At 47.3% G+C, this 72,089-nt stretch overlaps 1 long non-coding RNA gene across 2 annotated transcripts; it reads right to left on the reverse strand.

Moving 5' to 3' along the window:
- Positions 1-28,817: 28,817 nt before the first annotated feature.
- Positions 28,818-34,471, reverse strand: LOC115501576. Of its 2 annotated transcripts, XR_003964839.1 has the most exons (4): positions 32,888-34,471; positions 32,191-32,345; positions 30,612-31,103; positions 28,818-30,488 (listed from the first exon to the last, which is right to left on the reverse strand). It is a non-coding gene; the product is annotated as an uncharacterized LOC115501576 (long non-coding RNA). The 2 variants fall into 2 exon arrangements; XR_003964838.1 differs by having other exon boundaries at positions 32,191-34,471.
- Between the last annotated feature and the right edge of the window lie 37,618 nt (positions 34,472-72,089).

Raw genomic sequence — 72,089 nt, forward strand, 5'->3', positions numbered from 1 at the left:
CTTGTCCAGGCACCACTCTTCAAGAACCACTGCTCGAATATTGTCGACTCAAGGGGCGCCAGGGGGGCTCAGTCAGTTAAGCATCCGACTCTTGGTTTCGGCCCAGGTCATGACCTCACAGCTTCGCGGGTTCGAGCCCCATGTGGGAGCCAGGGCAGAGCCTGCTTGGGATTCTCTCTCTCTCTCTCCCTCTCTCTCTCTCTCTGTCAGTCCCTCACTTGCATTGTCTCTGTCTCTCTCAAAATAAATAAATAAACTTAAATATATATATATATATACTGTCAACTCAGGCTGTGCATTAAAATGGCCCTGGGGCTGAGGCACTTATGAAAACATAAAAATGTGGAGACCCAGCCCTAGACCAGTTTAGTGAGTTTATCTGGGCTGGGGTCTGGGCTATCCCCGTGATTCTAACATTCAGTCAGGATTAGCAGTCTGCATTGCCCCCTTCCCTAGTTCCATTTTGTCATGCTAAGCTCTACGGTGACCAGGTGTCGGGCTCAGTCCCTTGGGCCTTTGTCCTTCAAGCTTGGTATTCTTTCCCTCTGCGTGGGAAATTATGAGCCCTGTCCTAGAGCGGTGGCTCTGGGGAAAGAGATAAGGTCAGCTTTGAGAGATATTTGGGATCTAGAAATAAATAGCTGTACCTAATGACCCATTAAATACAGGCACTTGAGGAGACACTTCACTTCTCTGGTAGTAAGTATAGAAATAATATTTGTAGCCCTTTCCAAATACTAGGAAGACCATAGTCAACATTCCTCCCCTGCCATGGTTTTACACAAACATTGTGCCCAAACTTGGATCCACCAGATCGAGAAAAATTTCACTCGTATACTCAGAGATCAGAAGGCGACCTCCTTCCGGGATCTTTCCAGAAAGGTAATTAGGCCTATCTGGATATAAGATTTTGTTTTTGTTTTGTTTGTTTTACATCCTTGGAGATTTCTTTTCCTTTCTTTTCTTTTGTCCCCTAATAAGTCCAAACATCAGTGATAATGCCACCCTGGCTAGTTGCATTTTGACACCTACTTTCTTTCCCTCTACGCACATTCACACACAAAGAGCTTTTCTCATCCTTTTCTTTTACCATTTTTCCCTCTTTGCATTCAAAGCCGTCATTGGTTCCAGGAACAGGAGATAGATCAATATTAAAACATTTATCCGTAAAATTAATGATCACAACAAATTAGATCAATAGGCAGTGAAAGTCACTTGATAAATTTCAGCCATCACAACTATTGCTGAAATAAACAGAAATGCCCTGAGCACGATAAAGACTATTATCAAAGCCCAAAATCAGACATTATGGGGGAACGTCTTCAAGCATCTGCTGTATTCAGCATTGTTTTGGCGATTCTAGCTAATGCAATAATAAAAGAAAAGAAAATGAGTGGCCTCAGTTTGGAAATGAAAAGAGCAAATCATCTTTATTTGTAGATTATATAACCATAGGCCTGTGTGAAGAAACAAAGTTCAACTGAGTCCATTTGAAGATCAAATTAGCTTTATTGAGTGATTCATGCATCAGGCAGTGTCCCAGCTAGCACACAGAAGGGAGCTCTGACGAGCTGTGCAAAATGGAAGGCTGTCAGAGGCAGAAAGAGGGGGAGAGCAAGAAAAGAGAAGATTGTTTCAGGCAAGGTCACCTTCCTGTGGGGACTGGAAGGGGTCTATTAGACAGATTGCCTCGCTAGTGCTGACCAGGTAATTCCAGAATGACTGCTGAAGGTCCCATTCCCCGGACAGGCTGACACGTCAATTACGTTAGGCAATCCCCGTGTGTTGATGTGGGGCTTAGCACAAGTGACTCCACTGGGGGCCTGTTTCTTTTTTTAACACACAGAACACCAAGAAAATATAGTAATGTTTTTTAAATTATTACAAGCAAAGGGCAAAGTTCTTCTTAAGTTTAACAAGTACACAAAAATGCAAAAATCATCTTTTTTTTTAAGGGTATTTATTTATTTTGAGAGAGGGAGAGAGAGCATGGCAGAGATTGAGAGGGAGAGAGAATCCCAAGCAGGCTCCACACTCGGCGAGGAGCCTAACATGGGGTTTGCTCTCACAACAGTGACATCATGACCTGAGCCGAAATCAAGAGTTGGGTGCTCAACCGACTGAGCCGCCCAGGTGCCCCCCAAAATCATCTTTGTACCAGCAGGCGTTATTTATAGTTATTTATAGTTTTAAAAAATTCCATTAATGGGGCGGCTGGGTGGCTCGGTCGGTTAAGCATCCGACTTCAGCTCAGGTCATGATCTCGCGGTCTGTGAGTTCGAGCCCCGCATCGGGGTCTGTGCTGATGGCTCAGAGCCTGGAGCCTACTTCTGATTCTGTGTCTCCCTCTCTCTCTCTCTCTCTCTGCCCCTCCCCTGCTTGTGCTCTGTCTCTCTCTCAAAAATAAATAAAACACTAAAAAAAAAAAATTCCATTAACGATCACATTAGAAACTTTCCATTTCTAAAGAATCAACTTAAACAACGGTCTATGTGAAGAACACAGGAGCAACATAAAATGTCTAAATATGTGAACGGAAAAACATAATTCATGAACAAGACAATCTTTCTCAATACAAATAAATTTAACCTCCCATAATCCTAAAGGATTCTTTAATGAAAATGGTGAAATGACTTTAAGTTTCATATTGAAAAATCAAAGTGTAAGAATTGCTAAAATACTGTAGAAAAAATGTAGACTAAGAAAGACTCTATATGTGAATTGGTGCCATCAAAATCGTATGGTACTGGCATAAGGCTGGTCAAAGAATTCAGTGGAAAAGAGTTCAGAAATAAATCCAGGTATACATAGGAACTTAATATATGATAATGGTGGGGTTTAAGTTCAGTCATGAAAGAATGGCTTATTTTATAAATGAGACAGGAATAAATGGTTATTCGCTGGCGTGAAACAACGGTAGTCCCTAACTTCAGGCCACAAAAATAAACGTCAGCTAGATTAAAGAATTTGTGGAAATAATTTGAGGAATAAAGATTATTAGGGGAAATTTTAGGAGAATATTTATCTAGCCATTGGGCACGAACTTTCCCATTAAGCAAGAAAGGAACTCCAAAGCCATTTAAAAAACAAAATACATTTTATTTCAAAAATCAGCAATGTCTAAATGGCAAAGGACACCACAAATAAAGTCCAGAGGACCTACGAGAGGCTGGAAAAAAAATACTTGCGGGGCGCCTGGGTGGCTCAGTCGGTTGTGCCTCCGACTTTGGCTCAGGTCAGGATCTCGCGGTTCGTGGGTTCGAGCCCCGCGTCGGGCTCTGTGCTGACAGCTCCAAGCCTGGAGCCTGTTTTGGAATCTGTATCTCCCTCTCTCTGCCCATTCCCCGCTCATGCTCTGTCTCTGCCCCTCAAAAATGAATAAGCGTTAAAAAAATTTGTTTAAATACTTGCTAATATTGGAGAGTCAGCAATACAATACAAAAATAAATTTTTGAAAATAAATAATAATAATAATAATAACAATAATACTAAACAAGAAATTTATCCAAGGAAAAATGCAAACAGCCAACAAACATATGAGAAGAAAATCTGGCTCACCCATGGACAGGCATATGCAAAGCCTAATGCCAATAAGATGCCTTTCTTCACCTTCCTGTTAGAAAAAATGTGAAGAATAGTGAGGAGGAGGAGAAGGAGGAGGTTGGTGGTGACGACTCTAGATTGTTCTAGATTGTTCTAGATTGTGTCAGCTGCTGTTCTAAGCCTTTTACATAGAAAAGCTCATTTGAGCCTATCAGCAACCCGAGTAGTAAGCACCATTATTATCCCCATTGTATAGATGAGGAAACCATACACACGCACCTGAGATAAAATTCTCAAGGAACAATACTCATCCTTACCATTCAGAATTACTACCGTCTCCTATGTTACTTTACTTAAAAATCGCCGATCAGGACCCAGTACATTGATTTTATGATACAGAAATGGTTAACCCCACAGTCTGGAGAACATTGACCAAGAGAGGTGCTCATAAAACATGAAGAACAAAAAATAACAAGTTTCTGAGTGACGTGTGCACCGAGATCTCATTTGCGGAAGAAAGAACGGAGAATGCACTCTATACATGAGGATGTACATTGCAGAAATGGCTACTGTGTTGGTGAGTCTAGAAAAAGGTGTAGAAGGAGCCACATCTTCCTGTTGGTAACCCCAGGGGGGCCGGCATAGTAGGACAGAGACTTTCACTGGGTGTCACTGTTTTGTTTCTTATTCTTTTTTCTTACGCAAAAAAGAATGCTTCGCTTTTGGGTTTTGTTAAGAACAATTCCACAAATTAGGACAAAGGAGTTTTGTGATCTTTTGTAAACTTCTGTGCTCTGGGATAAAATCTAGCTTGTTCCAACTTTACGGCATCTCATGCTTGAGCGTCCCCCGTTCGACACGTGGCTCCCATTTATGAAAAAACATAAATCTTTCGATTCTACCTCTAAAACCTACCGGGAGGCAGGTAAACCTGATTATGGTGACTTCTTATCAAGCTAGGAGGGTAAATGATTATTCCCACCCACAATAATAATGCGATTGGATTGAAAGGCATGGGATCTCCACGGAAAAATATCCAAGAAAAGTCACAACAGATGTTTACAGGAGAGAGGTGTAATTCCATTTTAAGAAAGTTTCATTCATTCATTCATTCATTCACTCACTCATTCATTCAACATGTACCTGATTTAGTTTCCCTTTTGACATACCCAAACTACCACCTCTCTTTATGTTCTGCATTATACATATAATAGCTCACTGAATTGCTAGAAGCTTCTCCTATAAACAGGTTTAGGATCTCCTTTAGGTATTCCTGCAACTGAATTGTTCAAGATTCTGGGGGCTTATTCAGCGCAAACATCAGATAAGCCTGGATCCTTCCTCCAAAGGTTAAAAGCGAGGAAACAATTAGAATGTTCAATCACCTTCCGGGGTTGTTGTAAGCGCTGTCTTCCAGCTCCATCTTCCGGGCACAGGCTAGGACTGTACAATCCCGCCCACTTGGGATCTGCTTTGGCCAATGAAATGAGAGCAGAAGTGCTGTCTCATTTAAGAACCCGGGGTGTGCACCTGCCACATCCTTTTCTACCTCTGCCAAGGTAGAAACGGGCATCAAGAAACGATCTCCATCAGTCTGCGTCCTCCTGAGGGACATACAGAGTGAGTGAGAGATAACCTTATGTCATGTGAAGCCACTGAAACTTCGGTGCTGCTTGTTAGCACAGCATACTTGAGCCTATCCTGACCGATACACTCCGTGAGCACTTGGGTCTTACTCACGAACTCCTGGTGTCCATTACTGCTGTTCTCCCTACTTTGCCATGGAAAGTGGACACTTTGTCCACCATAGTGGTGATGTCTTTGCTGTCTGGAAACCTGCTGGAGCCCAAGTGGTGCACACAGCGGGCTTTGTGGCTGTAATATTTTTAGTTACGTTCTAGTTCTTAACCTTATTTTCTCTGAAGCATACCCCCCTTGCCTGGGTGGCTGAGTACATAGCAGCTTCTAGCTTCAGCCCTCAGCTACATAGGAATTCTTAGAAACGCTTGGGGCCAATGCTACACCCGGGTCACCAAGGCACCTGCTGGTGCCATGTGGCGTTTCTCTTTGGAATCCTTGAGGTCCTTATGGGGCGCCTGGGGGGCTCAGTCAGTGAAGCATCCGATTGTGGCTCAGGTCATGATCTCCAGGTCCGTGAGTTCGAGCCCCACGTTGGGCTCTGTGCCAACAGCTCGAAGCTTGGCTTTGGATTCTGCATCTCCCTCTCTCTCTGCACCTCCCCTGCTCATGCTCTGTCTCTCTCTTTCTCAAAAATGAATGAACATTAAAAAGAAAATTTTTTTAAAGAATCTTATCAAAACCACTTTGAGTCACTTCATTATGATTAACTAATTTCATACACTGGGATAAGGGTTTTGGATTTCCATCTCTTGCTCCCAGAAAACCCCAGGTTTCACATACAATGAGGCAACCCCTTCCAAGGAGTTCGTACAAGGAGGCTCAGGGGAAACCAACCTTCATCAAAGCATAGAAGGTTTGGTTATATCCCACGCTGGGCTACAGCCAGCGCACAGAGGCTCCTGACAACCAATCGTGTGCATCTCTTTCCAACTGTGCCTTCGGGGCTTCTTCCTGGTGACCTGAAATCAACCATGGACGGGAATATACACGCAGCAGAAATTAGCAGTTGCTACCAATCGGGATGCTGGTTTTTCCCTGGAGATCCTGTTGTTAAACACTTACCAGCACACCGAGGATTACATCCATCATCCTCTCCTTCCTACTCGAGAGGGCTCCCTATTTGATTCTAACTGTGATAAGGAAAATCCTCCCACCTCTGCTCCTGTGACTTGATAGTCCCCGGCTGATTATTTTACCTTTCGCTTCGCTCGATACTCTAATAACAAAGAAACTGTGTTCGACACCGACTATGCAGCAGGCTCTAGGAATACGACAACCGGCAAAACAAGTTCTCCCTTCTGTGTTAGAGCTTCACTTGAGATGCTCAAGGACATCTACCGCTAATGTAAGATCTTTTTACCATATCATATCCTTTTTTTGGTCACTTTTGTGTGCCTTAGTTTCCTCTGAGTTACTGAATTAGTTTGTGCGGTTATTTCAAGCTGTTACAGTTTTGTTTGGCTCGTAGTTCTTCCCTTTCGGAACTGCTCTGCTCCACATCGTGTAATTCTGGTCCAACTATCAATCAAGGTGCCCGTGTCCACTGCCCCTGTGAGAGATATACGGCTGAGGATACAAGAATATCCGACTTCCTTAGACACAGAGACGGTTCCAAGATAGGCACGTGGCCCCCCTGTGGTCAATCAGAATCCTTTGGCAGAGACTGATAGGGGATTCTGGAAGTCTGAAAGGTTATCAGTCCCTCTGAAAGTATGACATTTCAGAACCTTAGAAACCAGGGCCCCTGCCTGGGTGGGTCAGTCAGTGAAGCGTCCGTCTTCGGCTCAGGTCATGATCTCACAGTTTGTGGGTTTGAGCCCCACAGCGGGCTCTTTGTTGTCTGAATCCCAGAGACTGCTTCAGATCTTCTGTGCTGCCCCCTCTCTCTGCCCCTCCCCTGCTCTCTCTCTTTCAAAAATAAATAAACATAAAAAAAGGAAACTTATAAACCTAGAAAAGTCACAATAAAACATGATGATATTGTCTATTTAAACATCCATCCATCCGTGCCTGAAATAGAACTAACTCTTGGCATTTTCAGTTACATCAGCCAATCAATTCCTTTTGGCTAACTTGAGTTGAGTTCTTACCAGGCGAAATTGATAGAGTCCTGCTCAATGCAGCAAAGTACTACTTTGGTATGGAGTATTACTACTCAAATCTTTGCAAGCAAGTCTTTGACTCCCTTTCCACTCTTTTCTTGGGGACCATCCGTGGAAGCAATGACAGCAAGCCAACTACACTTGTGACATTGTCCTTGTCACCTTCTCCTTCCTCCTTAGTCTCTGCTTCTCTCTCCTCTTCCCGCTTCTCAGCTCTAGACACGGGTGTCTTCTCAAGTGAGGAACTCACCATGAACATAGGTACCTGAGCTGCGTTCCGATGCCTTTTTAGCTTAAGAGTTCTTTTCTCCACTCGTTTCTAGTTTTTTAGTATGAAACTCATCTTTAGTTATTCGACATGGGGAAGAAATAGGAACATAGGTTATAGTAAAGGAGTTTGGAGGGAAGTAGTGGTGGGGTGGAAATAATTGCAAGAGATTGAGAAGTAGCAAGGAGTTGAAAATAATGCAGCTATCGGCGATGTTTGGGAAAAAATTGAAAATGCTTATTCTCTTTATCTGGGGGAAAGCTCAACTTCCTCTAAATTGAACAATGGAAGGAGTCCAAGGGGCCGAATCTGGGGATTCTAAGTCATCACTGTCTTCCATTCTGGGGGAGTCAGTTCGAGATGATGTTCTCAGTAGAGCCAAAAGGTAGCCAGGAATCTGCCAAGATGAATGGTAGGTCTGATTACCTACAAAGAGTGTAAATCTCCTCCATGATTTATCTGCTGAATTATGAGCTGAATTGGGATGTTCTACTTTTAATTTGGGGTGGTCTTTTGAAAACAGAACTTCTGGCAGGAAAAAAAAAAAAAAGAAAAGTAGAAACACAAATTACACCCAAGGTAAAATACATTACGGAGATGTCCCAGAGCCTTTGCGATCCCTCCACACGGGTTGTGGAGTTCTATGTGTGTCATGTGTGTGTACCTGTGTGTGCCTTTGAACTAGCCACGCCTCTGCTAGAAAAGATTTGCACTCAGAGCAGAATTGAAAGCTTGCCGAGAAAATGCAAAGCACACAGGGTCTTTATCTTGCCCGTGTTTCCAAACACAGTGCAATTTCCTTGTCTTGTCTGATTAGGCTGATCTTAAGCAGACTCGGATTTAGAGGGGGAAAAAAAAGTATTTCTAACAGTTTCAAACCATTTATCTTGATTAAAAGGATAGTCTTTATATCCAAACAAGCCTGTCTTATTTAGACCTGCAGAAAGAAAAGGCCTTCATCTCGAGTAATGGATGATCAGTATTTTCTATAATCCTTTATAAAATCTGAGTTAGGGGCACCCGGGGGGCTCAGTCGGTGAAGCGTCCAACTTCGGCTCAGATCATGATCTTGCGGTCCGTGAGTTCGAGCCCCGCGTCGGGCTCAGTGCTGACAGCTCGGAGCCTGGAGCCTGCTTCCGATTCTGTGTCTCCCTCTCTCTCTGCCCCTCCCCCGTTCACGCTGTGTCTCTCTCTGTCTCAAAAATAAATAAACGTTAAAAAAATTTTTTTTAAAAATCTGAGTTCAAAGGATATCTTGGAAACACGCAAAGAGATCCAGAAATGGGCCTACTTCTGTGTTCCAACAAAACCGACCGAGTAACAAAAATGTATGACCCTCCGGACCCTCAAGTTACTACCCTCTTCCTCCCTTTCCTTCTCTTTATACTTGAAGGTCATGCTGGCTCCATTGGCCTCTAGTTCATTCAGCACCTGTCACCCACTTGCAGCCAGATTCCACTCCCAGCAAAATTTCAAAACCACGTCTTCCCGGGTCAACAGTCCCTCCTCGTTGCCAAATCCAGGGACGCTCCTTGTCCTCATGCCATAGATTAAGTTCCGGAGTTTGACACTGTTCTCTCTCCCCTGTGCCCCTGGGACACTAATCCCTCTGAGTCTTGCCCCTTTAAAATCATTACCTGTCTAGTGTGTGCCAGGAACTCTGCCAAGGATTTTACCTGTGTCCTCGTGTACGTACCACAACATGCCCGTGGAATGTGCCAGGAACGTCCTTTCTCAGAAGAGAAACTAGTCGTAGAGAGCCTCGGCCAAGGTCACAAAGCTGGACCGTGGCCGTGTCCACTGGGCTTCTTCCCAAGGCCAGGGTCTGCTCAGCTATGACCATGAGGACCAGAAGAGCAAGCCGGGACCTACCTCCTCGGCGAATGGTTGTCTTTATTGTCTTAGGCAGGACGTAGAATTTCTGCAAATACTTCCTTTGTATCCGGTACCAGGAAAGCTTTACATATACTCTTCCTCGGGTGATCAACAAAAGAAGCCCGTGAGACTGTTAGTATTACTCCTGTTTCACAGTTAAGGAAACAATGGTTGAAAGCGGTGGCCCCAAATCGCAGAGCTCCTTGGTGGCAGGGCTGGGAACCGAAGCCCTTCTCCCCGTTGTCCCTGTGGGAGCCCCCGCCCCATGGTTCACTGCCAATCCATCCCAGCTCTACCGAGGAAGACCTTGGCCACCCCCATGTATTCAACCTACATTGGCAGCCCTGAGTCTGCATTTCCAGCCTCTTCCAAGTCCAAAGCCGTTCACCCATCTTACGACGACAGGCTCCATTTTTATACTCCTAAGTCATCTCAACCAAAGGTGGGGGGGGGGGGGGTCGAAAGACAAAAAATTACATAGTTGCCTTTCCACCAAAACTGAAATGTCTTCCCCCTTCCCTTCCTTATCCAGTGACAGCACCACCATCCGTACCATCGATCAGGCAAGAAAGGCGAGAGTCGTCTCTCCCCTGATTTTGTCCCCCTCACCCTCCGCGTCAAGGTGGCCCACAAGTTCTACAAGCTACATCTTACCGTAAGTTGCATCAGCCTGCCTTCTCTTGACTCACATGGCCCCCCCAATGTCACCCCTGCCTTCATCTTTTCTTGCCGGGATTCCTTTGATCACCTCCGGACTGGTCTGTCTCCAACAGAGCACGCCTCCAACATTCACATCTACAGGGCTGCAGAGTAATCTTTCTGCATCGGAATTGTCACCCTGCTCCTTAAGCTCTGAAGTGACATGGCTGGTTGCCTTCCCTATCTCTATCTCTATCTCTATCTCTATCTCTATCTCTGTCTCTATCATCTCTATCTCTATCTCACTGGATGGCAGCTACACGTGTGCATGGAGTTGGCTCTTCTTCCAGATGATGGATGGGCGATATTCCAGACCTGAGTATCATCAACACGTCGAGTTCCCCAACCGTGATTGAGGGTGAGCCTGGAACCCAGAGGGTCTGATCAGGACGACAGGGTGATCTCAGGGTGCTTGTTGGATCATTACCAGAGGAACTAAAATTTGCGCTTGTCTCTGGACATAAGCGAAAAGTTAAGTATTGGCAGCCACTTTGCAGCAATAAGGCAAGTCAGCCACAGGTTAAAGATGACATTTCACAAGGTTCTAAGGTCTAAGCAATTTTTTTTAGAAAGTCATTCAGGAAAACATGCATATGTCAGGTCTTCTGGGACACGTCTTTTGCTCTAAGTCTTTTCTCTGTGTATATAGAAATGACATTGTTAAAAAAAAAAACTCTGTGAAGACTGTAATTGCATTAGATTAGGTTGGTCTGCCTGAAATCGCTGTTTTTGTGGGTCAAAAATGGCGGAATGTTGCTATTCCGCATGACTCAACCTGATACATATCCATCCCTCTACCTCCTTTCAAAGTTCATTAGGAGCAAGAACCGCTTTTGTGTTGCTAGGGCCCAGCAGTATGTCTTTCTAGGTCAATAAATGTCTGCTAAATCTAATTGAATGAATAAATTCAATATAACCTATTTCTAAGATCAGGCTCTACATTCTCCTCCTGCTTGTCTGAGGCCTCCTTCCCAATGTCCTTCTTTCCTGATCCACAACCCTCTAAATGTAAGAATTTTCAAGGTCCTTTCTAATTTGTACTTAAGGCACTTTTCTTGTAGTCTTATGGACTCCCACAGATTTGCCAATCTCCCCATACACACACACACACACACACACACACACACACACACACACACACATTTACTACACTTCTGTTTCCTGTTCCATTTGCTCTCCCAAACTCGACAGAGAAATTTCCAACCTATGGAAATTTCCAACCTATGGATGTCTATAGAACATCCCATGGAGATGTCCTCTCTCTTTGGACCTCTTAAAATAGAACTCATCAGGTGTCTCTACCTTCTATGCAGATATCCCCTCCAGATCTGATCTCCTCCTTTTACAGCCCATCTGGGTTAATGCCATGTATCTTCCCCATGTCACGGGCTCAAAACCTTGTCATTAATCTTAGACTAAATCATTGTCAATTGCCCTTGTCATCTTCTAAACCACTTCTCTGGCATCTCCTCTTTGTTACACCCCAGTTCACTATCAATTCTTATTCCCCTTCAGTGTATCCCCTATCCTCCGGCAAGAACAATATTTCTGAAATGTAAATCGTATCCTGCATCTTCCCTTCCTAGAAACTTTAATGGTTTTTCCATTGATATCACACAAATGTACAATGTAGATATGAACAGAGGGCTGTTTAAGGTAGAAGAGAGAGAAAATGGGGAAGACTTTCTCAGGCTAGACTGCCCGCAGGAAGGTGAACTTCGAGTCAGATTTTGTAGGAAGAGATGGGATTAATCTTACCTAAGCCGGGAAGGGCGGGGGGCAGAGACGTTGTGAAGAATAGAATTGACAGAAATTCCTTTCTGATGCCAGTGCCTCATAAATTACTGCATCGAAATCAGAAAAATGGTATTTGTCAGACTTTCCATATCAGATGACAACGCTATAGAAATTATTTTTGACAGTCTAAGTGTTTCCACTGAAAAATTGAGAAGCAAAGCAGAAAAAAACTGTACGGGCTCTGTTGTCAGCATTTTATGCTGTTGCGATACTCTCGCATCGATGATTTGAAGGGAAAGGAAGTGTGGACAGTTTTGCTACCGAGAAACAGGCCAAATACTTAGGATTTGAATTGAAGAGTTACTTTTGACTGTTGCAGACTTAAGAACATATTGGAGTATTTGTTCCAGGAACACATTTTGAGATTCTGCCAAGCAGAATCATGATCTGCCAGGATCAAGGTGGCAAAGAATTACTTCAAATGTTTTATAAGTAGGTGTACATCAATCCATCGACAAAAATCCTTGGACTCATTTTGTTTCAATTCCTGCATTATTTATTTTGTGTGTGTGAGGCACGTCTAAAGGAACAATCTGTTTTTCAAAATATTCATACCAAAATAATGGAACACCCATGTCAGCTCAATGTTACATCAACCTCTGAAGTAATCAGTACATAGACTATAAATTAGGATTTATATTTTCCGGCACTCTCGGGAATATATGAAATACAGAGCAAGCGCTATTATCAGATTTATATACTTTTTTAATGTTTTATTTATTTTTTGAGAGAGAGAAAGAGAGATGGATTGTGAGCGGGGGAGGGACACAGAGAGAGAGAGAGACACAGAACCCACGAAGCAGGCTCCAGGCTCCGAGCTGTCAGCACAGAGCCCGACGTGGGGCTCAAACCCATGAACCACAAGATCATGACCTGAGCCAAAGTTGGACGCTTCGCCAGATTTATCAGATTCATCAGATTTATATTAATACGTTTAAACCTGAAGCTATTTAAGCAATAATCTTATTCTTTTCCACAAGCTATCAAATTCCCAGCCTTTTTTTTTTTTTTTAGGGTTATGGTGGCATTTTAATATTAGATAGTATTATAGCAAGGGATCAAGAATGAAGGTGTAACTAAATGGAAATGACATCAGTAATAATAATAATAATTCATCCAGCTCGTTAACTCCTTATTTAAGGCAGAGGCCTTAATAACCAATGTGGAAGCCATCTTGGTCATTTGCTAAGGAGACCTCAAAACCAATGTGGGATTTCCAGTCTCCGCACTGAATTTAGCTTCTACGTGGGAGAAGGAGAGGTGTATTACAGCACCTTCAGATGCTCGTTCCATACACACACGTCGAATCTTTCAACGGTTATGAATCCCTCTGAATTCCTTCACTTACACAGTCCCATGGACTCTGCCACTGGGAGAAGAAGTATTAGAAATATATACTGGGAGGAAAGTGCCAGAAAACACTGGCAGGTACAGCTTTTTAATGTGGTTTAACTCTGCCCACTAGAGAACGCACCCCAGAGATTGGGTGGGGACAGCCAGGGAGGGGGCAGAGGTGGATGCGACATGAGGGAAGGTGGCCATCCGTAGCATTTCTTGCCCCACCATTCTGGGGTCTGTCACTGCACGGGTCTGACCGCGTGAGGCCGCTGGCCCCTGGGCACTTTCCTATACCTCTCACTCATCTGACCTTTGAGCCACGTTCCTCCAAAGGTCTGTCCCCAGCAGGTTGAGACAGATGGTTTCAAGGACTTCAGCCCTGCGCCCACCTGACTATTCACCCACCCGGTTGATGTTGCTGCTGAACACTGCCCAGTATCCAAAGGGTGGGGACTTTAGTCTTCTCTTTGTCCCTTCCACAATTCTGGAGGCTAGAAGTCCAAGAGTAAGCTGCCACATGGTTGGGTTCTGGTGAGACCTCTCTTCCTGGCTCGTAGATGGCCATCTTCTGTGTCCTCACATGGGAGGACAGAGTGATGATGCAAGCTTCCCAGTGTCCCTTCCTTCTGGTGTCTCTTCTTACGAGGGCACTAACCCCATCATGGAAACCTCACCTTCATGAAATTCTTTGACCCCAATCATTACCAAAGGTCCCACTCCAAATACCATCACATTGAGGGTTAGGGCCTCAACTTCTGAACGGGGGGCAGGGGGCGTGGGGGACAATTCAGTCCACCACAATATTACTAAATATTTGGGGTGCTTTCTCTAAACCGAGAGAGGAGAGGAGACCAGAAAGAGAGAGAGAGAGAGAGAGGTTGTTACTCTTTATCATAAACCTAATATTCTGTAACTACTTTCATTGACAGATTTTTTTTCATAATTATCTTACCATGTGAGTGCATAGAGATCCTTTTTACTGCGTTTTCATATCTTCTTATGGTCAACGGTACGGAATGTATCCTTAAACAATAAAATAAGACTTTAGTTCAAAAGACAGTTTGAACAAGCATATATGTATGTATCCCCTTTTGAATATCCTGTTAAAATTACAGATAGATAGATAGATATATTTGAATTATATATTATATATAATTGAATATATACTTGAACTATAAATGCATATAAGTGGAAATCATATATATTATACGTATAACATATGTATGATTTGAATATACGAATGGTCTTTGACTTACGGCTCAACTTAATGATTTTTGGACTTTACAATGGTGGAAAGGGAATACTCATTCAGGAGAAATCGCACTCTGAACTTTGAGTCTGGATCTTTTCCCTGGCTTAGCGATATGTAGTTGGTCCTCCCTCAGGATGCTGGTCAAGGGCAGCGAGATGCACCCCCAATCAGCCACACGACTGTGATGGCAAGCAACTGATACATTTACAACTATTCAGCACCGATACAACATTCTTTTTTTTTTTTTCAGTACCATATCCAACAAACTATATGAGACATTCAACCCTTTATAATAAAAAAAAAAAAAAAGGGCTGGGGCGCCTGGGGAGTTCAGGCAGGTAAGCGTCCAACTCTTGATCTCAGCTCAGGTCTCGATCTCAGGGTCATGAGTTCAAGCCCCGCATTGGGCTCTGTACTGGGTGTGAAACCTACTTAAAAAAAAAAAAAAAAGATAATAAAAATAAAAGAGGTTTTATGTTAGATGATTTTGCCCAACAGGAAGCTAATGTAAATATTCTGAGCATATTTAAGGTAGTCTAGGCTGAGCTATGATGTTCAGGAGGTAGGGTGTATTAAATGCATTTTCAACTGACAAAAGTTTTCCAACTTACAATGGGTTTCTCTGGATGTAACCCCAATGTAAGTGAAGGAAGATAGAGAGACAGATAGATACAGATGGGTAGATATTTGAAATCATAATAGCCTTAAGCCCCTGAAAAAGAAAAAAGTGTATCAATAACAGAATAGAAATGGTAAATTCTTAGTAAAAGGAAAACATAACAATTGATGAAGAATTCCAAAATACCCAACACAACGTTGGTTTTCCCAACACAACGACTACAACAAGAGGACTTCCCCAAGAAGTCACGGGATATTTTACTTACAAAATCCACCTTCAAAAGCTGTGATCATCAGGACTCTCCTAGCCCTCTCTTCCCCTCCACCCTCAACAGGGAGGTTGGCACTAACAGCTAGACTTTTGCCTCCCGGAGGAAACCAGAGAATGGACCCCCTAAGGGGGACATCTGCTGGGGGAGAGCTCGCATTGGCAACATTGCGTCCTACGAGGGGCTTACAGCAGCCTGAGGTACTTCCAGATCTCCGCAACAGACATGGCGATGTCTGGGGTTGAAAGGGGAAGAGAGGTGGTTCTGCCCCGGGATGAATTAAACGACGGACTCCCACCTCCAGAAGGCAGGTCTCCTTCTTATGGCTCTCTGTCCACACACCTCAAGAGCATGCTGCCTCCCAGCGAGCCCAAGTCAGGTTCTGAACTAGCAACTAGCTCTTCCATTCAAGGAGCCTACAAGGCAGAAGGGAAAGCAAAATGGCGCCTCGTTAACAGACAAGCCGGGCTCAATACTAGCACCGGGGAAGGGGAACTGTGAGCCAGGTGTAGCAGATGCTCTTGGTGTCCTGCCCCTAGCCCTCCTGCCGGCATCCACCTTTCTGAGTCGGCCTGACGCCTCCCTACCGCGAGTTCGTGCAACACCTGGCTTTCTCGGGCTGCAGGAACGTTCTCAGCTTGTGCACCGGCTGGGAGGGCCAGAAGCAGCCGTCCCCCAGTCGTTCATCGCCACGGGTATTAGTGAGGGAAGGTGCAGCTTCCTCACCTGCCAGGTGTCAAGTACATTCTGCATACTTTTGCAGAGATCCCCAGTTGCCCTTGGAAGCAGCCTGCTCGGTGAACACATCTGTACTGGCTTCCTGTTCTTTCCGGCGCCGCCCAACGCCCTCCGCCCCCTAGTGGCGCTTCCTGGAATCACCGCCAAAGTAAACGCTTCTGAGTCTCTCGTCTCAGGGTCTCCTCGGGGGAACCTGACCCAAGACTCTAGGCCTGGAAAGATTCCCTTCTCTGTGAAACGTTTATGTTTTTTGCAAGTGTATGCAGTCAGAGCACCTCGCATTAATCCGAGAAAGGCTCTCATTTTCAGAAATCTTTAGAAATACTAAAAAATAAACAAAAATTGGGCGCCCGGGTGGCTATAAATAAATATTAACCGAAATACGTTGATTATTATTATTTTTTTTTCGATCTGCCTGTAAAGATGAACCACTTAATCTTTTCAGGAGATGAACTGGTAACAAAGAATGCTTCGGAATTGACCGGTGGAGACCCCAGGACTGATGTCATCAAGGAGTCCGGGATCTCTCCTTCTCGAGGCCTCGCCCCGCTCCCCGCACACCTCACATGTAATCCCAAAAACCCCAGGCAGAGAGAGAAACGGCAAGTGAGGCCAGTTCCCTAAGAGGATCTAGGCCTGATTTGCCATTTGTCCCACTGCCGCCACCAAAACTGGTCTTTGAGCTTTGCTCTGCCCCAGTGGAAGCATCCCTGCCCTAGGCCACTGGGCATCAGCTGGTTCCCAGAGCCAGCTCAGGAGTGTTCCATGCCCAAGCTCTGAGGCTGAGATTCCCAGGCTGGGCCTTGGGACCAATGTGCATGGCCATGTGGAGCCACTCGGGTGCTGAGTGAAGAGTCGCAAGCATTTGCTCCATAGAGATTGTCAGATTTGCCCAGGCCGAGGGGACACTGGAAGCATCTCTTAATAAAACATGTAATGTGCAACCTCACGAAGCCCCCTGCTACATAAGTCAATGAAGGCTTTGGAAAACGTCTGAAAAACTAGATGGGAAAATGTGTATGTTTCTATATCCACGTGGTGAAATTGGGGTCAGCTTTTACTTTTCTTTTAGTTTCTGTACTATCTAAATATCTTTCATTGGGGCGCCTGGGTGGCTCAGTCGGTTGAGCATCTGACTTTGGCTCAGGTCATGATGTCGCGGTCCGTGAGTTCGAGCCCCGCATCGGGCTGTGTGCTGACAGCTGAGACTGGAGCCTGTTTCCGATTCTGTGTCTCCCTCTCTCTCTGCCCTTCCGCTGCTCATACTCTGTCTCTCTCTGTCTCAAAAATAAATAAAACATTAAAAAAAATTTTTTTAAATAAATAAATATCTTTCATTTAATGGGGCGCCTGGGTGGCTCACTCGATTGAGCGTCCGATTTTGGCTCAGGTCATGATCTCACTGCTGGTGGGTTCAAGCCCCACATCGGGCTCTGTGCTGACAGCCCAGAGCCTGGAGCCTGCTTCTGATTCTGTCTCTCTCTCTCTCTCTCTCTTTCTGCCCCTCCCCTGCTCATGCTCTGTCTCTCTTGGTCTCTTAAAAATAAATAAATGTTTAAAAAAATTATTTTTAAAAATTGGATTGATGTACCTGTTAGAAATAACCTTAAAAATGTGCTTTTTCCCAATTATATTCAGGTTTTCTATTTTCACTTTTTCTAATTATTCTATTTGATTCTATTATTCTAATTATTATTATTATTCTAATTATTCTATTCTATTCTTTTAATAATTTTCTAATTATTCAGCTGTCAGTGGTGCTCCAGGGAAAGCACAAAGGAGGGCAGGCTCAGATGGGAAGCCAAGGAGAGGGACCTGCCTGTCGGAGATTCTCTTAATGAGACACCAGAGGAGACTCTAAGTGTTAGTGTATAAAAAAAGGGGGGGGGGGCGCCTGGGTGGCTCAGTCAGTTAAGTGTCCGACTTCGGCTCAGGTCATGATCTTGTGGTTCGTGGGTTCGAGCCCCACGTCGGGCTCTGTGCTGACAGCTCGGAGCCTGGAGCCTGCTTCGGATTCTGTGTCTCCCTCTCTCTCTGCCCCTCACCCATTCAAGCTCTGTCTGTCTCTGTCTCAAAAATAAATAAATGTTAAAAAAAAAAACAGCAGGTGGTTGAGCCTGAAGAGTTGCTATAAAATAATTGCTTCGAAATTCTTTTTAATTTTTTAAGCCTATTTATTTACTTTGAGGGAGAGAGAGAGCAAGCAGGGGAGGGGCAAAGAGAGAGGGAGACAGAGGGTCCTAAGCAGGCTCTGTGCTGTCAGCACAGGGCCGGGTGTGGGGCTCGAACTCACCAACCGCGAGATCATAACCTGAGCTGAAACCGAGAGTCAGACGCTTAACCCACTGAGACACCCAGGCACCTCAGTTGTTTCAAAATTCTTAAAGAACACACTGATATAATTGGACTAAAGGTGTCCACATTCTGCAGCGGAAAACTCTAAACACCGCATGAATAAAATCTCTGTCATTCAGCCTTGGGAAGTAGAAAGTGGCCCCCCAGCCTGGCGCTCCGGTTCCACTAAGACCATCAAGGACACAGGCTTTTGCTTCCTCTCTGTGGGTCAAAGTGGGGCTGAGGACGCTGGGCTTCAGATATGCAAAGCTGAGAGCAGGGAAGATCAACAGATATTTGAACAGGGACATCACACCAAATCTCTAAATCGGGACCAATTCGTTCACCAGAAAGCCCTATTTGCTTCTGTTTTAAGCAATTCTAATGATATTGATGATCTGGTTTCATAACCCATCACAGATTTCAAGGGGCCAACAAGGAAATGAGCAGGGATGCTGCTAGAAACCAGAAGACTGATTTAAAAACAAGAAAAGGATGGGGCGCCTGGGTGGCTCAGACGGTTGACTGTCTGACCTCAGCTCAGGTCATGACCTCACGGTTCGTGGGTTCAAGCAATATCCTCATGGCATGAAACGGAGGGAGCGTGTATTAGACAACTTCCCATCAAAAATGATCATGTGGGGGGGTTCTGACCCCTGCCCCATCCTGCATGACCCCTGTCCCCCCCAGAACCCCTGCCCTGTCCCTTCCCACCCCTGTGGCCCCCCGGGCAGGACCCCTGTCCCCATCCGGCAGGACCCCTGCCCAGCCCCTTCCGATCCCTGCCCACCGCCCACAAGGCCCCACCACCCGCATGGCCCCGCGACCCGCAGGAGCCCTGCCCTCCCCCCCACACAACCCCTGCCCCCCGTAGGACCCCTGCCCTCACAAAGGAATTTTTGGGGTGGGAGAGATGGTCCATACCTTGATTAGGAATGGGGTGACACAAATGGATACGTTCACCCACGCACCAGACCCCACGCTGAAAGGGTGCAATTTATTGCATGTAAATTATACCTCAGCAAAATTGATTTTAAAAAACAAAAATAAGGTCCAAGTTAAAACTTGGCGCTTAGGCACAAGAGTCGGCCATCTGGGAATGAACTGATCTTCGCAAAGCCGGCTTCCCTAGTGATCCGGGCTACTTGACATTAATTCAAGATACATCTATTGCACCAGCCACTGTGTTGGGTCCTAAGGACACGGAAACGCTGGAAATATCTTCCCTGCTCTGGAAAGCTTCCAAGCTTGATGAATGTAGTGGCTAAAAAAGATGATTCCACTCGAAGATTCTATGCATCGTTGAACATGCTGTCGGGGGAGTGAAGCCAGAGTGACTCTCTGACACGGGCTGCCCTTGTCCCTCACCTCTCCTTGAAGGATTTGCTGACCTACACAGCTTCCTACCTTTGGAACAAAACCCTTTGTTGAGCAGCCTTTTAAATGGGAATCGTTGCCATACCCCCACCAAGCGAACACCCAAGGGAGTGGCTGGCAGGGTAGAATTTCCTCTAGATTTGCAGCAAAACACGGGACTTGCCGCGAGCTGTGGGATTCCGGTAGCTTTGCCACCACCTGGTTGGCGAGAGAGGGTGCACGGCGTTGAAAAAGGGTGCTGTAATCCCGAGACCCAGCCAGGAGGAAGTAGCTGAACGCTGAAGAGTCTGAGACCGTCCAGGAAAATGTACCAAAAGTGACAAAGTAGGAAGAGATTAGATTTAAAAAAAAAAAAAAAAAAAAAAAGCATCTTGGCCATAGCCTGGCGCAGAGCAGGGTTTCGTCTGTTTGTTGAATGAATAAAGAAAATACACGCATTAGCTCTCATGGCTACCTTGGCATAGAAAGGGGCTATAAAGCTAAGACTCGAGCCCAAGGGACAAAGGGAAGCGATTCAGTCTCTGAGTTCAGCAGCCCAGTGTGCTTTCCCTCAATCCCCTTCCACCGCCCCCCCTCCCCCGATTCATCCTGATTCCAGAAGGCTTCCTCTCTCACACAGAGGGCGCCTGAAAGTTTCGGTTTATCTTAGGACTCGGAGCCCTAAAAGCAGCTGACCTTGCCCAGTGCTGACCTTGGCCGGCTACGTACGGGCATTGGGTCCCAGGAGGAAACAGACCCGGTCAGGTTTCCAGAAGGAAACGGAGGCGAGGCCAGATTGTAATTATCTCCATGCAGGGAATGTTCGCAGAGGTGTGAGCGCATTTCAGGGAACTAACCGGAAGGGCACTGGAGTCTAGCAATGAGGGTGGCTGTTCCCACCCACAGGCCTACGGTCACCGGATTCAAATAAAAATACAAAGGGCTCGGTTACATTTGGATTACAGAAAAAGCAATGAATATTTTTTTAGGATACATGTCCCAAATATCACACGTACTTATACAGTGATACCTTGGGCCACGAGTAACTCGTTCTGTGAGTGTTCCATGAGATGAGCAAACATTTCTAATAAATTTTACCTCGATAAACGAGCGACGTCTGGCAATACGGGTCGTATGTGACGCTGAAGGTCATGTGGTCACAACTTAGCCAATGTTTCTTCTCTTTCTCTCTCTGTCTTTCTCTCCCTGCAGGATTGTGGGTGATCATTGCCCATGCTTGGATGCCGGGTCTCAGGCAGTATATGACAAGAATTTATTAATACTATACTATAGTCAACATCCCTGTGGGTGTATACAATGGCCCCCCAGGCAGAAAAAGGTTCCTTTTAGCCAACAGATAGCAGTGATTCCATTAGTGATAGTGAAAGCCATCCCACACAGTAACCCTCCTCTCTCTCGTCTCCTGCACGTCAGCCACGAAGGTTTTCGAAGGTGAGTGCAGGGGAATTTGTTTATTTTCCTTCATATTTTATATTTTCCTTAGTATTTTGTATTCTATTACAGAATTGTAACCATTTTTATGTGAATATTTTGGCGTTGTGGAACGAATCATCTGAGTTTCCCTTACTTCTTAGGGGGAAATTCGCTCTGATAGACAAGTGTTTTGGGCGACAAGCGTGTTTCGGGAACGAATTATGCTCGCAAAGCAAGGTTTTACTGTACTTCAAAAGTATTAATTGCTTACCTGAAATTGAAATGTAGCTGGCTCTCCTGTGTTTTATCTGGTAACTGGACCAGGCCTGCAGGGAGTCACGGTATCAGAGCTGGAGCCCAGGTGAAGGGTCACCTGAGCCAGAAAAAAAAAAAAAAAAAAAAAAAAAGATGAGACATTTCTTTCCTCTTGCCCTCCAATCACCCGCCGGCACCTGCCATGGGCTGAACATAATCAAAAACCAGCTTCTGAGGGCCTGGTTGCTACAGCCCTCGGGTGTGGGTCTCCTTCAGCAACGAGGTAGACAGGAAAGGTGGAAAACGGATACGGAGGCGGGAAGTGAACAGAGAATAACCCCCGGAGGTGGAAACCGTATTTTACTAGAAGCATTTTCCATATCCATTGAGAAGCATTGGGGGATTTTGTGTGTGTGCTTTTTGCTTAAAATCACGAGTAAAACCAGATTGATAAAAAACAAATAAATACTTAAATTTTTTAATGTTTATTTATTTTTGAGAGAGAGAGACAGAGCTTGAGAGGGGGAGGGGCAGAGAGAGAGGGAGACACGGAATCTGAAGCAGGCTCCAGGCTCTGAGCTGTCAGCACAGAGCCCGACGCGGGGCTCGAACCCACGAACCGCAAGACCATGACCTGAGCAGAAGTCAGATGCTCAACCGACTGAGCCACCCAGGTGCCCCTAAAAAACGAATGTTTAAAACAGTGGCCTCCAAACAATTAAACCATAATGATAGAGTCCATATATGTGGACATATTTACACATATACAGGAAGATTCCTCTTTATTTTTTGAGGTATAATTGGACAACATTATATTAATTTGGGGTGTACAGCATAATGATTGGGTATTTGCACCTATCGTGAACCGATCACCACAGCAAGTCTGGTGAACATCTGTGGCCACACGTAGCCAAAGAGTTTTTGTCTCGTGATAAGAGCTTGTAAGATCCACTCTCGGCGATTTTCAAAATACACGACACCGAATCGTTACCCATAGGCGCCGTGCTCTATGTTCCAACTCCATGATTTTGTAACTGGGAGTTTGTACCTTTGACCACATTCGCTCACTCCCCTCACCCTCCAGCCCCCCTGATTCTGGCACCCGTCAGCCTCTCCTCGGTATCTACAAGGTCGGGTCGGGTTTTGCATTAGATTTCACATCTACGTGAGATCGTGTGGGATCTGTTTTTTCTGCCTGTCTTCATTCAAAAGATCCATGCTTGCTGTTGCAAATGGTAAGATCTCGTTCTTTTTTTGTGGCTGAAAAATACTCCACGGTGCCATACTGGTTTAATGACTACAGTGTTATAATCAGGGAATGTTTGAAATCAGGGACTGGGATGTCCCCAGGTATCTGTCTCAGGGACACCTCTTTCTTTTTGTGGTTATTTATTTTTAAGTTTATTTATTTTTGAGAGAGAGAGAGAGAGAGAGAGAAAGCACGAGTTGGGGGAGTGGAGAAAGAAAGAGAGAGAATACCGAGCTGACTCTGCACCCTCGAGCCCGGCGAGGGGCTCGAACCCACGAACTGTGAGGTCATGACCTGGGCTGAAGTCAGATGCTTCACCGACTGAGCCACCCATGCGCCCCTCAAGGACACCTTTGTTTAAAGGTGGACGTGTTCAGTTCACAGGAAGCCGGAGAAAGGACGATAATGAACAAGGATGCTAAACTGCCTCTTGGACAGGTGGAAAGTGCTTGTTTGACACCAGAGAAGTATCTCGAGAGAAGAACAGTTCCATTGGTCATGATCTTTGCCAGAAGTTCAAAACCAAGCACTACGCTGGATTCAATTTGCAACCCTAGCTGCAAGGTTCAGGCATGTTTGGCATTTCTAATTTTTTTCAGCAGTGATAATTATCAACAAATTATCTTATCATCTCTGCATCTTTGCCCCACGCGAAACCAAGTTATAAATTATAGACAGAGAACCCGAAGTCAGGGGCGGGCTCAAAGCGAAGCCACATAGAGACGGCTGACTTTAAGGAAGAGGGTGGGGGACAGGAGGGTTAGGAAATGGTGGGAAAGCCCTAGGCGGGCACCTCATGTTATTTCTAGTTCTGCCTCTTGATCTCAGTCCCATTGTGCAAGCCACTTAGCCTCTCCAGGCTTCAGATTTCTTTTCATCTCTATGTTGAGGAGGGTGGTTTTGAACCCCTTGTCGTGATCTAAGCGTCTCTGTTTCAGAAAGTCAATTTTTTTTTTTTTAGTAATATTTATTTTGAGAGAGAGATACAGAGCATGAGCAGGAAAAGGGGCAGACAGAGAGGGAGACACGGAATCCGAAGCAGGCTCCTGGCCCAGCACAGCACCCGAGGCGGGGCTCAGACCCGCAAACCTTGAGATCACGACCTGAGCCAAAACCAAGAGTCAGACGCTTAACTGACTGAGCCCCCCAGCCGCCCCCATGAAAGCCTGTATTCTTTTTTTTTTTTTTTTTTTTTTTTTTTCAACGTTTATTTATTTTTGGGACAGAGAGAGACAGAGCATGAACGGGGGAGGGGCAGAGAGAGAGGGAGACACAGAATCGGAAACAGGCTCCAGGCTCCGAGCCATCAGCCCAGAGCCCGACGCGGGGCTCGAACTCACGGACCGCGAGATCGTGACCTGGCTGAAGTCGGACACTTAACCGACTGCGCCACCCAGGCGCCCCATGAAAGCCTGTATTCTTATTCCACTCATGTGTTTATTACCGTTCTATCTTTTCATATCCTGGCTTCACTCGTTGACTTTTAGCCTCTCACGTCCCGTGGTCCCAAGCACAAAGCAAGACATCTTCGATCATTTCCAGAGTTATGAATTCTTACAAAGAATGTTAAGACTCGATACCCCCTCCGGGAGCAGCAAAAGAAAACGTTCGGTTTCTCTGAAATTTGAAGGAGCAGCCTCGCGCTCCGCACAGCCCGAAAGAGCAAAAGAGGAACGAGCACCTAGGCCCGTGGTCCTCCACGTGAGCTGCACAATCTCACAGTGCAGATCTGATCCTTGTTGTTCTGTCCCAGCTGAGGAGTTCTACATGCCTGCGCTGTCCCCCTAGATCTCAGATTGCACAGCCTGGAAGACGATCCCACGGAGATCGTGGGGTAGCCTCACACGAATCCCTCCTCAGGAAAGAGCGAGCAGCAGAGACTCTCCTGCATACAGACTGGGTTTCAGACGACCCCACGGAAGGACCACATTTCACGAGAAAGCGTTCCAAACGATAATGGGCCACCAACGTCCCAGGGCGAGGGTAACGTTCTCCGGCTTTTGAAGGCTGCGAGGAATTCGAGAATCCAACTGGAAGGTCTACGGGCGACCTCAGGCGACGACCAGGGTCCCGCAGGCCTCTGTCCTTGGTTCCCGACTATCAAATCACCAAATTGAAACAGACGGCTGCTGGTCAGGCTTCCTAAAACCGTATCTGGAGGGAGACGTGGGGCTCGCCTCGAGCTGCCCGCCCGGCGGTGAGTCTGATGGGAAACACAGTCGAAAGAACAGCCTGGAAAGCCAACTATCTGTCAGGCGCTTTCACACTCCAGTGTTGCCAGAAGGTCTATAAAAATGTCATTGTCTCTCAGCGGCCCGTGATTGTATTACCCTTTACGTTGGCTGTTGGTAATAAAGCAAAGCAAAGAAGCAAGTATCATTTTTGCACGGCTCTGGCCTTCCTCTGGCCTTTCTCAAACAATAACAGACTAAATACAAAGAGACAGAAGTCATTACTCGGCTCTTTAACTAGCGCCAAGGAAAATGAATAATTAAGGCAACGTTACTTGAAAGAAATTTACACCGTTGCTTTTAAGTTAGAACCAAGTTAAGAGGTCTTTAAAAATACATCATTTCCCCCTTTCTCTTAACGTAGCGTTCGCGCGCTGGCATAATGTACCACGGCTGCTACTGTTTAGATCTTACCAGCACTTTTTTTAAAAAATGCTTTTAGTTTCCATTATCCTATTATAGGTCCCAGAGACGCAGGGGAGAGATTGACAAGGTGGGGAGGCAGGGACCGCTGTTTACACAGCTTCCTTCCCCTCTGGCCCAGCGGCTGCGTGTTCGAGCCAATCCCAAACACCTCTCTCTGACTCCCCTTGGGCAACCACCTCAGTCGCCAGGAGCCTAGCTAACATTTCTAGCAGGCGCTCGATTTGTTCTTTAAAGTCGCCAAGAAGAGGCACGTCCCGGTCCCCTTGCCCGGCACCGGTTCCGCATCGGCACTGGGCAGGGCTGCTGCTTCCGAGTCTCCTAGCTCTCTCTGGTTCTCTTTCCCTTTCTCTCTCCCTCCTTCTCCCTTCCTTCTCCCCAGTGGGGTCTTCAGGCCGGAGGGATGGGACAGAGCTGACACCGGACCCAACCCAACACCGGCCTCCCGGCTTCTGCCCAGGTAATGATCTTGGCCGGTCGGAGCCAGCAGGGCAGGAAGCCCGGGGCTCCAGGCACCTTGGCTCAGCCCGGCGTGACCTCAGCAGGCCATCCTGAGGCCACGGGCACCCACCGCCTGTCCAGAGCTGCGGTGCCAGACCCAGAAAGAACACGAAGCCTGAGTGAACCCAGGCTTGTTCCCACGAGGCTGTCATCAGACAGGGATCCTGGGTCCTTGCTGCTGACCCAGACGACGGTACCCGAAAGGCCGGAGGCGTCGGCCCTCAGGAATCGTTTGACCTGCTTAGTCCAATAGATGGCCTGTGTCCTCTGTTCTTACATGCCCCGGTCTTCCACTCCTAGCCACGTCACGTGGCCCCTTTCGTCAATGTCACAGGCCAACTTGGGTCCCCCAATCCCTGGGGCTTCAGAACGTGACTGTATTGGGAGACAATAGTCATGATGGAGGTGATGTAATAAGATGAGGCCATCAGAGTGAGCCCTCATCCAGTGATGACGGGTGTCCCTGTAAGAAGAGGAGGGGACACCAGGGACACGGAGAGAGAAAGGGATGACCACGTGTAGAGGCAGCAAGCACGTGCGAGCCCAGGAGACAGATCGCAGAGGAAACCAGCCCTGGGGCCCCTCATCTTGGACTTCTCGGGAAGTGGGAGAAAGTGATATTCCGAGGGCGAAGCCGTCTGGTCTGTGGTGTTCAGTTATGACAGGCCAAACACAAATAGGCTTTACCAAGGTCAACCTTCGCTGCTTCCAGAAAAATCACTCTATCGGCCTCTGAGGGCCACAAACTGGGTGGCTTAGGATGACAGAAATCTAACGCCTGCAGGTTCCAGAGGCCAGAAGTCTGAGTTCACGGGGAGGCAGGGTGGGTTCCTTCTGAGGACTGGGAGGCAGAACCCGGTCCACACCTCTCACCGAGCTTCTGGGGGTTTGCTGGAAAAATACTGGTTGCTTCTTGGATTGTAAAAGCATCCCGCCGACCTCGGCCTTCACTCTACGGGACGTTCTCCAGGCAGGTACGCCTGCCTCTGGGTCCCCATTTCCTCTCTGCATAAGGACACCGGTTGTCCTGAATCAGGGCCACCCTAATGATGTCAGCTTAAGCCGATCCTCGGCAAAGATGCTATTTCCAAACGAGGTCCCATTCACGGATACGTGCGGTTAGGACTTCAACGTCTTTTGGGCGGGTGCCATTCAACCCCCAGTGGCTACGTATGACAACATACTTACATCCCGGGCTGTCGATGGCCAGATGGCAATTTATGAGTGAACACATAGGCTGCACCCACTCCATTCTGCCCCTAAATCTTCCCAATCTGCACGTCGATGTGGGGTTTTTTTTCATATTGTATTTTTTAATGTTATTTTTTTTTGAGAGAGAGAGAGAGCACAAGCGGGGGAGGGGCGGGGAGAGGGGCAGAGAGGAGGGGGACGGAGGATCCGAAGCAGGCTCTGTGCCCACAGCAGACAGCCCGACGTGAGGCTCGAACTCACGAACCGCGAGATCATGACCTGAGCTGGTCAGACACTTCACCGGCTGAGCCACCCGGGTCCCCCCCCCCCCCCCGCTATGTCATCACAGAACGGAACGTTTCTGGGCCCGACCCAGGGGGGGGTCCCACTGCAGCTGTCTTCTGAGGATCCCTACCGCACGACGCACATCCAAGACCCGAATTCTCCCCCTGGCAGAAGGAGGTGCCTTCGTTAGCAGCCAGCACAAGACGAACCAAAGGGCTTTGCATTAAGGAGCGTCCAGGTTGGGCACAGAGCGAAGGGGAAGGAGAAAGGGCCCTGCCGAGATCCCCGCGCGCATTGATTCAGGCTTTTTCTCATCTGGGTGTCCGCCCCCACGGAGGCTCGGACTTGGCCTCCAGAGAAGACAGCCGGCGGTCCGGTGGTTCGAAGCCGCCTCTGATGATGGCCCTGCGGTCACACGAGGCTCAAGCCAGAGAAACATCAGGGGACAGCACAGCCCCTTCCGACAGGCCCAAGACAGGAAGAGAAGGGGGAAGGCCGGTGGAGGCTCTGAGAGCCACCTTGAGTCCTTTGCCTTGCCTGCCGGGGATTAATCCCACGTCATCACAGGAAAAGCACGCGTTTCGGAAGTGCCCTTCAGTGAACTACACCCATCTGTGCTTTCACGGAGTGAATCCAGGTGATTAAGGCAGGAGGGAGAACGTGCATGAAGAGAAAACCCACAAAAGCGGTCTCATTCCACACGTGTTTGCTCTTTCAAAGCAAATGCGGCAGGAAATCCGAATCACTGAGGCCAACCCTTGCGGGTAATTTGTTCCCGGGGGGGGGGGGGGGGGCGTATTCGGGGCCGTTAGCCCCACAGCCCGTCCGTGAAAATCCCATCCTTTGAAATACGTTCCCTGTATTCCTGCTTAAGGCTAGGCTGTGCATCCAGAAGTTATCGGTAACGGGGACGCGAGCGGGGAAGGACAGGAGGTAACTTTGGGGCGTTTGAGGCCACCAGGAAGGAAATCAGCTTAGCGGCACCCCGAGATTATCGCTGGAAGAGTTTGTTTAAAACGCACAGGTAGCAGCAAGATGTGGGGCCGTGGTGTGCAAGCGTGTGTGCATGTGCGTGTGGGGGGGGGGGTGGAGAATCCATTGTTCACAACATCACCAACCTTCTGAAGTGTCCGTCACAAGGCGCCTCGTTGCACGTTACTACTTTGCGGGTAAAAGGAATAAAATAGCAACAAGGTAAATCATTTAAAAAAAATTTTTTTTAATGTTTAGTTTTTTTTTAATGTTTTTATTTATTTTCGAGACAGAGAGAGGCAGAGCATGCGCAGGGGAGGGGCAGAGAGAGAGAGGGAGACACAGAATCCGAAGCGGGCTCCAGGCCCCGAGCTGTCAGCACAGAGCCCGACGCGGGGCTCGAACCCACGGACTGTGAGATCATGACCTGGGCCGAAGTGGGACGCTTCACCGACGGAGCCACCCAGCCGCCCCTGATTTGTGCAGTCTTAAAAAAAAGCAAATAAGAGGAGAAACTCTGCCCCTGGAGGAGCTCCCGTCGATGAGGGAAGGCAAGACTGACACGCAGGACATGTTTTGAAACAGGGGTTCACCTGTGCGACGCAAGCTATTTAACTACGAGATCCCTGGAGGGAGAGCTAGGAGTTGTCCTGGAGACGTCCCCACAGAGTCAGGACTTGGCGGGGGGCTTTGAGGAATGGGTAAGATAGCGACAGAGAGAAGGAGAGGCAGTTAGGTGACATGTCTTGCCCCTGCGTTCGTCCCCACCACAAGGGGGCGCATGCATTTTCTCAGGGTTATAAGGTCGCTGGGAGGTTTGCTCCCAGGCAGTTAATAAAATCCGAGGAAGAAACCGAAATCTGCATTCCACTTCCAAAACCAAGTAAACATTGTGCTTCCTGTAACATAAATACCAATCGATACAGAGCAAAGAAAAAGACAAAAAAAAGCAAGCAGCCTCCGTACAGGTGGGTATTTCAGCTCTTCATTGGCTTGTGATCATTTTCTGGTATTCCATGCTCTCATCCTCAAATTACAACCAATTTAAACAGAAGCCCATTAATTCTGTAGGAATAGTGTTTTTCTAATGAAAAACGGATTAAAAACCGCCTTTCTAATGGCCCTAGACTGATCCCTCCTTTTAGTTCTAACAAGCTGCCGAAAGTCTCCGGCTTAAGGGCGCTTCCTGATGGGCAAGAACGTTCAAGTGCTTCTGGGCCGCTTCCCTGTTGCAATCAAGGCGCGTGACACCCTCAGCACCCTCCCCTGCACACAACGAACCCCCGACCAGGATGCTGCTGGATGAGTGATGCAGCCACCTGTCAAAGGACCTGGCTGATCTCTGCACACAGACCACTTATGCTCACCCAACATGTAGCGTCGAGAAAGTAAACGGATCTATTCCCAGCGGGGCGAGACCGCCTGAGCAAATACACGAAGGCAGGGAGGGGGGCAAGGCACGTTCGGAAAGAGCAGGAAATCAGCCTTGCCGAGATCGAAATGTTCTCCCCCCACCAGGGTCAGGCAATTCCTCCTGAATCAAACCCGTGTTTCCACGCACCATCAAAAGCTGTTGCTTTGGGCGTGAACGTTATTTTAACAACAACAACAACAACAACAAAGGTTCGTGGCTGCATACATTTGAGGAACGGTTGGAGGAAAGTTAAACAGGTCTTTTCCTTAGCGCGGGACTTATCAGGACCTTTATACCGTGACTGTGCGCAGTGAGTCTCCTGGAGGGCTGATGGCAATCAGCATTTCTCAAAATCCTCTCAGCTAAAGGTTTTTTGGTTTTGGGTTTTTTTTTTTTGTTTTTGTTTGTTTTTGTTTTTGTTTTTGTTTTTTTGGTGGGGGTGGGGGGGACCCTTTCCATTGTAAGGGTCAGGCTGCCCCCATCCTTTATGCCTCCAGCTGCACACGCACATGGGCCAGCTGTGTGGACGTCCCTGGGAATCTGCCAGAAACGCATTATTATCGCACGCCTCGGCCCAGACCTCCTGGAGTCGACTCTGGTCTTGGACAAGTCCCCAGGGGAGGTGCACGCACACACTGCAGTTTGGGAAGCTCTGGTCCCCACTGTGGCACGGGTTCTCAACATCAGCGTGCGTTGAGAGCGACTGGAAGAAAGGAAACACGGAAGGTAGGTGTGACTTTTGGGTGCCACCTCTTTGACCGTGAGTTTGACCGATCCTGAACACGAGCCGTCTTGAAGGACCCACCCGCCTTCAGCGTCCCCTCACCTGTCGGCCTCGGGCTGGTTGGGAGGTTCACGCCATCCCTGAGGCTCAGCTGCCCCGTCCAAGGAGACAGCATGCGGGACCCAGAGAGACGTGACTGTTTTCACGCGGTGGCCGCGACCCGCGGTCCCCCAAATCGCCCGAATCAGCGTTTCCTGACGCGCCTCCCCTGGTGCGCGTGACCAGTGCTTGGCCAGTAGAGGCGGCAGATTACGGGGAATCGCGCGTTTGCTGTGCCCAGTGGGTTCAAGGCATGCGTGCGCTACCCGATGACGAGTGCTGGATTGAGCTGGCGTCTGGGATTAGGTTGCAAAGCTCTTGTCCAGGATTAAGAGTTCAAGCGACGGTCGTGATGCACTTTTCATCAGGGCGAGCTAACCGGGGAGCAAGCCGATGGCCTTGGCTCTAATGAGCCTGTCCAACTAGGAAGAGGCAAGATGACTGGGAGACGAGGAATACGTATACTGGCTAAACAGAGAGAGGGAGTTTGCTCTCCTAGAAAAGAAAAAGCAAGAGGGGCGCCTGGGTGGCTCAGTCGGTGAAGCGCCCGACTTCGGCTCGGGTCGTGATCTCGTGGTCCGTGAGCTCAAACCCTGAGTCGGGCCCTGTGTCGACAGCTCGGAGCCTGGAGCCTGCTTCGGATTCTCAGTCTCCCTCTCTCTCTCTGCCCCTCCCCCTCCCCCTCGTCTCTCAAAAATAAATAAACATTAAAAAAAATTTTTTTTTTTTTAAAAGAAAGACACAGTGCTCTGGTAGGGACAGAAACCAAAGTCCACGTTTTTGTCTTGGCCACCCCATCTGGATCATTAGGACACGGTGAGCAGGGAGGGCAGAAAACATGTAAAACATTATTGTTTGAAGTGAGACCCTGAAGTTTTTCAAAGCGATTTTTTCCAGAAGCCTAACTGATTGGCACAGTCTCAAACCTCTGTCGGTCATTGAAAAGCCCCGAGTTAAATCTGTTCTCTTGCCAAGGAGCTGCACACGCACATCTTAGTATTATTAATGACAGACTTGGAACCCTTTCCGCCAATTGGAACTCCCGTAAAGTTCTTGGAGAAGCATCGGTGGGGCGGGAAAGATTCCTCGTCTCTCTGGAGGACGGTCTCCCTTCCTGCTTCCATGAAAGCCCCCCCCCCGGTTTCTTGCACCCCCTTGGTCTGTGGTAGTTGCCCCCAAAAGAAGGATTCTGCGGATTAGCACTGCCTGCAAGGGTGGCGACTGTCTAGGAATCCGGAGACCCAGCTGACTCAAATGTCAGCGTGATCACACCAGGAGAGCAGCCCTCTTTCTTGATGAACCGAGGAACTTTCTGGAGAGGCTGCCTCTGTGTGTGTGTGTGTGTGTGCGTGCGTGTGTGTGTGTGAGACCCCCCGGAGGGAAGGGGACCTCTTATCTGATCCCTTAGTAACACCCGTGGAACTGAAGACGACGACCCTTGAGCTCTGTCCTTAATTTCTCTACAGCGACCCTTCGTTGTAGTGACTCAACGGATTCCCCAGTGCACCCGGCCAGCAACTCACATGGCTTATTTTACTATCGTTTTAAAAACAAAAACAAAAAAAAATCTCGGGATACAAACCGTCTGCACTGGTTGGGTCACGTGCACACAGGATGGCCACGGACCCTGGTCACCGGCACAGACCAAGAAGTTGCCGGATGATCAAAGACAGTGCCGTGGGTGCCAAGATTTGATGCTGGGGAAGCACGGAAGTGTGCACCTGGTCCGCGGTAATCCTGGAAACAGTTTTAGAGGAGATGCGTTAGGTTCGGGCTTAAAAATAATAATGAGTCACCTAGGAAGCCAAGGAGAAAGGATATCTAGATCAAGGCGGGGGAGGGAGGGCGGAGTATGGGAAGATGAGAAGAGGAAGGCTTAGCACCCTCGCAGAGAACCTCGCAGAAGCCTGGAGGAAACTGTGTGGGCGAGGCAACAGAAGCAGTCACTCCAGTGGGGGGCTTGGAGCCCCAGCGCCTTGCAAGTCAAGACGGGGAGTTTGGATCCCATCGTGGGGTCGCTGAAGGACTGAGAACATTTGACACGGCCAGCTTCACTCCTCGGACGCATCCCTCCCCCAGCCCTTTGGAGGATGTACTGGAAGGCGGTGAGACCGTCGAGAAGGAGAACAGTAAGAGAGCCATTGCAACCGTCCCGAAGCCAGGGTGGTGGGTAGGGAGAGAGGGGAGGAAGGCCTAAGGAGTGCGACTCCCTAAGAAGTTCCTCAGAAAGTTTAGGGATGGGGCATCCCCTCGGTGGGCCAAGTGACCCAAGCTCTTACTTCCAGGGAGCGGGCTTGGTGCAGATGGGAACCCCCCAGGGGGCGGGGGGTGCCGGCCCCAGGGAGACCAGCTGTCACTCAGATGGGCCCCATCCTGCAGAGGTTCACGTCTATGGGATGCCGTAGCCCTGTCTCCTTGGGGCATCGGGCCACAGTGCCGGCCACGGGGTCAAGTTCCCTGTAAATCCAAGAAAACCTCCACGAACCTTTCGGATCGTGATGTTAACCCCCACAGCTCTTGCTTCTGCTGGTGGAAGAGACTCAAAGAAGCACATTTCACGTTCCCCAGAACCTCCCCGATGTTGGAGATCTCCCCTCAAAGGACTTCGAACTGAATCTCTTTGCCCCTGTGTCCACAGAGGCCCTGAGGACTGGTCTGTCGGGCCCGCAATCCTAACCACCCCAAGCAAGGAGCTTTGGGGTCCACAAACTGCAGAACAGCTGATCACGGTGAAGTCCTATCAGCTAGTGGAGACATGTGTTGCTCATCAGCCGGAGGCCGTGGTGTTTCCAAGACGGCCACGTCGAACCCCGCTCCCTGCCCCCCGCATCACCACCAGCACCACCCCTGCGTAGACAAGCATTCTAGGATCAGTGGGAGAGTGTTAAAAAAAAAAAAAAATGAAAAAGACACAGCCCTCATCCTAACAAAAGCTTATCGTCTAGCTGGGAGAAGCAGAACATTCACATAGGCACAAAATGACTTAAAAACACATTTACAGAGAGATGTAATCAAAAGCAGACATGGAAAAAAAAAAAAAAGAAAACCCACTTCCTGAACAGAAACGTAGACCCAGGATGTGCACTGCGTAAAGGGCAAAGAAAGCCTCCCTTTCAAACTTCCTCGTCTTTTTTTTTTTTTTTTTTTTTTTTTTTGCTTACAGCTCATCTTGTTTCTGGAAAGATCTTGGTAATGCACAGAAGAATCAGTTTGCTGAAATCAAAGTAGGAAGTGAGAACACAGATGCCCAACGTAGGTCGCCCTGTCCGTTCCGCATCCTTCAAATCTATGTCATTCGTTTCCTGGCGAAAAGAAAGGCGTGGTTTGTTCTGTAGTTCCTGGGATCAGGCATCAGAAGGACACTGATTCCTATGATTATATTACTGAAAGCATCAGCTCCAAAGGCAAGCTGGTTAGCAATGAACAACCTCAAACTGATCCCAGACCTACCCAATCAGAATCTGCATGGGAAGAAGATCCCAGGTGACTCACATGCACGATAAAGTTTGAGGAACGCTGCTCCGGAAGCCATCCTTCCGCTGGAATTTCACAGGCGGGATCCCGACTGAGGAAACGGGCCATCCACCCACCGGATTTTTCCAGCAGAAGTATCAAGTAACTGAATGTCTGTGCCTTATGGCAACCCTTGAAAGGCCAAAGGATACAGCCGAGCTAAGCCTAAGGCAAAGGGCTCTTAGACAGGACACCAAAAGCACAATTTCCAAAAGAAACATTTGGGAAATTGGACTTGGTCAAAATTTAAAACCCCTGCCCTGAAAAAGACCCTGCCTGGGGCGTCCGGGTGGCTCAGTCGGTTAATTAAGCGTCTGACTCGATTTTCAACTCCGGTCAAAAGGAGTTCGAGCCCCACCTCGGGCTCTGCGCTGATAGCCTGGAGCCTGCTTCGGATTCTGTGTCTCCCTCTCTCTCTCTGCCCCTCCCCATTCATGCTCTGTCTCTCTCCGTCTCAAAAATAAATAAAAACATTTAAAAAAAATAAAAGAAAAAAGAAAAAAGTAGGGCTAATACCAAATGCTCGCGAGGACGCAGAGAAACGGGCTCTCTCGCACGCTGCCGGTGGGAACGTAAAATGGTACAGCCTCCTAGAAAATGATTTTTGCAGAGTCTTGCCAAAGTAAAGCCCTACAACCCAGCCATCGCACTCCTGGACATTTATCCCAGTGAGACGAAAACTCCCGTTCACGCAGGACCTTGTACAGGAATGTTCCCAGCAGCTTTACCCACAGCCCCAACGAGGGAACAACGCAAATGTCTTTCGCCAGATGAAAGGAGAAGTCAACTTGGGTACTTGGTACACGGTAAGAAATAACGCTACTCGGCTGTAAAAAAGGAAGGCGCGATTGACGCATGCCACAGCTAAGAGGAGTCTCAAGGTCATGTTTAGCAACAAAAGCGAATCTCAAAAGGTTACGTACTGTATGATTCCATTTATAGAAAGTGCTCAGAAGGACAAAATTCTAAAGAGGAAGAACGGATTTGTGGTTTCCGAGGGACACACACACACACACACACACAGCCTGTGTAAGGACTGGTGGAAAGGTTGTTAGTTTAGGTAACATTATCGTGTCGGTGTGAATCTCCTGGCTTTGACACGGTATTACAGTTATAAAAGATGTCACCAGTGAGAGAAGCTGGGTGATGGCTTCCTGGGCCTCTCTGTAAGATGTTTGCAACTTCCTGTGAATCTGCAGGTCTTTCAAAACAAAAAGGCAAAAAAATACAGAAGTAAAAGTGAAATCAAACGGCAAGTAGGTCGGAAACCAAGAAAATGTGATTTCAGGCCACTGATCTGTTGGTAAACCAGCTCTGGAAAAGAAAAACGGAAACAAAAACACGCTCATTCTTAGGGTTTGTTAATTTCTGTGGTGCAGATACTCTCACTAATTGATGGGTAGCTCATTTCAAGATGCCAGTAGGTTAACAACCGGCTTGCAAAATTCCCCAATGTGTTAACAGTCGACTCTCAAAAGCCAGTACAGGACAGCTCAGACCCACGTGCCGAAAAGGATTAAAAATCCATATTCCTGGGGCGCCTGGGTGGCTCAGTCCATTAAGCATCGGACTCTTGATTTCCACCCAGGTCATGATATCCCGGTTCATGAGCTCGAGTCCCACACCGGGCTCTGTGCTGACATCGCAGAACCTGCTTGGGATTCTCTCTCTCTCTCTCTCTCTCTCTCTCTGCTCTTCCCTTGCTCCCACTCTCTCTCTCTCTGTGTCTCTCCAAATTAATACATAAATATTTTTTTAAAAAGTTTCTCTCTCTCCCCCTCTGCCCCTCCCCCTGCTTATGCATGTTCTCTCTCTACAAAAAATTCATATTCCTGTACCCCAAGCCAGAACTATTGAATCAGAATCCTGAAGGTTCGATAGGGAATGTGCATGCATGGCAAGTTCCTTTGATTATCTTTATGTTCCCTGAAAGTTGAGCGCACTAGTAAATGGTAAAGCACAGCTCTTTGATGACCGAGAAAAGCCAGGGTTCGATTAAAGTATTATTGGTAAAATCTTTTTATCTTATTTTTTTTGAGTCTATTTATTAATTTAGAGGGGGGAGGGGCAGAGAGAGAGAGGGAGACAGAGAATCCCAAGCAGGCTCAGCACTGTCAGCACAGAACCAGACACGGGCCCCGAACCCACGAACCCGTGAGAGCAAGACCTGAGCCGAAATCGAGAGTCCGAAGTTCAACCGGCTGAGCCACCCAGGCGCCCCGAGATCTTTTCCTTTTAAAGCAACATTCGTGTTTTTTTTTTTAACATTTGGCCTAATTCAGCGGTTCCCAGCTTTGAGCGCCTGTTGGAATCGTTTGAGGAGCTTTGAAAAATACCGATGGCTGGTCCTTCCCCAGAGATTCTGATTCTGTTCGTTAGGGATGTGGCTCTGGTATCAGAAGTTTTAAAAACTCCCCGGGGTGATCCCAGCGTGCAGGCCAACCACGGCTGGAACCTGATTCACAGAAAGTCATGAATTTAACTGCTCCACTTTATTTCAGATGAAAATGTCATTCTTTTTGAATCGGTAATATAATTACAAGTTTCATAAATCAAAACAACGTTCAAAATACATAGTGAGGGGCGCCTGGGTGGCTCCGTCCGTTGAGCGTCCGACTTCAGCCCAGGTCATGATCTCGCGGTTCATGAGTTCAAGCCCCGCATCGGGCTCTGCGCTGACAGCTGGGAGCCTGGAGCCTGCTCCGGATTCTGTGTCTCCCTCTCTCTCTGCCCCTCCCCGGCCCGTACTCTGTCTTCCTCTTTCTCAAAAATAAATAGACATTTAAAAAAATTAAAAATGTATATATATATAGTGAGAAGTCTTGATCCCATCTGTTTACCCTGTCTGCCCACACACACCTACACACACTTATACTGGTATTTCCTCCCGTAATTTTTTTCTTTTAGAGACAGAGAGAGAGTGAGAGAGCACTCGTGGGGTTGGGGGGCAGAGGGAAAGAGAAAGAATCTCAAGCAGGCTCCACATTCGGCACGGAGCCCAACACGGGGCTCGATCCCAGGACCCTGCGATTATGACCTGAGCCGAAATCAAGAGTGGGACGCTCAACGGACTGAACCCCCCAGGCTCCCCCTCCCAGGATTTCTTTCTGCAGACTCTTTATAGGCAAATATAGGTGCCTGCAATACATTCATATTTATATAAATAATGGAAGGCTATAAATATATATGCAGATATATAACACATATATATTACAATGTGTGTTTCATATCATTAGATATGTAATATTATTACCTTATGTATGTAACTACCTATATATGCAATCTGTTCATATTTACGTAAATCCAATTCCAAGGGGACAATGCAAGGCTCTAAATATACATATAGGTATCTAGTATATGGGATAGTTGACCCTTGAGCATGAGGGTCAGCAGTGCTGACCCCACTACCCACACAGTCAAAAATCCACATATGACTTTTGACTTTCCCTTCCCCCAATTAACTGCTAGTAGCCTACAGCGGATCAAAAGCTTTACCGATAAACACATATTTCGTACATTATGTGTATTATATACTGCATTGTTACCAGAAAGTAAGCTGGAGAAAAAAGGCTATTAAGAAAATCCTAAGAAAGATAAAACACATTACAGTACTGTACTTGCCCCAAAAAAAAAAAAAAGTCACAGTCCGAACCTGTGACGTTCAAGGGTCAGCTGTATATACAATATACATACACATACGTATCTTTACAGCCTCATATTGTCTTTGGGGAATTTATTTAAAAATTTTTTTTCACATTTATTCATTTTTGAGAGACAGAGAGAGACAGAGTATGAGCAGGGGAGGGGCAGAGAGAGAGAGACACACACACACACAGAATCCGAAGCAGGCTCCAGGCTCCGAGCTGTCCTCACAGAGCCCGACGCGGGGCTGGAACCCACGAACCGTGAGATCATGACCCGAGCCGAAGTCGGACGCTTAACCCGACGGAGCCCCACCCCAGGTGCCCCGGGGAGTTTATTTTTTTATGATTACCTGAAGAATGTGTTTACGTTTGCTCTCACACAAATTCAGTTAACCCAGGCACCAACACGCACACAGTCCTAGCTGCGCAGACTTCAATCATGTGTCATATTAGTGTGTGCGAATGCGTGTGCGTAAGGGGTGTGAGCACCTGTACGTGTGGCGTTGTGTTACCCGAGCTCCTGAATAAACCGATCTGTTTTCTGAGCCTGAAAATCAGAGCAGTCAAGCCTTCCCTCATTCACTCATCTGAACAAACCCTTAGAACCGTGCTACCAGCCCAGGTCCCTACCTACGACAGCCCACACTGGCTTCAGTCACCTCTTGATCCCATCCCTAAAGAGAAGTTCGAAAGAACTTTCCTCTGAGTCAAAAGCTATTCCTCCGGAACTCGACGCAAGCGATGTCAGAGGTCGCGAGTCAAGCCAATTGTCCCCCAAGTTTTTTTCACGTCTACCAGACCTTGGGTTGAAACCAACCAGCATGTTCAACGACGAGAGGTTGCTTATAAAAAAATGCAGGTTTCAAGTTCCTGCTTGGACCGCTGAGCTCACACACACTCCCTTGTGGCAACGACCTGCTGTTCTCCGCGGGTTTGCTGTGCCTTTCAGACAGGCGACCTGGCCTCTGCGTTTCCCCCTTTCTTCAGGAAACTTCTTGCTGTAGAATTCGCCCTTCTCACTGCCCTGTCAAAGCCAGTGGGTCAGCAAGTACCGGGCTGAGACATTTTCCCCAGTGCTGCCCCTTTCCAAAGCTTTGCCTGACCCCCACCAGCCTGTCCCGGGTTCCTCCATGTTTCCAACACCCGAAGGGTCAAGTCTCAGTGGTAGTGACATATGCCAAGGGCTGAAGCAGTTCTTAAAATTTACTTGGAGGATGCTTACACGTGCCACTCCGGGGCTGATTTAACACCGGGCCTTGGCATCTAATGGCCCTTTGTGATTAATACCAGTCATTTGTTCAAAGTTAACAGCCCCGGAGTGACAGCCATAGATAAATTAACAACATTAGAAAAACACTAAAGCAAGCATTTATAGAGTGGGTCATTGAAGAATATGATAGTAATATAGATCGGCTGACGCTCCGCTATTAATAAATTTAATATGTTGAAGCCATTTTTACCCGGTACCTTTTTAATTGTCTTGAAGTTGTCTATATTTATCTTGATTAAAAAACAAGCCAACTCCTAGAGACATTAATGGGTTTTATGTGCTCAGAAGTGAATATTATAAGCAGATGTGGGAAGCGGGTGGGGGTGAGGCGGGAAGGGGCCCGCGTTGTGTTTCTATCAGGGCAGTTTGTTACAATGAGTCCAAGGTGTTGAGTAATGGGCTGCGATAAATTAGGGGGCTGTTTACCACCTAACTCTGCCAAAGAAATGTAGCCAAATTTGGGCTCTGCCTTCCTCTGCTCACGCCTGTGCCTCCTTAAAGAGTCACTTTGTGGAGAAGGAAACAGGGCCCCAGACTGTTGTCGCAGCCCCGGGACCCGGTGTTGCGAGGCCATTTGTAAGGACACCAAGCTGGACTTTGTCACCTTAGCATGAATATTTCAGCTTCTCCTGCGAGGGAAAACAGGGACTTGAGGTCTCATTTCCTTTTTTTTTTTTTTTTTAATTTTGCTTAATGTTTGTTTATTTCTGGGAGAGAAAGAGTGAGTGGGGGATGGGAGAGGGAGACAGAGGATCCGAAGCGGGCTCTGCACTGAGAGCAGCGAGCCTGATAGGGGGCTCGAACTCACGAACGGCGAGATCATGACCTGAGCCGCAGTCAGACGCTCAACCGACTGAGCCCCGCGGGTGCCCCGAGGTCTCATTTCTGACGAGTGATCTCCAGTCTCTTGCATTTAGTTGGCAAAAAGCAATAACATCACTTAGAAATTACAGGACTGCAAAGGACCTCACGCCCACATCCTCTGGAGGAGACACTGTGACCTTGCGGGTTAAACACACGGAACCTGAGAGGTGGGGTGTCGGGGCCACGGTGGAGGGTCTGACCCCCGGCCCCTAGAGGGTCTCTCCTTTCTTGTCTCCCACGACAGGGGAAGGAGGAATCAGACTTCACTTCACAGCAACCATTTGGGAATAACCTGATCCCGCACGAGGAGACAATAAAACACACAATTTATGAGCAATTGTGGGGGGCTCAGCACCTTCTCCCCGCTAATGCCTCTCTTTCCCCCAAAACAGCAACCAAGTCATGTGGATGAATTACAGCGGTGTATTTGTGTGACTTTCTTTTTTCTTTCTAATTTTTTTTTTAACGTTTATTTATTTTTGAGAGAGACAGAGTGTGAGTGGGGCAGGGGCAGAGAGAGAGGGAGACGCAGAATCCGAAGCGGGCTCCGGGTTCCGAGCCGTCAGCACAGAGCCCGACGCGGGGCTCGAACTCACAAACCTCGAGGTCATGACCTGAGCCGAGGTAGGACGCTCAACCGACTGAGCCACCCAGGCGCCCCTATTTGCGTGACCTCCCGAGTCCCTTGTTTTGAGAGCCACCAAGTCCCGGGAACCCCATGCTTTCCCCCTTTCCCAACAGACACCGTGGTCTGAGGCCAAGGCCAAGGGCGGAACGTCTACCACACAGAAGGCTCCTCCTCTGTCTTGTTTCTCGGATTTCAAACGCACGTCTTCTGTTCCTTACGGGCTCTGGGACTCTGAGATGTAAATTCTCGGGGTCCACTTCTCCACCTGCAGCCACAGCGTGATGGATTTACTTCAGATCTCGCTGCTGACTGAGGTCTCCCAGGCGGGGGCCACCTGGGAACCGTGGTGTCAGCTGTCACGGGAAGGGGACAGTAGAAGCAGGTCACCTGGCCAGCGGAGGAGGAGAATCTTCTAAAGAAAAGCCTGACCAAGGCCACCCGTTGTGTTAGCAGCAGGGTGGAGATGATCAGGCCGCCGGGGCCCTTCCCACGGGCCCTGACGGTCGTCCCCACTCTCTGTGCGAGCGGCTGGTCTCCGCGACAGGGAGCGGCACAGATTCACGGAACAAAACAGGCAGAGAAAGTCAGAAGGTTCGCTTCCCGCTCTGAGCCGTGGCCCTGCGCCGGGGGACTTGGGACACATCTCCCCACGTCCGTGTGAGACGAGCGGACGAGCCACCCGGACCCACAGGAGGAGGAAATGGACCAGAGCCGGCGTGTGGCTGCAGCCAGCAGGGGCCACAGCCGGTTGAGACATTTGCCAACGACCCAACCAGGCAGACTGGCCCCAGAGTGACCAGAGCAAGAAAGAGACACCAGACTCACCTCTTACCACCCGACGTGAGACCTGACACCCAGCCACAATCTCCCAAAGACCTAAGTGCGAACTGACCCCCAGAAAGTATAAATTGGGCGAGGGAGGCATGGGGGGGGAGGGGGGAGGTGAAGCGAAAGGAAACAGGACAAAAATAAAAGCCAAACACAAGAGGTTAAAAAATAATAATAAATGAACGGACTTCCACGAAATGATTCATCAGAGCTAAGAAATGCCCGCGTGCAATGCACACGGGGCCCCCCAAGCCTCTGGGTGCAGGAGAAGTCCTATCTACATACTTAGGCCAGATTTGGGGCGCTGACGCCCCACTTTCTGTGCCAGAGGGAATTTTTCGTCCCCAAATAGGTTAAGCGCCCCCTAGCGGTGATGGTGTTAAAAATCGCCCTCTGATCTTGTAATGACCTCATTTGCTCATATGTTTCTTGCCGCCTCTGACTGCCCCCCACCAACGCACTAAATGCTATGGGCGTTTGGACCTTGTCTGTCTGTCCCTTGCCCGTGGACCTGCGGAGACAGCCCTGGTCCTTCATAAGCATTTGCGGAATGAAGGAATGAACGAACAAAGGGTCATTGACACGCGGCTGCCCAAGGCCCTCGCCCTGCACCCATACACCCACCTGAGCTCGGCCTCCCCAGCTGGCTCCGAGGACCTGACGGGACCTGGGTCACAGGAGAATAGGCCACACCACTTTTCAGAACAAAAAAAAAAAAAAAAAAATCCGAATGAGAATACATGCTATGATTGGAATTCGGCTTAGGATCAAAACAGTGCCGTGGAAGGGTGGGTTGTCCTGCTTTGGGGGTTCTTAAAGGGATCCCCAATATAAGAATCCCCTCTGCCCACCTCGAGACTCAGGGGGTGAATGTGAGAACCGAAATATCACCGTTAGGACTGGCAGGGACCAGACTGGAGCACATCTCTTGGTGCGAAAGCCTGGCCTTCTTCTGAAAGCCTGCGATGAGGCGGGCTGGCCCCCGCCGTGGTGGACGGGGCCGTCCTCCTCGCTCCCCACCCTGCGCGTTGGGATTGGCGCATGCTCGGATAAGACTGAGCCCCAAAGAACCCCAGCCCTCTGCAGGTGTTCTGATGGTTGTTACCGATTTCAGATTTAATAATCACGTACAGTCGCTTCATCTCTCCAAAGGCAAAAGAGTCAAGGATCAAGAGAAGCCAGGCACCTCCGAAGAATCCCCTTGCCCAGAACTGAGGGGGAGAAATCTCTCCCACGACCCCTGCCCCATCCGACAGCCTGGGTAAGCTATCTTATGGACTGGCTTCCATGGAGAAGAGCGGTGGCCTTGAGGTCTCCCTCTGCACTCGCTTCGTGACCTTGGGCATGTAAAGTCTCCGGGCCTTGGGTTCATCATCTACAGAGCCAACACGATGGGTTCGGGGGATACGGCCTCCAAGCTTCTTTCCGCTGTAACGCTACAGCTGGCATAGACCTCTCTCGCCTTTGAGACACTCCCACTGAGGCAGCAGAGAACAACCATGTGGAGGGATGTGGATTCTACCTTACGTCCTCCACTGGACCATACTAAGAGTACTTTATTCCACCCAGGGCTTTGTTCTAAGCAAGGAACACACTCAGCTCACTCTACTGAGTGAGCATTCTTATTACCCCGCGTTACGGGAGAAGGAGAAATCCTGCTCCACGAGCAGGATGGGAGGACACTGGCGGGACACTGGATGATATGTCTGCTTCCCCTAGCCTCCTCTCCTGACCTCCGCCAGTGACATGAGTCTTAACACCGCCCACTACGGGTCAGGGCACCAGGCTTTCCACCCATTGCCTTCAGGAGTTAATACGGGGTTACACTTGAACCACGGAGACCCTTGTCAATGACAGCCAATGGGCTTCCAAACAGCAGGACTTCACTTCCTCATTCAAACTAAGACCCTTCCGTGTCCAGGGGTCAGTGTTAAGAATTGAAGTCATAAGGGGGCGCCTGGGTGGCTCAGTCAGTTGAGCGTCTGACTTCAGCTCGGGTCATGATCTCGCAGTGGGTGAGTTCGACTCCCGCATCGGGCTCTGTGCTGATGGCTCGGAGCCTGGAGCCTGCTTTGGATTCGTGTGTCGCCCTCTCTCTCTGCCCCTTGGCCACTCATGCTCTGTCTCTCTCTGTCTCAAAAATAAACATTAAAAAAAAATAAAAAAGAATTGAAGTCACGAGCAACTGGCCACTCAGTCTTGTCCTATTGGTGGTCCCTCATAAAATGCCATGTGGTAGCCATTAACAATTATATGTAACACGATATTAAAAGAACAATGTCTCAGCTTCTATCTCGAATGGATGACTGTGCACATGCGTGCATGTTCATGCATACACATTAGGGTCGATTCACTTTTTTTTTTTTAATGTTTGTTTATTTTTGAGACAGAGCATGAGTAAGGGAAGGGCAGAGAGAAAGAGAGACACAGAATCCGGAGCAGGCTCCAGGCTCCGAGCTGTCAGCACAGAGCCCGACGCAGGGCTCGAACCCACAAACTATGAAATCAAGACCTGAGCCGAAGTCAGACACTCAACCGACAGAGTCCCCCAGGCGCCCCTGGGCGGCTTCACTTTTGAGCAGAGGTAGATTTACTTTTCAAATTACTTATCATTTGAAAATGATTTATAGCTGAAAATGCATATTGACTTTGTCTTACAAGCTGCAGAAAGTGAAATTCGACCGAATATTATCCTTCGGTAGAACCATGAAGACATTCATCTGCCTCTGATTGATTTTAAGATTCAAGGATTTATCAGACTCTGGGAAGTGCGGTTGGCCAAAATCATACATCTGTCAAACGGGGACAGGAGATTCACATGGTTGAGAAATAACTACATCATCTGACACGGCTAAGTAAACACGTTAAGGAAATTGACTTTTTCGTGACATAAACGGGAATATGTCTCAAATCTCTGACAAGGTTTCACAGAATGTTCCAGCTGTCTGAGGAATGTCTCACCACCTCCACCCCTATCCATTCCCATGCCAGTTCAGGTGCTGGGTTCTGCCTTCTAAACCTCCATCGCTGTTCAGCTCGGTGCTCAGGACGCGTCCTCCCTGTTGCAGGAGATATGACCGGTATCCTGGGCTGTTAAAAGGTGCAGCAGGAAGGAAGTTGGCCACGTGGGGCAATGTGAATGGACTTGACAAAGCCTGGAGGCCCAGGCTGGCATCCTCCACTAGACGATGCAGTGTAGATACTCAGGCAGATGTAGAAGGGAGGATCTCACCACAGGGCACCAACACAAACAGCATGTTGGCTCTCTAATAGGACCGCCACACAGTGCCCTACTCACATGATTCCCCTCCTCCGTGCTTTGGGCAGCGCTCACGGATACTGGGCTGCCGTGTAGATACGGACCCTGACCCTCCAGCCGTGACAGCCCGAGCCAGGCACTCTGGTCCAAGCTTCCCCAATTTCCTTGAGGGCCAAGCCCTGTATCCCTCACCCTGCTCTGTCCTACACAAGACCACCTTCTATCGTCCCCAGGCAGCCTGACTCCTCCCAGAGTAACGTACAGCCTCGGTTTGCGAGGGTAACTTGTGGCCAAAACAGGCTTGTAATCCAACGCACTCGTACATCAAGGCGAATTTCAAGGACCACTGGCTCAGTTGTGATCACGTGACGTTCAGAGTCACACTCGCCTTGCGAGGCATCGCCTTGCGAGGCGTCTATCAGGTTAAAACCTTATTAGAAATGTCTGCTCGTCTTGCGGAACGCTCGCAGAGCAAGTTACACTCGATCCAAGGTTTGACTGTATTTTTCTCGTCTGCTGTTCAAGCTTAAACTTCACTCTCTGGTTTCCTCCGGGCTTGTCTTTTGTTTCTCAACGTGTGAGTCAAAAACTTTTTTTTGGTCTTCCTTTCCTTTTACAACTGCATCTGTGTTCAAGGTGATAGTGATGTGCCCCACTGATTGGAGGGCAGCTCACCCACGGGAAAACGAGGCAAAGCAACGCAAAAAGACTAAAATCTCAAGCGTATTGCGAAACAGACTCGTTTGCCATCACGTGTCTCAAATACGCTTTACCCACTCACCATCTAGTCTCTGTGCGTAATGGCAAATTTTGGTTTCTTTTTATGACCCAAGCTTTCCTTTCTCATTGTTTTCTTTAAAAGGGTAAAGTGTTTAATATCTTTGGCATCAGGTCTATTTTTTTTAAGCTTCTTACTGTCCTCTTCAGAGGTATGTTTTCCGTATTTTTAAAAAGGCAAGAGCGGATTTTTAAAATTCACCACGTCGGCAGCGAAAGAGTCCATTCTCAGTCACTCAGTCACTGCCACCCTAGAGTTAGCCCCTCACGTTCCCAGCTGCCCTTGAGAAGATAGAGAGTGTCGTGGGGGCTTCTGGGAAAGACTTTCTTATAAAGAGAGAGGAAAAAAACGACACCAAGGGGTTCCTTCCCGCCATCCATGCTGCCTCACTCTTTCTTGGTTTTGAAAGCAATTCTGCATAAATGTGATGCTTGGAGCTGTGGCAGCTGTGTTGTTTCCACGATAGGATATGGCTGAAGTCAAAACATCAACCCAGTGGGGACCGCAGAGTCAAAGGTTGGAAAAAGCCTGACGGTGTTGTTGGTCCCCAGAGTCAACCTGCAAGCCCCTGCCTGCAGAATTCTCGCAATATGACCCAAGCGAGCACCTTCTTGTCGTAAGCAACCCTGACTTGTGACTTGTGACTTGCAAAAAAAATTTGCAATCTAACTGATGGTGTCACTCAAATCGTTTAGTTTGTGTGTGTGTGCATTCTGCTTAACCCAAATCCACTGAGGATTCATTTTGTTTTCTGTTCTGAAGTTTGTTCATAAATGATTAATGAATTTGCCCTTGAACTTTTATTCAGTGATTCATACTTTGCTTAATGTTTCCAAGTGTCGCCTTTACCGTATATTAAATTCTTAGCTATGCTAGCATTTCTTTTTTTTTTTAATTTTTTTTAACAGTTATTTATTTTCAAGAGACAGAGAGAGACACAGTGTGAGGGGGGAGGGGCAGAGAGAGAGGGAGACACAGAATCGGAAGCAGGCTCCAGGCTCCGGGCTGTCGGCACAGAGCCCGATGCGGGAGTCAAACTCACCAACTGCGAGATCATGACCCGAGCTGAGGTCGGACACTCAACCGACTGAGCCACCCAGGTGCCCTTACTAGCATCTCTTGAAGCCTCAAATTCCTCATTAACAAAATAGTAATAATAAGAAGAAGAATACAATATAAAGTTGAGAGATAATTCTGGTAAACTTCCAAGCCTGGGTCCCTGACACATCGTAAATTACCATATATGATAGCTATTATTATTACTTATTACCATTGCTATCATTATGTGATTTCTGGGCATAAACTTCTTCATTGGTTTTGTTTTCTTTGTCTTCTGTCTTTGGCTACATATTTTCATCGTATACTGTTTTTCATACTATGTATAGTTAGCTATATACTTGGCAACGTTATGTTTAATCTCTTTTTCTTTAACTACGGAGTCAAGAACGGAGTGGTATTTTTGAGTCTTTCCTATTTCAGATAAGCACTTTTTTATTACCAAATTTAGCACTTTTTAAAAATTTTCAGCGGCACCTGGGTGGCTCAGTTGGCTGAGCGTCCGGCTTCTGTTTGGGTCATGATCTCGCAGTTTGTGAGTTCAGGCCCCGCATTGGGCTCTGTGCCGACAGCTCAGAGCCTGGAGCCTGCTTCAGATTCTGTGTCTCCCTCTCTCTCTGCCCTTCCCCTACTCATGCTCTGTCTCAAAAATAAATAAACACTAAAAAAGAAAAACGGGGCGCCTGGGTGGCTCAGTCGGTTAAGCGTCTGACTTCAGCTCAGGTCATGATCTCTCGGCTTGTGAGTTCGAGCCCCACATCGGGCTCTGTGCTGACAGCTCGGAGCCTGAAGCCTGCTTCCGATTCTGTGTCTCCCTCTCTCTCTGCCCCTCCGCTGCTAACGGTCTGTCTCTCTCTGTCTCTCAAAAATAAACACTAAAAAAATTTTTTAATTTCACACCTACCTATTACCTACTCCCTCTTTTAACTTGCTGTATTTAGTCAGTAAAGTGTAGAATTTCAGTCCCATATCATTATAATTAAATATTGTTTTTATAGTAAATACTTCTCCATTAAGAACAATTTTTGACATTTTTATTTAGTTTGGAAGCCAGATTAAACAATTTATTCGAACTGGAATTCATGTTTATGTGATGTATATGCTTATTACCTCCACTCCTAATTTCTATCAAGATTTTATACAATATAGGTTTCTTTTCCTATCTTCTCAGAGATGGTTGCAGTACATTTTAAATAACCTTTTTAAAGAAAGATACATGGGCAGGGGCGCCTGGGTGGCTCAGTCAGTTGAACATCTGCCTTCAGCTCAGGCCACAATCTGGACGTTTGTGAGTTTGAGCCCCGCGTCGGGCTCTGTGCTGACAGCTCAGAGCCTGGACCCTGCTTCGGATTCTGTGTCACCCTCTCTGTGTCTGTCTCTCAAAAATAAACATTGAAAAGATTTTTTTTAATAAAAAAAAAAGATGCGTGGGCAAATATTACTGACCGTTTCTCTTGCAGAGAATGTCTTCATGTTGCCTTCATATTAAAAAAGGAGAAAATTCTGAAATCACAAGAAGAAAGGAAAAAGTATAAGATAAGGTCCGGGAGAAAATGCAGGAGAAGGGAAGGGTCCTGATCATGTAAGGTCCTCATAAGCCTTTGGAAAGATTTGGGCTTTTTCTGTAAATACCCAGAGGGGTCATCGAAGGGTTTTGAGCTGAAAAACGGAATGCTATCATTTCAGTTTGGGTTTTGTTTTTTAATTTTTTAAAGATTTTATTTTTTTAAGTTTTATTTATTTATTTTGAGAGAGAGAGAGAGAGAGAGAGAGCAGGAGAGCAGAGAGAGAGGGAGGGAGATTCCCAAGCAGGCTCTGCACTGGCAACACAGAGCCTAACCTTGGACTTGAACCCATATACTGTGTGAGATTACAATCTGAGCTGAAACCAAGAGTTGGCTGCTTAACGGACTGAGCCACCCAAGTGCCCTAACTTTTATTTATTTTATTATTTATTTATTTATTTATTTTTAAAACTTTTTTTTGTTTATTTTATTTTATTTTATTTATTTTTATTTTTTTTTTTTGAGAGAGAGAGACAGAGTGCAAGCAGGGGAGGGACAGAGAGAACTCGTGAAACTCGTGAACCGGAAAAACACGACCTCAGCTGAAGTTGGTAGCCGAACCCACTGAGCCACCCAGGTGCTCCCCCAACCCCAACTTCAGTTTTTAAAGGATCATTCTGGCCAGTGGGATTAAAATGGGCGGGAGGCACCATAATAATCCTGTTATAATCGGGGCAAGAGACAAAGACGCTGGCCCCAGGGTGGGCACAGTAGAGTTTCTGGATCTGCTTCGAGGGTAGAGGCAACTGCATTTCCTTAGGGATCTCATGGCACATGTGAGAGAGGAGAAGACTGTAGCTCTGAGATCTGGGACCTGAACAACCCAAAGAATGGACCTCTCGTCAACAGCGGTGAGGAAGGCTGTATGGAGAGCAGGTTTTCTGAAAGGGAGACATGTGGAGTTCGGTTTTAGGCATGAGGAGCCCAGCGCGTCCATTAGATATTTACGTGGAGACGCTGAATGGGCCGTTGGATACAGAAGCCTGGAGTTTGGGAGAAACACTTGGCTAGGACATACCAGTTTGGGAGTCATCAACATCTAGATGGGATCTAAAGCCATCAGCCTTGGTTGACTCCAACAGTTTTTTATAGCTCCCTACATGGGATTCTTATTTTCTTTGCATACATATTTGAATGGGAATATGGGATTTGTTTTTTTTTTTCAAGACTCTGGGTCTCTAAGAGAGGAGAATTTTTCATGGGTCTTGGTCCCACTCACTACCTACTGTAGTCTGTTGAACTTCTCACATCCTCAGCTGGAGAGCAGGCTTACACATTTATCTCCTGCCCCAACCTACCCAGCAGTGCAGGGTAGGTAGCACAGTCCCAGTGACTGAAGTGGAGTTATCTCCCACCCCTCCTGCCTGATACTCTGAGACTTCAAGGTAACAAGTGCTTAGACTCCCCCCCAATTCAGCACGCACCTTCCAGGACCCCTCCTCGGTGCGCTCGGAATCTCGTCACCCACCACAGCCAGACCCTCCCACCTGCTTTCTTTTGTCCTTTTTCCCTTCCTGATACTTTCCTTTTTTTCTGGAAGTTATGTCCTTAAGGACTGCAAAAGGCTGAACCTGTAGAGTCAACAGATGCCTCCCCAGGCTCGGAGTATGTAGTGAGATATGAAATATCTCCCCGCCTCTGTTTCAGTGGGAATATTACTCATGACGAGGTAAGGTCTGAGCTAGCCAGGAGGGAAAACCCGGTTGGTTTTTCTCCCTCAGGCCCTATCCACCTTGCTCCACGTTCGGGCTTTACGTAGCACACGGGGCTTAGTTTTAATCTCACTCTGCCTTCAGAAATAGTTTAGTGGCGAGCTGAAAGAGATCCATGGAGATCTGCTAGTCGGCCACCATTTTAAGCCATTTCCACTGCAAAAGAAAGTCACGGGGCATATAGTTCCTGTTAACGTTGCCAATTTCTCAGCTCTCATCACCAAAGCCAGCTTGCTCAAGTCAACAGAGACATTCCAAAGGGTTGATAGCAAGTCTCCTCTCCCAGATCCCTGAACGTTTTATAACCGATCTCATTTATCTCTCCAGTCATAAATAACAGAAGCAGTTCCCTCTTGGGATTTCGCTCACCCGTGGGGGGTGGGGGGATCAGTATACATTTTCCCAACAAGGTATAAATTCCACAGCCAGAAAGAAAAACATTTCTTCCAGTCTGTCAATACATGCATAAATATCCAATGTAGGCTACCTAAAATTAGAATATGCAAATAGTTAAGCAGATTTGGCCTAGGCCCCATTATTCCTCTTTCCTCAACCAATCCCTCCATCTCAGTAATTAACATTTCTTGGGCACGTTACCCATATTTGAAATGTTCACAGCACCCCACCCCCTCTCCCCCCCCAACTCTTTTCAACCTCAAAGGCGGGAGAAAGCAAGATACCCCTCTGTCACCTCTCTCTTTCTGGGCTGTGGCGACTGAAAGGAAAAAAGTAAAATGTCACATTCACACTTTATGGTTTAATATGTTGCTCATAGAGTATAATTTTCTCTGCAGGATGCAAACTAGGCCCAATAAATAACCGAGTAATGGATAAGGAACCCATGATTAGAGTTCACCCTCCATCAGAGGCTTGCCAGAGGTGTTGAGGAATTGTGTTGCAAAGAGGCAGCTGGGAGCCAAAATTACCATTCTCCAGGATTTATAGTTGAAATATATAGTAACAAAGCAAAATGAAAACAAGGTCAAGGCAGCAGCAAAGGTCGGGGGTAAAACACAGAGCACAGATGTAAATTTGTCTTCCTCTGAGTTACTGGAGTTTTGCTTCTTTTGAAAGCCCTCTTTTGTTTTTCTGACAATGCTTTTTCTCCTGCACGAACTTCAAAATACCTCCCAGAAGCCTGTAACGATGCCCTGCACACCGCAGTCCTTCTATAACGCTTATTGAATTGAACAGAATGGATGCATAATGTTCTAGATTAGCACATATGTGGGCACACGTGTGGTCTGAATCTTTTCCACAATGGCTAAGACCCAAGAACAAGAGGGGCGCCTGGGTGGCTCAGTCAGTTAAGGGTCCAACCCTTGGTTTCGGCTCAACTCATGATCTTGTGGTTCATGAGTTGGAGCCCCGGGTCGGGCTCTGTACTGACCGTTCGGAGCCTGCTTGGGATTCTCCCTCCCTGCCCCTCCCCTGCTTCTGCTCTCAATCTCTCTCTCTCTCTCCCTCTCTCTCTCTCTCTCTCTGTCTCTCTCTCTGTCTCTGTCTCTCTCTGTCTCTCAAAATAAATAAGTAAACTTAAAAAAAAAAAACAGCTAGTTTCTAAAGACTTTTTCACAAGAACTTGCAACAAAAGGGCTGTACTTTCTAGTGGAACTGGCCCATCATGATGGTGCCCTACAACCTCCCATTCTGCCCATGATCCCCTGCGGGAAAGAGAACACTCTTCCGACCTAGTGTTGAGACTCCTAGTTTCCAGTCTTGGTGAGACGTGAAAATTGGCTCTTTGGCTACAGCCTTTGGAAGAAGGCTTTGCCTTTGTGGATTGTCCTCACACGACTGATTTTCGGCCACTGGTTTCTGCGGAGAATCTCTTTTCGCACCTAGATGTTTGCTCCAGCTTTCGCTTGGGATCATGTGTCAGGGGAGAAGTCAGTGCTGGGGAGCTGGGACAGTCAGGCACTGGGAACTCAGGCTTCCTCTCCAGCCAGGCAAGTCTGTGAGGCTGGGAATTGCAGAGGGGGACATCGTGTCCCACCTGAGCTCTGCCAGGACCATTAGGGATTGAGACTCATAGGTGCAGAGACGGCAGTGAGAGCAACCACATTGGTCAGTCAGCAAAAACAAGCGACACATGTCCCCTGACCCAGTGGAGAGTCAGTGAATGGAGCCAGGGAAGCCAGCCTATTCCTGCCGAGGTCCACACTCTCTCCAGTGACTTCTCTGGGGAGGGGAGAATGGCTGAAGATTGGGTTAATCACCAACAGCCAATGATTTAGGCAACCACGCCTAGGTAACTAAACCTCCGCAAAAATCCCTAAACAATGTGATTCAGGGCGATTCTGAGTCGGTGAATACAGAGAGGTGCTGGGAGGGTGGTGCACCCGGAGGGGGCATGGAAGCTCTGTGCCCCTTCCGCCATGGCTGTTCTTGAGTTGCATCCTTTTTAATCAACCAGTAGCAGTAAGTAAAGCATTTTCCTGAGCTCTGTGAGCCAGTCTCCAGATTATGAAACCTGAGGAAGGGGTTGTGGGAACCCCGGATTTATAGTCCGTTGTCCCAAAGTACAGGTGGTGACCTGGGACTTGCAACTGTCTTCAGAAGTGAGGGCAGTCTTGTGGGGCGGAGCCTTTACACCTATGCGGTTTGGCACTAACTAGGGTAGCTAGTGTCCAGATGGAACTGGATTGCCAGACACCCAATTGGTGTTCAAAGAGCTGAGGAACTGATTGCCGGTGTGGAGAAATCCCACACGCATTCGGTGTCAGAAGTGTTGTGGGTTAATGGCCCTCTCCATTAAAATCCCCTTCAGTCCCCTGTTCCAGCTGGAAAGTCTCAGTTATGGTGAAAACCTTCCTCACCCTATCGGGACTTGATCTCAGCCTAGAAACCCATAGCCTTTCCTGTGTTCCCGACTCTGATTTGGGAAATCACCCGGCTCACTTGAGAGCTCGACTTCGATTTCTGACTTCCCTACCCTCCATTTCGATCTCGCTGTTTCTCATCATTTCTGATTAGCCCCAATGTCATAGAACAATCAGAAGTAAGTGATACTTTTGACACGACATCAGGTGACGCGCCAGGGATGACAAGCTTTTCATAAGTCACGTGCCTGTTATGGAACGTTCATTCTCTCTGAAAAGACCTCATCCCCCAACCCCCACCTCACCTCTCTCTTCTAGTCCAGTTACCTGTGTTCATCCTCTGGCCCAATCCCTCCCAATACCAATCACCCTTCAAAGAGAGACCATTGCGGGGCGCCTGGGTGGCTTCATCGGTTAAGCGTCCGACTTCAGCTCGGGTCATGATCTCATGGTTCGTGGGTTCGAGCCCCGTGTGGGGTTCTGTGCTGACAGCTCAGAGCCTGGAGCCTGCTTCAGATTCTCTGTCTCTCTCCCTTTTTGCCCCCTCCCCTGCTCATGCTCTGTCTGTCTCTCTCTCTCTCTCTCAAAAATAAATAAACTTAAAAACATCTTTTTAATTAAAAAAATGCAGCAGGAGTGACTCTCCGTGTTCCAACGCTGACATGCAGGAGATCCTCCTTTTTTCTATTTTCCTGAAGTTCAGTAAAATCCAACTTTGAGCCCTCTTACCACTAGGCAGGTGGAAAATTCAGTCGTTTCAGAATTCCTCTTCCAAGAATTGCGACAGAATGGGGAAGGTTTGTGCAATATTGCATTGATCAAAAGGGCTTCGAGTCCCCGGTTCATCACAATCCTACTGTCCGAGTCTCTCTCTCAGACTCGCTGTCTGAGTCTACACTGATTTGTTGAAATTTGGAAGCTTTCAGCTTCCATGCCACCTCTGGATGAAGTTTAGGGATCAGTGCTTGGGCTGGAAGCCTCAGAACCTAGGGTCCAGCCTCTCCAAGTGTCCTAAAAAGTGCCCCCCTTACTCCCTGCTGTGTCTTGACGCTTTAGGAGGAGGCCTGTGACTTTGTGCCCTTGCCGTGTCTTGACTTCTGCCCTCCCCTTTTGTTGCAACAACAAATTGATAATCTCACTCCCTCTCTCCTGGTATTCTTCAAAGAGGATTCCTTAAGTGGAATTTCATCAATAAACTCAGGATTTTGCAAAACAGTAGCTGGAAAGGAAAGCGGTTTACAGGCAACTTCTGCTACAGTTGAAATCCTTTTCCAAAGCAAAGAAGCAGAGAAAAGTTGTTTCCTTTGGTGGAATGGATGTACGGGAGGGAAAAACAGGAGGGAAACAAAAACCACCTGTATTTCTTAAAAAGCGTGCTGTTACGACAGTATCATTTCATGGAGTCTCACGGCAACCTTGTGGCTCAGTGACTGTAGCCTCCAATTTTCAGATGAAAACTCAAAAACTAAGAAGCCTTAAATAACTTGTCCCCGTGTAACCAACTGGTTGGTGGCCAAGAAAAGATTCAAATTCAAAATCTGACCCACCTCAAGCCTACGCGCTCTCTCTCTTTTCCATACTAGTAGCTTTGGAGAAATGCAGAGAAAGTGGAGGCCAGCCTGAAGTACGATGTCATCACAAACTAAAGGCATGAGATGGGAATGGAGAGTCTCAATTGGAATTTCCCTGGTGTGGAGAAAAGGACAGTAGAAGGAGGTTTATTTGAGGAGCAGAAACAAAAAAATCTGAATTCTCAAACGGGGAAATTTAGGAAACAAGGTGCCCTTAGACTTCATGCTCGGGGTCTAGGACTGCCCATCAAGGAGCCATTCAACTTGTTCCAAAAGGTAAGACATATTTCACAGCAGGACTTTTGGGCTGGGATGTCTTTTTTTTTTTTTAATGGATTCCAAATGAGAATCCTGTCTTCTTCGTGGGACAATCTCTTGTTTGAATGCCAAGAGCTTTACTGTTTGATGGAGGAAATGTTGTCAAAATATGGTTCCCATTCCATACTCATCAGAAAACACATGGGAGAGATATATAGACTTCCTGAATGCACACACACACACACACACACACACACACGAATAACTTTCTTAAATAATTTGATGATGACATTTGGAATTGATCTCATACATATTAAACCCTCTGAAAAGTCCACGTCCATGAAGAGAGGGTTTAGATAATTAGGCTCCATTGCCTACAAAGGTCAAATACACCCTCTTGTGGTAAAATGGCATATTTTATTTCCACATGATTTCTATATGGAACTCACCAGATGATAGTCTGAAGAATAATGAGGATTTGAGAAGAAACCACAAGAGTTACAGTGCATTTTTTAAATTATCGTGATATTCCTCTTACGGTCCCTCATAATCTCCAATTTTCAGAGGGAAAACGGGGACTCTGAGGACGCACACAACTTGACCAAGGTAACCCAACTAAGGAACAGAAAAGCAAAGTGAAGCAAAGACTTTGAACATCCTGCCTCTCTATTACAGCAGCTACATCCCTAAGAAAAATGATCCTTAATAATTATGGCCATTAAGGTTGGGGAATGGATGACGTTGCCTAAAGGTTAATGCAGTCATGTAATGAGCGAGCTGCCGTAACCCAGAAAGCGGTCAATGACCCAGCATGGAAGGACCCCCTTTTCATTACTTGGCCTTCCAGCTCATATTTGCCGTGTGTCTGTCAATCACTTATGGTGCCAACCTATCAACACGTTGTTGTTTTTTTTAGTGTTTATTTTTGAGAGAGAGAGAGAGACTGTGTGAGTGGGGGAGAGACAGAGAGAGAAGGGGACAGAGGATATGAAGCAGGCTCCCGGCCCTGCATTGACAGCAGAGAGCCTGCTGCAGGGATCAAACTCACGAACCTCGAGATCATGACCTGAGCTGAAGTCGGATCCTTTAACCGACTGAGCCCCCCGGGTGCCCCTCAACATATTTTGGGTGCCTGTTGTCTGCTAGCTGTCCTTGGAGCTGGTGATACAGTGGTGACCAAGGCGCCCAAGATCCCTGGCCTCACAAAGCTTACATTCCGCGTGGTGTGTGGGTTTTCTGTCACTGTGCAAAAAATTACCACAAACCTAGAGGTGTAAACACTCATTTGGAGAATACATGTCTTGAAACCAGAAGTCTGGATAGAATCAGCTGGAGTCCCTGATAAGGACAAAATCAAGGGGTCAGCTATCTGTGCTCTTATCTGGAGAAAGAATTTACTTCCAAGTTCCTTCAAGCCATTGGCAGAATTTGGCCCCACAGACTTGTAGGACTGAGGTCCCGAGTCCCCTGTTGGTTGTCTGACCTCTATCAGTTCCTGAAGGGTTCTCCCGTTTCTTCACAAAAGGTCCCCTCCGTCTTCAAGGCAGCAATGGTACATCCAGTCCTGCTCGTGCCTTGACTTCCTCTGACTCCCCTCCTGCCACCAGCCAGAGAACACTCTTGGCTTTTAAAGGGCACATGTGACTAGAGTAGGCCAACTTGGATAATCTCCCTTCTGCTCTATGACATGATGCAGTCACAGAAATGTATCTCTTCATAATCCCAGCCTGCCCTACTGTCAAAAGAGGAGCTGATCACACAAAGGTGAGTCACTGAGAGTCATTCTTAGAAATATGCCCCCCCCCCCAGTGGGTAAGACAGCAAGGAAGACCAGAGACTGATTCTTGGCTATGAAGTCTACAGAAGGAGATAAACGGAATTAAATGCAACAGGGAGACCTGAATATTGAGAACAAGTTGTCACGAAGCAAGCTACAAAGAAGAATGTTCTAGCCCATGAGGAGTTTTCAGAAAGGCCCCGAGGCAGGATAAAATAGTGTATTCTAAGAGTGGAAAGAATGGGGCGCCTGGGTGGCTCAGTAGGTTAAGCGTCCAACCTGAGCTCAGGTCACGACGTCACGGTTCATGGGTTCATGGGTGCATGGGTTCGAGCCCCACGTTGGGCTCTGTGTTGACAGCTCGGAGCCTGGAGCCTGCTTCGGATTCTGTGTCTCTGTCTCTCTCTGCCCCTCCCCAATCTCTCTCTCTCTCTCAAAAATAAATAAACATTAAAAAAAATTTTTTTTAAGAGTGGAAAGAAGCCAGCAAGGGTGCAAGATAAAGAAGCAAAGCAAATTAAGGAATCCAAGCAAATTACGTCATTCCAATCAGACTCAGTATTATATATGCACGTATACATTAACCAATACATACACATAAAGGAGGGCGTTTCTATCTTTTCTGCAGCCTGGAAGCATTCCAATAAATATAGGCATCATGTGTCCTGTTCTATCGATCTCAGCTGTAAGACCACCTGAGCTTGGTTTCTTTTCTTCGATAGTGGCACCGTAGTTATCTTTTCTGTCTCTCCTGTGTTTGTTCTAGTTTTATAGCTCGTCTTGGGTCCGTTTCAGAAGTGTATATTTCAATAAGCGATGTTCCGCGTTCTCTAGATTTTAAAATGTATCGCCATATCGTTGTACGCAATGATCTCTAGTATTTTCTTTAATCTCTTCCATATTGGTATCTCTGTTCCTGTTGCTGTCGTGGCAGGATGTTGCTTTCTTTCTTTTCATGTAACCAGAATCAGCAGGGAAATATCTATCCCATGAGTCGTTTCAGGCCAACTTTTCCTTTCGTCTCATCTCGTCCTTTGTTTTCTAGTCAATGGATATAAGCTTTTATCGTTATCAATACCCACCTCCTGCTTTCATTTGGTTTATTCTGTTTTTCTTTTCGTGACCTCGGAGTTTATATTAGTTTTATTGGATTAGGATCAAAGAATGTGGTCTACTTTCTCTACTCTTGGTGACTTACTAAAGTTCTCTTCTGGTCAAGTACCTCATTGAGCTTTCATACGTTTTCCACAGATGTGAAAAGAAGAATCACGGTTTCTCCTCAAAACATGTCCCATCCTCCCCGTATCAGTGTAGGTGTGCATGTGTGTGTACCAAAGAATGTATACGTTTTGATCACGCGTTACTTGATAGATTGTGTTGTTCAAACATGATGTACATCTGCTTCTATCTCATTGTTCGATTTGCCGATTTTTAAAATGTCCCATTATAACTGCATTTTTTTTTTATAAATCTCCTTTTGTACTTTTAGTTCTTCAGACATTATACTGTTTGATACATGGTGCTAACACGGTCAGTTCTCCGTCTAGACAAAAACAAAGCCAGACTCATTCCGTGAGCGGTCATTTACCGCACATGAATTAAAGACTTAAGTGCAAAAATAAAAATCCCTGGTGGAAAAGCCAGGAGAATATAGCTCTAGAGAGCTTTCCAAGGATAGCTACAGAAATCCAGAATCCATAAAGATGCTTTGGCTACATAACATTTTTAATGTTTTGTTTGACAATAGAAAAAGAAAGAAAGAAAAAAGAAAAACCCCTATCCATAAAGACCACAGACAAATGAGGACAGGTGTAATGGCAGATGTCCTGGGAAAATCCCTTTGGCGAGGTAGGTCCGTCCATGGGCAGGCCAGCCTCTGAATGCCTCTTAGGATCAAAGAATCACATGCCATATGCAATCAGGAAACCCCCTAAAAGTGACCCATTCTCAAGCACAGACCACCTCAGGAGCTTGGCGCCTCGGTCATTTAAGCGTCCAACTCTGGATTCTGGCTCAGATCATGGTCTCACAGTTCATGGGTTCAAGCCCCGCGTCGGGTCCTGCATTCTCTCCCTCTCTCTGCCCCTCCCTGCTCATGCTCTCTCTCTCTCTCTCTCTCAAAATAAATTTTTAAGAACGTAAAAAACACAAAACGAACAGACAACCTCATCCACGCCAAGTTCTTGCTTATAATCTTTGTACCAGCTGGAAATTGATGGCAGAAGCAATGAGGGAAAAAATCCATTGCTTGAGATAGGCTGATTCGGAAACATGTCTGAGACCCTCTCCTCAGGGCATGGTGAGAGGTCGGAACCCTTTACACCTGTCGAGTTAGGGATCGTCCCCTTTCTGCCCCACCGGGACTAGGAAGAAGCAATATGGCATTGAAGCTTACTGTTTTTGCACTCATGCTTGTGAGTCTAATTTCTCTGAGTCTTTTTCGCTCACAGGAAAAAAGATCTGCTCGCGGACATGAGAACGAGACCACGCATCTCTCACCCAATGAACAGAACCAGTAAAACGCGTTGACAACTCAAACGACAGGCAAAGGGTTAATATCCCCAAGATGGAAAGAGCACCTATAAATCAAAAGAAGAGAAAACAGGGGCGCCTGGGTGGCTCGGTCGGTTGGGTGTCCGACTTCAGCTCAGGTCCTGATCTCACGGTCCGTGAGTTCGAGCCTCGCGTCAGGCTCTGTGCTGACAGCTCAGAGCCTGGAGCCTGCTTCAGATTCTGTGTCTCCCTCTCTCTCTGCCCCTCCCCTGCTCGTGCTCTGTCTCTCTCTGTCTCAAAAATAAATAAAAACATTAAAAAAATTTAAAAAAAAAAAAGAGAAAACAAACAAGTTGGTAGAAAAAATGTGGAAGGTCTACTAACAGGCAGTTACCCAAGAGGAAGTGCAAATGGCCCATGAGTTTATTCAGAGATTCTGAACCTCACTCACAGTCAAGGAAATACACATAAAGCAACAATCAAAGAGCGTTTTCCCTCCCTCAAAATTGGCAACAATTAAAAAAGCCGGAGTGTCCAGTGCTGGAGAAACTCTGAACAGATGAGTACTCTCCTACGTTGCCAAGCGAGTGTAAGTTTCTACAATACTTTTGCCAAATACCCTGGCAATACCCACTGAACGTCAGAACACGGAGCCGTTTGTGCCTACAATCCAGCCTCGGGGAACGTCATCTATAAAAATGAAAGCCCCTGCGAGATGAGAGGTCCAGTGTCACTGATTGTAGCAGCGTCTTCTACAAACATTCTGGAAACAGTCTATGTGTCAGGAGTGAGGGGAATGCTTCCATCATGCATGATTCAGTTGTACTGGGGACCAGTGCGTAAGCGTTAGAAACGGGGAGGCACGTCTGTATCTATCGGCCCATGTGGCTTTCCAAGAAGAGTTGTCTGAGAATATTAATTAAAGAGAAAAGAAACTACCAAATCAAATACAAAGGAGAAGGAAGAACAAAGAAATAGACCCCATTAAGGACAAGAAAGGAGAAAGAACAATTTATAGGAAAAATAATATGAGACTAAATTATGAGGATGTATGTGCACTTGCACCACGGTCGTCTCCGTGGTGGAGAACCTGAACAGAGAGATGTCTTCGCAAGTGTCTTAAAAAGTTATCCAATCCGGGGCGCCTGGGTAGCGCAGTCGGTTAAGTGTCCGACTTCAGCCAGGTCATGATCTCGCAGTCCGTGAGTTCAAGTCCCGCGTCGGGCTCTGGGCTGATGGCTCAGAGCCTGGAGCCTGTTTCTGATTCTGTGTCTCCTTCTCTCTCTGCCCCTCCCCCGTTCATGCTGTGTCTCTCTCTGTCTCAAAAATAAATAAACGTTAAAAAAAAAATTAAAAAAAAAATGGGAAAACTAGGTAATCTGCCTAGATACCAGTAAGGCAAGATCATAAAAGCCTTAGAGCTACCAAATTTGGTTACCTCACATAAAATCAAAATACGCGTCCACATACCGTAACTTTGTGCGTGAAGGTAATTCCGTGCATACTTCAGTTCTTAAATAACTTCACGTTAATGCACTATCCGTTAAAATCCAGGAGGTTTAGAGTTTGTTTTCTCTTGGTGTGGATTTGTGTGTGGGGAAGAGGGAGCGAGAGAGGAATTTTTACCAAAATTCTGACACTCATGCAAAGAATAAACATGTAGGAAATATATATAAGAGAACATTTTTAAATGAATACTACTGCAGGAGATATATTTCACCCGAAAGCAAACTATATTTAAAATAATTAAGACCGAGGTGCTATCGGTACAAGAATAGACAGGCAGATAAAGAAGGAGATTGAAAATACACAATGCATGGGGCGCCTGGGGGGGCTCAGTCTGTCAAGCCTCCGATTTCAGCTCCGGTCACGATCTCACGGTTCGTGAGTTCGAGCCCCGCGTCGGGCTCTGTGCTGACAGCTCGGAGCCTGGAGCCTGCTTCCGGTTCTGTGTTCTGTGTCTCCCTCTTCCCTCCGCCCCTCCCCTATGCGTGCTCTGTCTCTCTCAAAAATAAATAAACCTAAAAAAAAAAAAAGAAAAAAGAAAATCCACAATGCACAGGAGAAACAAACTAAGTGACACATGTAAATTTTCCGTTCACAAAAGAAAGCCTACATTTTTCAGAAACGGTATTTAGAAATTTGGTTAACGATGTGGACGAAGACTCTGTTCAACCCAGACCTCAAACTTAATTTATTGGTGATCAAAGAAATGCCACGTCAGGCATTATTATACACTCTTTGCCTATCCTATCAGGGAGGATACAAATACCGTGGTCCCTCTGTTGGTGGGATTTTCTGTTTTGATCCTTGGCTTAAAAACTGACATAGTAACTCTCTTTCGACAAAATCTATGAAGGACTAGGTAAGTGGGTACAGCCAGTGACAACACTCATTAAAAACCTAAAGGATCACGATCTCGCGGTCCGTGAGTTCGAGCCCCGCGTCAGGCTCTGGGCTGATGGCTCGGAGCCTGGAGCCTGTAGCCTGCTTCCGATTCTGTGTCTCCCTCTCTCTCTGCCCCTCCCCCGTTCATGCTCTGTCTCTCTCTGTCCCCAAAATAAATAAAGGTTGAAAAAAAATTTTTTTAAATAAAAAAACCTAAAGGAAACAAGTTTTCCTGTTAAAATACAAATTTATAAAATGCACCCAAGAGTGAGGAAGCAAGACACTTGGGGAGGTAATCACAGACCCACTATGGAGAAAGAAAGGCATCGGTTTCAGGGGATTTTACAGCTCGGTTCAGTATATCCTGAAGGAACAGCAAATGCCTATGAATATTTGAACAACCCCAGACGACAAGAAGGAGAGAGAGAGAGAGAGAGAGAGCCCCTCCAGTGAATTGTAGGGAGATGGCCAATTCCTTAAGGGCGATCAGCAAGGAGTGGGAGGCTCCCTGGGCCCCGCAGGGTGCCCCCACCCCTCCCAGAGTCCTTCCTTGGGAAAACAAAAAACCCCTGCAAGAACCCTCAGCTGCCTGGGGGTTTAGTCAAGGCTTCAAAGCACCTTCCAGCTCTTGGAGCGAAGGAAAGGCCTCAGACCAAGAAGGCATGCAGATTAGCTGGCCTATCCTCAATTACGCATGCGTAAATTTCAAAAGACTTTTCCAACGCATATTTTCAGAAGCACTCTCCGGTTGCTGGGGACCTCATCTCTCCGGAATTGCGCTCTCTTCAGATCCGTGCTCCGGATGATTTGCAGCTCGGACCAATAAACACGCTCTTCGGGAACCGTAAAAGAAACTACTTTCACGCCAAAGAAAACGTCTGCGTGACTTTATAGATCAGTCGAGGGGCCCGCCGCCCCCCTGACAATACCAAGGCCCTTCTGCGGAGGATGGATGACAGGTGCGAGTTAACGCCACGTATGTGACGCCCTGCTTCGGACATCCCGGGTCAGGGATGTAGTTTTCTTCCCGTCCTGCTAGATGTTTCGTGCGTTTTGTTGCTATGGGTAATTAGCCCTTGTTTTTACCTTCACCTCCAACCAGCTGTTGGCTGATGTACAGGAAGGAGACTGAACTCACGTCTGTCTGTGGGCTGCCGTCCGGAGGAAAACGAACATCCTGGTGATGTGATTAGCCCGGGTGCCCGTGTCTTCGGCGTCCTGCCCTCGACAATGGTGTTTGTGGTTTATTTCACCAATATGTTCTGGGTCTTGGTCAGGAAGTATCTCGTGGTTGTTAATGCACCGTGACCTTTTTGTTGTCGTTGTTAGGAATCTTGCAAACATATTTTAGTAAATGGGAAGCTTTTCTTGTGGTCTTTTCCTCCAAACTATTCATAAAGGTTATTATTATTCTATTTTAGAAAGAAAGAGAGAGAGAGAGCAAGGGAGAGGGGCAGAGGGAGAGAGAGAGAATCCCAAGCAGACTCCACGCTCAGTGCAGAACCCGACTCGAGGCTTGATCCCTCGACCCTGGGTTGGTGACCTGAGCCGGAATCGAGAGTCGGATGGACTCTCAACCAAGTGAGACACCCAGGTGCCCCAATAGGGTGGTTATTGTTCATCTGTTGCCAAGGCTGAACCATCTTTGGGTTTCTGGAGGAAAAAAACATCCTATATCAGTATCCTTTTATCATACTGATTCTCCTAATGATATTTTTCTTAGGATTTTGCTTTCATGTTTGTTTATAAATGACATTTGCACGTAACTTTCTGCTTTTATGTGCTACCTTTGTCCAGCTTTTTAGCTAGGCTCCGGTAACTTCATAGAATGAAATGGAAAGTTTCCCATTATTTTCTAGGCTTATAAGTGCATGTGGTCTAGAGACTGTTTCTAAAAGGGCTGTTAGACCCTTGCCTCTGTCTTAACCAAACATTCTAAATGAATACTGTTGATTATTTTTATAATCTGACGGGATGCATACTTGATTACCCAAACTATGCTGAAGAATGCCTAGACAAAGATGAAATGTAACGACAAATTAAATGAAAACTGAGTTTGCGAAATCATCTGTGTGGAATACTCCCAGATAACTATAAACGCGTCACTGAAACGAGCTGGAAAGAAACACCCCAAAAGGTTAACAGAAGTTATTTCTGAATGACAGAACGGCCGGTGAGATTTATTTTCTCCTCCGACTTTTCCTGCATTATTCCACTCTTTCCACCACCAGCCTGGAACCTGTTTGCAATTAGAAATCAATTAATTAATGATTTGTTAAAGATGCTGATGTCCCGGAAGTGAGAGCCGAAGCTCACGAACATCAGTGATACTTACAAATACTTTTGTGGGGGCGCCTGGGTGGCTCAGTTGATTAAGCATCCGACTCTTGGTTTCAGCTCAGGTCACGATCTCCCGGGCCGTGGGTTCAAGCCCCGCGTCGGGCTCTGTGCTGACAGCTCAGGGCCTGGAGCCTGCTTCTGATTCTGTGTCTCCCTCTCTCTCTGCCCCTCCCCTGCTCATGTTCTGTCTCTCTCTCCCCAAAATAAATAATAAACATTTAAAAAATGTTATTAAAAAACTCTTGTGCAGAGCAGCACATTAACGAGGACACCGATTTGTGTTCGTGGTCTCAGAAACCACCCTCTAAGGTGGGGTAACGGTTTGCCCGGAGAGGTTCGACCACGCCTTTCGTCTGGAGCATTAATGGTATCTGACAGGAAATTGACAGGGGAGGGTGCAAGGACTGAACGTACCCCAAAAACCACGGGCAGTTTGGGGAGGAGAAGCATCTCCCTGGGCACAGTGAGGGCAGTGACCACCCTCACCCATTCCAGGACCACTAACTTATTTTGCAGACGTTCCAAAGAAAAAGCCAGCAATTTAGTGGCCAAGCCATACGGTACCACGATGCCGATCGTGCGGTGGCAGTCACTCCATGCAGAAGCAAAATGCACTTTTTTCAAAGCGACCTTGACAGCAGATTTCCTCACTTCGTGGTTTGATCTGGCCCAGGCATCCTCAGGCCTCTCGGCTTTAGTTACAGGGTAGCCAATGGGTCCCCCCGGCGTCGCTCTCCACACAACGTGGGGAGCTTCCCAGCCCCAACCGAGGACCTCGTCCCGTCTTGACCTCGTCCTCTGTTCCATCCCAGGTGTCGCTGCAGCCTCGAGGCGGTGGCCCCAGGGCTCCCGAGATAACGCGGAAGAGAGAAACGGCCCATCCGTCTCTTTTAGGTTGTTTCTCTGGGATATCCAGACATCATTAACCCGGCAAAAAATTCAGGAAAACCAGCTGCATGCCTTCACGTTCACACAGAAGTCAACTCACCCTCCTGAGAGCCAGAGCGGGTGGCGTTCGTCCACGCCTGGCACCCTCCAGCTCGGCCCGCCTCTGCCCGCAGGTGCCTGGAAAGGCTGGACCCGGTGCGGTGCCCTGGTGCTGAGCTCCCCGCAAGCCTGCGTGTGCAGGGAAACCCGCGGGTCTTCCCCTAGTAACCTTGGCTTTGCCAGTCAAGTCTCCTCCACCAGGGAGGACAGATCCCTCCCCTCCCACACACACCCCCCATCTTCTTTACTTCATTTTCCCTCTTTCCTTTCTCCCTTCCTTTTTCTCTTTTCTTTTCTCTTCCTTCCTTCCCCCTCCCTCCCCTTTTCTTTTCTCCTCTTTTCTTTTCTTTTCCTTCCTTCTTCCTTCCCTTCCATTTTCTTTTCCTTTCTTTTTTCTTTTCTTCTCCTTCCTTCTTCACTCCCTCCCCTTTTCTTTTCTTTTCTCTTTTTTCCCTTCCTTCTTCCTTCCCTTTCCTCCCCTCCCCTTTCCTTTTCTTTTCTCTTTTCTTTTCCTTCCCTCTTCCTCCCCTCCCTTTCTTTTCTCTTTTTTCCTTCCTTCTTCACTCCCTTCCCTTTTCTTTTCTCTTTTCTTTTCCTTCCTTCTTCCCTCTCTCCCCTTTTCTTTCCTTTTCTCTTTTTTTTCCCTTCCTTCTTCCTTCCCTTTCCTCCCCTCCCCTTTCCTTTTCTTTTCCTTCTTGGAAGAAAGAGGCACCTAACAAATTCCTAGACTGTACATTGAATTCTAGCCCAGCTGTTTGATCCTTTGGTTCCCATCTCTCCAGCAGTTTCTACTAGTAGGCAGTTCTCAGTGTGCCCTCCCTATAGCTGGACAGCTCCTGAAAGACAATTACAACAATTGACAACATTTAGTGCTTTCTCTGGCTAATCCCTGTGCTAAGCACTTAATATTTATTACACTTACTATAATATGTAGATGATTTATATTTACATAAATATGCATGCTTTGATATATGCATGCATTATACTTAATATTTATATCATTTCTTACACTTGTTCATAGGTAGAGTCTATTACTTTTCCCATTATACAGATGCATACACTGAGATTTAAAAAAAATTTTTTTTTAATGTTTATTTTGGAGAGAGAGAGAGCGTACATGCACACATGAGCAGGGGAGGGGCAGAGAGAGAGGGAGTCACAGAATCCGAAACAGGTTCCAGGCTCTGAGCTGTCAGCACAGAGCCCGACGTGGGGCTCGAACCCATGGACCATGAGATCACGACCTGAGCCGAAGTCAGACGCGTAACGACTGAGCCACCCAGGTGCCCCTAGATGCAAAAACTGAGATTTAAAGAAGCTAATTTGCCTGCCGGTGGCTAGCTAGTGGGTGGCAAGCAGTGGGCCAACTACAGAGCTTAAGCCCTCCCTACAACTGGATGCTGAGCGGGGCCAACACACGGTCTTACTCATCTTGAGACCCAGCAGCCTGCCGAGGTCATAGAAGATATTCAAGATATAGTCACTGAACACACGCCCGACACATTTAACTGCAAAGCGAGGCAAAGCGCCCCTGGATGAGGGAGCAGAACCCCAGGGCCTTCCTTGCCTCCTGTAGGTCTGCCTTGATTTGACTTTTAAAAAAAAAAAAAAGGAAAGAAACGTGACACGGATTTATCCTCAAGGATCCTAAAGCAATAATCTTTACCAATTTTCTTTTCCTTTCGCACGGCCACCACGCTGGTTCGGAGCAATGCCTCACATGAAGGCTGTGTAAATAACGTCCTTACCGTAAATCGGATTTCCTATGGGGGTTGGGGGGTGGGGGGGGGGCGGGATCTGAAATCCGATCGATACCGCAACCCCCTTCCCTCACTTCATCTGAGAAGGCACCGAGGCCTAGAGCTGTAACCGGGCTGAGGTCCTGCCAGGGCCACCAGGAGGACCCGGGCCCCTGGCCTCCCTGCCCCCTCTCTTGGGACCTCCCGGAGCTGCCTTCAGCCCCCTTCCTTCTTGGGCCGTTTTACAGCCTGCTAATAAGCTGAACTAGGCTCATTCAAGAATCTAGGAAATTGCACATTTTTAAAGCCTCAGATTGACTGGGAGCTGCGCATTTCCTATAAATCTGTTTCCACTCCGTCTAGGGCGGGCCAGACAGGTCGGTCGCATTTAGTGGCCACTCGCACCACCCTGTGGACACCGCGTGGTACTGCAAGCAAAGGAGGGAAGTGGGGGTGGGGGGGGAGAACTGCAGCAAACATCTGGCTGCCATTTGCTTAAGGATATTTTCACAAATGAATTTTGACCCACGTTCTTTTCTGTGTCTGCGAGCTGAGCGTATCAGCTTGACTTGAGCAGTATTGCCACTGGGAGGTGAGGGAATTTCAGAGGAAACAGGGGAAATCCCGCTGAAGTTCATGACTGCTCACTTCCCCTAAAACTGTTGGGGGGGGGGGGTTCTTTAGAAAAAGCAGATGAGAACCGTCCTAAGAACTTGTTCCTTCTTCGCTAATGCTATTTGCAATCTACTTTGGAATGACTTACACCTCCCCAGCCCCCACCTATCTCCAAGCTCCGCATTTAGAACGTCTCCCCGGATTCCCTGACCTTCGTGCTGGTTTGACCATTTCCCCAGCCAGATTTTCATACTACAACCAGCATCCCTGATTCTCAGGTGGATCGGCAGAGCAAAACGATTTTTAAAAGCCCCTCACTGGGGCTCCTGGGTGGCTCAGTCAGTGAAGCTTCAGACTCTTGATTTCAGCTCAGGTCATGTTCTCAGGGTTCAGTTCGTGAGGTCCAGCCCCTCTTAAGGCTCTCTTGCTGTCAGCGTGGAGCCCGCTTGGGATTCTGTCCCTCCTTTGCCCTCTGCCCCTCCCCTGCTCCTGTCTCTCTCTCTCAAAATAAATAAACTTCAAAAAAAAACTTTTTTTAAAGCCCCTCACTGACTCCTAGAATCCCAAAAGTACACAGTGAGATGCACAGGTCTGCATAATGGTCTACAGCGCCTCTAGAATCCTCTAGATAACCGAGAAATTCAACTTGCAGAGGTTATGAAAATACACCATAAATGCCCTCAAACTGCTTTCAAAACGGGAACTAATGATTATGAACAGCAAGTCGGAGACGTAACATTTATGAATACATTTAGGAGCCTTCCCCAAATCTTACAAATTAGTCTGTATTTACTGATGGACACAATTTTTCTCGTGCTGATAGGAAATGGCCGTTTGTTCCCATAAATGGCTGCAATCGATCAGCGGCGAGGATGCTTTCTTCCAAAAGTATGGAAAGCGGCTGAAAAAAATAAGACCAACTGTTACTTCAAATAATGAGAAGTCCAGAGGCAGGACTTTTTAAAAACTGGCTCACCATTGTCATCAAAGACTCTGAGATAATAGAAAAAAAAAGATATAGGGGCGCCTGGGTGGCGCAGTCGGTTAAGCGTCCGACTTCAGCCAGGTCACGATCTCGCGGTCCGTGAGTTCGAGCCCCGCATCGGGCTCTGGGCTGATGGCTCGGAGCCTGGAGCCTGCTTCCGATTCTGTGTCTCCCTCTCTCTCTGCCCCTGCCCGGTTCATGCTCTGTCTCTCTCTGTCTCAAAAAAAAAAAAAAAAAAAAAAAAAAAAGTTAAAAAAAAAAAAAAGAAAAAAAAAGATATATATATATATAGATATATAATAAAATTATATAAATATATAAAATAAAATTACATATTAAATATATATAACAAATTATATATTAAATATATATAATTAAATATATAATATATAAATTATAATAAAATTCTAATTTTGGTCTCTGCCTCTAGTTCCTGGCACAGAGCTCCTAAAACTCTTGTAATTTCCTGAGCGATAAGGATACTGGGAGCATCTTTTGTTCTAATATTTGGTCTTTGACCCTGGGTCCCGACGCAGAGTTCCTCAGTCCTTGGGATCTCCTGGGTGATAAGGGCGTCTTTTGTACTAATGAGGTGACTCTTGGTAGATTTCCTGGTTGGAGGCTGGTCACCAGAAAGATCAAACCATGATTAGAAGCTTGGAATTTTCCGCCCCACCCCCACATTCTCTGGAGAGGGGAGAGGGACTGAACACGGAGTTGAGAGTTGATCGTGCCAACGTGCGGAGGCCTCCATACAAGTCCCCAAAGTACAAAGTTCAGGGGACGTCCAGGCTGGGGACCACAGCCACGTACCAGGAGGGCGTCACATCCCAACTCCACAGGGACAGAAGCTACGTTTGGAATCCTCCTCGCCCTCACCCTTGTATCTCTTCATCTGACTGTTCCTCTGCGTCCTTTGTGATATTTCTTATTATAGAATAAACTGGTAACCCAATCGCTTCCCTGAGTTCATGGGACTGAACCCTTAGCTATGGGATCCAACGCTGGCCCCAGGTAGACGGCGTCAGAAAGGAGTTGAGTTGTAGGACACCCAGCAGGTGTCGCAGTGAATTGCGGGGTGTGGAAACCACACGCACACGCACACCTGGTGTCAGAAGTGTGAACGTGAGAGCCACGTGAGGGTAAAGGAGACTCACAGGAGGAGACGTGGGTTTGCTTCCTCAAAGATCGAAGCTCTCGTTCTTTTTCTACCCCGGCATCCGTCCTCAGGGTATGAGCTTGTTGCCCCTCCCGGTCACGAGACGGCCACTGCTCCAGACGTCCCCTTTGGACACAACATCTTGCATTTGCACCCATGTGTCTGTTTGACTAAAAGACAACCTCTCCCCCAAACGCCTCCAGCAGGCTTCTCCTCGGGTCCCACTGGCCAGGACAGGGTCACGTGACCTGTCTTAGCTGCAAGGGAAGCTGGGAGCGTACTCGGTGGGTATTATCCAACCCTACGGTGAGCGAGGGTTCTACCAGGAGGAGTAGAGGATGAGCTGTTAAAGGGCCATTCGCTAGACCACTGATTGTGCTATAAACGTTACCTCTCCACAGCCCAACCGAATAGGTATGGTTTTCTCCTTTTTTCTTATTCCCAGTAATCTGCATCACACTATAAACCCTTTCCCTGTAGAGGAAGAAAGAAAGAAAGAAAGAAAGAAAGAAAGAAAGAAAGAAAGAGGGAGAGGAAGGAGGGGAGGAGGGGAGGGAAGGGGAGGGGAGGAAAAGAAAAGAAAAGACAAGAAGAAAATGAAAGAAGAAGAAAGAACTCAAAAACGAACGACGTCTTAAAAGCAAAACGAAAGAACAAAAGCCGAACGGAGACGAAAAAGAACAAGAAAAGAAAGAAAAGAAAAGAAAGAAAACAAAACAAAAGAAAAAGAAAGGGAAAGAAGAAAAGAAAAGAAAGAAAACAAAACAAAAGAAAGAATAGGAAAGGAAAGGAAATAATAGGAAAGGAAAGGAAAGGAAAGAGAAGAAAAGAAAAGAAAAATGAAGCAACAGGCTCAAAATGGAGTCACCTGCGCTAAGCCCCAAGTCACCAAGCCAAGACTTCATACCTAACCTAACTGCAGTTTTCACTCGTCCACCTCATTCACTCAGTCCCCTCCTGTCCCCACCCTGCGAGGCTGTGAGCTCTGTGGCTCTGAGCAGTCAGCCAGCCCATGCAATGCAGATGAGACCAGGAAGCTGGAGGGACCCTCGGGGGAGCAGGCAAACTTGGGGTGGGGGGATGGGAGATGAGAGAGAATTGTGGGCTAAGCAGAGAAAGGAGCTCTAGGAAGAGCAATGTTTCTAATCACCTGTCTTCCCATCAAGCCAGCTTTCATTCTGTACGGACCCTGGGATTTGACAGCAAGGAAAGGAGGCGAGCGAGAAGCGGGGACAAGTCTGGTGTAGATCCGTGCTCTGAGGGCACGGCCCGACATCCTGGGACCGGAAGACATCGGGTCTGCCCTTGGTCTTCTGTCCCAGCAGCCAGCCCCTCTCTCCCCTGGGATCTTGGAGATGGCATCGGTCCTGTGCATTTGATGGCCCCTCAAACACAGATACCATACAAGGAGCAAACGAGGTGCCTTAAGGACAGCTGTGGGGCAGGGGAGGAAGAATTTCAAGAGAAGTAAAGAAAAAGGTCCTTGGCCCCACACACATCTTCCCTCGACTTGCACCTCCAAAGCACATCCTTTCCCTCTGCTGAAGTGTCCAGACGGAGTGACAGCTTTCCGTTACTTAAAGAGAACTAGAAGATTTAAAGATGCCCAAGTCTAAGCAGGAGGTTGTGTGAGATGGCTTCCCAGAGAAGCTGGACCCTGGGGTGCCGGGCTGGTCCAAAGGCCTGAGGCCTTGGGGACCTGGCGTGGGGAAAAGCCTGAGATCGGGGAGGGGGGTAGTCTGAGGGAAATTGGACTGGAGAAGACAGAAAATCTAAGAGTGAGCTTTCGGGAGCAGAAAGTTAAAAATCTTAGCCATCGGGGGCGCCTGGGTGGCTCCAACAGTTGAGAATCCGACTTCGGCTTGGGTCACGATCTCGTGGTCTGTGAGTTCGAGCCCCGCGTCAGGCTCTGTGCTGACGGCTCGGAGCCTGGAGCCCGCTTCGGATTCTGTGTCTCCCTCTCTCTCTCTGCCCCTCCCTCACGCTCTGCCTCTGTCTCTCAAAAATCATTAAACAAATAAACAAACAAACAAATAAAATGAGGCTATGGCTATCCGTCTTGTGATGGTGTGGGCAAGGTCTGAGCCTATCCTCACGCGCACGTGGGGTTCTCATCAAACGAAGGGCGTACAGGCATGGAGGTTGTGGGGCTCTTGGATGTTGCAGCTGCTGCTTTGAGACGTGTTGCACTTCCTAAGACCAGGTACCTTTTTTTTTTTTTTTTTTTGGCTCCTGTCTACAGCTCTGAGCCTTTCAGCGATTTCCCCTAGGTTTGCAGTCTCTCGGCTGGTTCTCTGCTAGGGATAACCCCAGAGAACTTCGTTACAATCTCATGAAATCACTGCCCCCACACTTGTCGGTGTCCCCCACGCCAGCTGAGCAGATTCTCCCGTCGCTTTCTGGAGGAAGAAGTGAGATGTCCCAAGTTACCTGAACTTGAAATGGGGCTAGATCAGGGAATCCGCAAAGGGGCAGCTCAGCCCCTGTCCCTCCAGTCCCCGCTGTCCCCACAGGACCGCGGTCCCCCGCTGCTCCGACGTCTGCCTGAGTGGCCGGTTCTGCTCGTCCCGTACTATTTGGAACGTCCCTTGAGACAGAGTGCCCCTCTTAAGACAGAGATCATCTATTTTCCCCTCTGGGAGGGCTCCCTGGGTTTTTTGATAAATGAGTTGTGTAGTATAGTAAAATAACAATTGTGTGATATACGATCATATAATATAATTAACTATGTGTCTTCCTACAAGAATGGGAGCTCTTTGAAGGCAAAGGATAGGTTTTTTCCATCTCTCTCTTATAGCTGAGACTTTCAATAAATGCTCATTAAATACATTAATCTGTTACAAGCTTTCTGTGGAAATGGATACTTATCATTATTACTTTTAATGTTATGGATTTACTTCTTTTGAGAGAGAGAGAGAGCACAAGCAGGGGTGGGGCAGAGAGAGAGGGAGAGAGAGAAAATCCCAAACAGGCTCTGTACTGTCTGTGTGGAGTCCAATGCAGGGCTTGAACTCATGGACCGTGAGATCATGAGCTGAGCTGAAACGAACAGTCACTTAACTGACTGAACCACCCAAGTGCCCCCATGGATGCTTATTATTATAAAAAAAAAAAAAACAACCCTGTAGATTTCAAATATTTCTGTCAAGTAATAAAGTCATCTTTCTTTAGTAAGAAAGCAGGAAAGAATTGATCTATAATTTTAAAGTTCTTTCTAAACACATCACGAG

Source organism: Lynx canadensis, chromosome E1, assembly GCF_007474595.2.
Source record: "Lynx canadensis isolate LIC74 chromosome E1, mLynCan4.pri.v2, whole genome shotgun sequence".
Taxonomy (NCBI): domain Eukaryota; kingdom Metazoa; phylum Chordata; class Mammalia; order Carnivora; family Felidae; genus Lynx; species Lynx canadensis.